General features: G+C 39.3%; 2 protein-coding genes and 1 pseudogene across 5 annotated transcripts; 2 read left to right on the plus strand and 1 right to left on the minus strand.

Moving 5' to 3' along the window:
• The first annotated feature begins 8939 nt into the window (after positions 1 to 8939).
• Positions 8940 to 29245, plus strand: LOC101833243 (dimethylaniline monooxygenase [N-oxide-forming] 3). Its single transcript, XM_005071471.4, has 9 exons — positions 8940 to 9041; positions 10347 to 10494; positions 17472 to 17660; positions 18438 to 18600; positions 19263 to 19405; positions 21537 to 21736; positions 23488 to 23843; positions 26881 to 26953; positions 27669 to 29245. The coding sequence occupies exons 2-9, from the start codon at positions 10363 to 10365 to the stop codon at positions 28012 to 28014; spliced, it is 1602 nt and encodes a 533-aa protein (XP_005071528.1). The 5' UTR covers positions 8940 to 9041; positions 10347 to 10362; the 3' UTR covers positions 28015 to 29245.
• On the minus strand, positions 28544 to 28699 carry LOC121137391 (annotated as a pseudogene).
• Positions 29246 to 32798: 3553 nt separating the features above from the next.
• LOC101824953 (putative dimethylaniline monooxygenase [N-oxide-forming] 6) lies at positions 32799 to 60546 on the plus strand. 4 transcript variants are annotated; one of them, XM_040738681.1, is made up of 10 exons: positions 42744 to 43029; positions 43356 to 43584; positions 49887 to 50075; positions 51142 to 51304; positions 52627 to 52769; positions 54041 to 54201; positions 54345 to 54383; positions 56308 to 56663; positions 58851 to 58923; positions 60031 to 60546. In XM_040738681.1, the coding sequence occupies exons 2-10, from the start codon at positions 43453 to 43455 to the stop codon at positions 60374 to 60376; spliced, it is 1602 nt and encodes a 533-aa protein (XP_040594615.1). In that variant the 5' UTR covers positions 42744 to 43029; positions 43356 to 43452; the 3' UTR covers positions 60377 to 60546. The 4 variants fall into 4 exon arrangements, with proteins under 4 accessions (XP_040594616.1, XP_040594617.1, XP_040594615.1 ...); XM_040738682.1 differs by lacking the exons at positions 42744 to 43029; positions 54345 to 54383 and adding an exon at positions 32799 to 33016 and having other exon boundaries at positions 54041 to 54240; XM_040738683.1 differs by lacking the exon at positions 54345 to 54383 and having other exon boundaries at positions 42741 to 43029; positions 54041 to 54240; positions 56308 to 56543.
• Positions 60547 to 60948: the final 402 nt, after the last annotated feature.

A 60948-nucleotide genomic window follows, 5' to 3' on the forward strand; every position in this document is an offset into this window, starting at 1 on the left:
TGGGAGAGAAGAGACTAAAATATTATTGATTCTTGGAAAATGATTAAAGAGAAATGATTTGAAACTGCTTGTGCTTGAATGCATTAAAACTTATATAAATAAAGACAGCTTGAGCTAGTCAGGGCCATCAATTTGAAAGACAACCGATGTTCAGACTCCTCATTTTTTGCCAACTTCACACATCCTTCCTGGGGCACAAGAACCCCACTGGAGCTGGACTCTGACATTTCTACATTCCAGATTTCCAATGGAAAATCAGCATGGATTCTATTATTCATGCGTGTAAGGCAACGTCAAGAATCATACATTGGAGAGAATTTTTGCTATGATACTCTACAGTAGTGATTCTCAACCTTCCTAATGCTGGGGCCATTTAGTACAGTTCTTCATGTTGTGGTGACCCCCAACCATAAGATTATTTTCATCTACACTCCGTGACTATAATTTTGCTACTGTTATGAATCATATGCAACTCCTGTGGGGGTCGCAACCCACAGGTTGAGACCCACTAACATAGAGAAGTATCATCAAGGAATGGACATAAATAATAAGTTACTACAACTCTATCATCCATATATACAACCCAAGCAGAAATAGGGTAAATATGAGCACCTGGGGCTAGAAGAAAGAAATAATATTACCTAAGCTTTTTATGTACCCTGATTCACTGTTCTAAGTTTTTTTCCACAAAACCTAATACAAACTGCCTTAGAATAATATTTCACAGTGGAATGATGTAGATCTTTTCCTATTAACTCCTGTAGCAAGCTGATAACCTGTTAGAACTGTCTCATTCCAAGCATTATCTCATTTGTGTGCATGACAAATGCTTATAAGATACTACTACACCTGTGTAAAGTAAGAAAAATGGAAGAACATACCATTGATAAAATAATAAGTTACAATTTGTTGTGATTAGTATAATTTTACTGTGGTGATTATCATGATAAATTCAACATAGATTGTCCTTTAAATCAGTGTACAAAGAAAAACAGGATGTGGGCTTCCTTCTGGAAGTGTAAATGCAAGAAAGCATGGAAGGGGCTGAGTCCAGCAGGAACAACCCCTTTCTCCAAATCAGAGTGGGTCTTCATCTCATGCTCTTACTTCCTGGCTACAGTAAAGACTCAGGCTCCTCGGTTTCCTCAGTTTTGTTTTCGATGACTGCCCCACAGTCATCACAATGTCACTGACTACAACCAATATCTGTAATCTGAAACAAGGGAATGGACAGTTTGTCTTCATGACATCTGCTGGAAAATCTGCACAAAAGCTTTTCCTCTTTTGGGAAAGCCTCACTTGAACCCAAGATTTCAAAACCAGCATGATAGGCTACAGACCACAGAAATAAGCAGTGAGAGCTCAGCTGACAAAATCCTGAAGGTAACCTACTGGGATCATTCTGATGGAGGAGCCCCACACACAGGGTGGTAGGAATACTTGATTTATGAATAGTCACTGTCACTACTGTAAATTCCCTGTGAAGTCATAGTGCTCCCTCCCTTTCTAAGGTAGGAACCATCTCCCAAACTCCAGCAGTGTATTAATCAATTACTGGGCACATTTTCCCCTATACATTGGTATAGTGGATGACTTCCCAAAACTATGTGTGATTCTGGCAAGGAAGTAATCACAGTCAATACCCCTACTCTCTCAAACAGGTCTTTATGAAAACTTAGAAGGCTGCCCCTTCCACAGTTATCTTCTTTGACAGACAGTTGGTTAATGTTAGTGTCCAGGCAAAGAGGCCTCAATTGAGACATTCACAGATGCCCAAGGACAAAAATTACGACATGTCTAAAGTTGTTGAGCCATAGCTCTCAGAGTGTCCCAGATTCTCTCTGCCAGAAGATAGGAAAGTGCTGTCCCAAGCTAACCTTATATTAACCTTAAAGCATGTGTATTCTTGACTTGCCAGTATACTAACAATAGATCTGTGTCTTAAAGTTGTCTTCGGGCACTGTGCCCTCCCTGTCTGGTTATGGTTTTGCTCCTATGGCCTTGGATACTTAAGTTGCCATGGTAAACGGCTCAGATCCTTATATCTTGCTCTAGGAATGTGCTTTTGACCAATGAGAGAAGTTTCTTTATCACTTCAAAGCTCCTGAAGGAGAGTTTTTAGAATAGAAGAAGAAGCTACAATTAGAAGCTTGGAGAAGTTAGAGGTATGACAGGATTATTACAGTAGAAACAGAACAATAAGGAGCACATGATTGTGTGTGAAGTTACTACAGAAATCTTTTTATCCCCTGCTTTTCTCATGAGATGCATTTCACCTTTGGAACCCTGGGTAGGGCCTAGAGTAATTCTCTTAGCTCTTATATAGAGGGATGGATAGTAAGGAAGGAGGAAAGGAACTTACTAAAACACACTTTGTTCAAAAATATAACAATGGGTCGGAGAGATGGTGCAGTGGTTAAGAACCTCTATTGCTCTCACAGAGAATGCAAATTAGCTCCCAGAACCCACACTGAGCAGCTCACAACTGCCTGTAACTCCAGATTCAGGCATCTAATCCCACTCATGATCTCACAGGCACTGTACCCACATATATAAAGCCACACAGTGTATATATATATATATATATATATATATATATATATATGTATACTCAAAAATAAAACCTTTGAAAAAATAAAGTGTCATAATGATATGTAATGTTTTGCATACCAATTTTCAAAAACTAAATTTTAAATAAGAAAACAATTCAAACCTCTAAAACATTTTTAAGCCTTGCAGTGGTGGTACACAAGCTTAACACCAGAGCTTTGGAGGCAGAGGCAAGTAGATCTCTGAGTTCGAGGCCAGCCTGATTTACAAAGTGAGTTCCAGGACAGCCAGTGCTACACAGAGAAATCCCCTCTTCAAAATCCAAAATAAATCACATTTTTAAAGGAGAGAAAATGAAAAGAAAATTAAAAGATTAAACTGAATTTCAAACCATATTTGTCTGGTCCCAAATCATTTCCCTTGAGTTTTCTGACTTTGTCTTCATTTCATCACCTGCAGTGTTGTCTCTTCCATTTCATAAGTGCCATAACAGGACACTCACACATACCTTGAGATTAATCCTGGGTCATATGGCTGAAGAAGCTGTCAGTTTTAGGATGAAGCAGGTTACTGAAAGTTTTGTTCTTATATGGAGTTCATAGAAAGTCCATTATTGTAGAGCCTACACATAAAACCAATAAGATGGTTTTCTACTAACTTCCAATTTCCTGCATAAATTTCATATAGTGTGCTCACCCATCTCATTCTTTAGTCAACACCTGTCATTTATTCTCAAGTTGGGATATAAAGTGTCCCAAGCCTGATTAACACCTGCCATCTGTAGCGAGAGGTCTAACAATGCACCTGTCATGCTGACCATGCCATCATTCATCTCAACAAGAGAATGAGAAACAGAACAATTGTGTTTGTTGAAGTTTCTTAAATGTAAGTGGGCTTCCTTGAGGAGAAACTGCTAAAAATGTGCCCCTATTATAGAACTAGGTTTCTGACTACTGACCATACAAGGAGTCATTTCGTGAGAACCTACTGATGAACAGGGCATCATGCTAGGTGTTGAAGAAAACCTAAAAAAAGATAGGAGATAGGACTCCTCCACTCTGCAAGAAGCTATTGTCTGTTTTTAGGATTGTTTATGCAACAATAACAAAGTTGTTAAAAACTCAGATGTCAAGTAAGTAAGGACTACTCTCAAGCCTAAGTAAGTCCCAGGAATGAAAAAAACAAAAACAAAACATTTGACTGCAAGCTAGAGATAACATCACAGCTTCAATTCCAGAATCAGAAGAAGCTGGGTAACATGCTTTCTTAAACATGGTGCTTTTTGTCGTCAAAGGAAAAGATCAAACAATAGTTTATCTTCCAGCTCCTTCAGAAGCCAAGCCAGAAAATCCAGCTCACAAATGTACAATGTACCAGGACTTACATAAGCCATTGCACTCTGTTCTTCAAATCAACTTGCTTAATACGTAGTGAAGGCCACAATAACAGCTAGCACAACAATTTTATTCCACACACAGCATTTTCATGAACTCTGAACTTTTTAAAGGTAGTTTCAAACTATTCTATCTTTTAAATGATAGCCTGTCTGAGGAAGTTTTGAACTTCATATAGGTCAATAAATGATATATCTCCTCCATTGGATGGCAGCCTGGGGTTGGGAGAGATAGTGAAATGAACTAACAACTCAGTCTTATGTTTTAAATACACTGTTGTCAGATAATTAGGAGTAGAATGGAAAAACAATATGGAGAGCATTTAACTATGTGTACTTGGAAGGTATGAGTGATTCTTAGAACATTACTTGGTATACTGTAGACAATTACTTACTAAATTAATGTATAAAATGTGTGCACATGTATATGTGTGTACATGTGTTATAGTGACGATATCTGTCTTATTGGCCAAACTCTATTCAATATCTTATAAATCTTTTTGTCCTCACCACCTCCTTCAGTGTTTGACACACGGTCTTGAAATATGTGTTGAACTTGTAAGTCACAATTTGAATAAATCAATTAAGATCCTTCATTTTTATTATTTTGGGGGTTGTTTTTGTTTTTGTTTTTAAAGGTCCTTCATTTTTGGGGTTGCTTTTGTTTTTGTCCAAACACAAAAACATAGTTGGCCTATAAATGATTTTTAGTAATATTGAGGCTTCTTTATTGGAACAGCTGGAAATCACTAGGCACAGGGGTTTGATGTTTTTGTTTGTTTGTTTGTTTGATATTTGATGTTTTTCTTAAGGTCAGGCAGGCATAATTGACATTTATCAGCAACTATATTCCAAAGGGGGTAAATATCCAGGCATCACAGAATAAGTCACTAAAATGAAAAATTATCTTACCCAAAATATCTAGTTATATTAATTAAAGTTTAATCAAAATATAATTTACAATTATATGATGTGAAGTAAAAGGTCTTTTTCTAAATCATCTGTTGTGACTCTTAAGCTAACATTAGCTAAAAGGTCTCCAACTCTGCTTCCTGTTAGCCTTAAGGAGTGTCCCTGGCTTTACTGTCAGATCCCACATGTAGAATGTAGGAACAGAGCAGCTAAATTCTCTGGATTAAACTCTGAACTATGTCCTGGCTCCTAATACCAGCTCCAGCTCATAGGTTCTCTGAAATGGAATGAAATCCAGTAGTTTATCTTGGCCCCTACTTTCAGCCCTGACCAAGACAAGAAATCTTCTAAGTCACAGTGGAAATTTTTCATTCCACAGGGCTCTTGCTTAGCAAGGCTCTGATGATGGCTGCCATCCTGGTGATAATCAGTCCCTCTATCACCTCAGAAGCAACTGTGGAAGCTCTACGTGGGAACTCAGAGTTTCAGGTTCTCTATGGTTTTTGCTCATGGGGTAACATGTGCAGTGTGAGTACAAGTAGCTTTATCCCTTGTCAAAGGACAGCCAGTGAAGGAAGCCCACAGGCCTTGTGATTGGATCCAGCTCTCAACTTTGTATTGCTCAACAGTTCAGTCTACAATCAAAATTCACAGTGAATCACAGTCAAACCTTGTCTGAGAAACTTGATCAAATTTGAACTGACTTGTTCACTCCAGAATGAAATGCAAATTCTTATCATCTAAGTTCTAGAACATTTTGCTTTATTTTTTTCCAGTGAGAATATGTTGCTCATGTTTTATACTCTGTTGTTTACTAGACTGTTGTTTCATCTTGGCTCTTTCCTCCATTCACATATGGACCCCCTGCTCACCAGGGTAAAGCATATTAATAACTTAGTGCATACATGCATCCATATTTTTCTCCTTAATAGAAGGTTATTTCAAATTGTGTAAGTGGGACTATATGTGCTTACAGATGATGAGGAAATCCTGTGTATAAGTCAATAAAGCACTGTTGGCCAATAGGAAAGCAAGATAGGTGGGACTAGGAGCCCAGGAGGACTCTGGGTAGGAGAAACACAGGGAGTCAAGATGTAACCACCATAGGGGTAAGAAGCCCAGACCCGTTTCCCCGCTAAGAGATATACTTAGATTAACAACTATGGGGTAAATACTTAAGTCAGAGATAGCCAGTAAGAAACAAGCAAGGCCAACAGCTTCATAATTAATACAGTGTCTTATGTGTTATTTGGGGACTACAACGTGGCAGAACCCAGGCGACTTGTGGGGAAAAACCAAAGTGGCTGGTAAGGAAAAGGCTTCACTCTACATACATACATATTGAAAAGAATGTTTAAATAAGTTTTCATTTTTCTAATTAAAATGTAATAGCCATTTGTACACATTGTGTCTGCTTTCCATGTTTTAGAAGATTTCTCTAAGCCATCTATTAGAGCTGTAATACCTACATTATAGATTTTTAGTACACATGGACTATTCCTTGGGGGAATTAAATAATATATTCATTTCTCCAAAAATAAGCATTTGTCAAAGACAGACATGTGGCTTCAAAATCATCAACATAAAAGTGACTCATTGCATGCAGTGAAGTTACCATAAAGATTTCAGTAGATTTATCAGCAGAGACTGGAGGGTGGCGCTTTTCTAAGTTCTTAAAGAAGACTGTCAGGAAAAAAACACTATACTAATCACAACTGCCCAGAAGAAATAAACTAGAGATAAAGATACTTTCAAAATCAACAAAACCTGAGAGAGCTTATTACTGGGCCTATTTCATCTTCAAAAAGGCAGTGAGAACTTTCCAGTTGAAATAAAACGTTCAGAAACTATGAAATTATAAAACTCACTGATAATTATGAATAAGAAGAAAAACAGGGCACTGTAATAAGGGGACAGGTGACCATTGTCTTCTACTTCTAGTGTAAAAGTTAAAACACAAGAGCACAGCTTGGGAGACAGCTCAGTTGGTAAAGCACTTGCCTTGAAAGCATGAGAACCTGAGCTGAATCCCTAAAATCCATGTAAAAAACAATCCAGGCATGGTGATAACATGTGGGAAATGGAGACAGGAAGGTGTTTGAGGCTCGCTGGCAAGAGTGTAGTCTATTCAGTGAGTTCCAAGCCACTGAGAGACTCTTTCTTAAAAAGAGATATATGATAATGTTACTGAGGATGACATCCAAGGTTGTCACCTTTATACACAGACACACACACATGCACACACACACACACACACACACACACACACCAATAAATTTTAAAGATGTGCAACTCTAACTTGTTATATCTCATAAAGTTTGAAGTAAAAAGGGGTCTGTACTTTTCTCTTAGGAGGTACTTAGAGATTGAAGGATTGGAGATATGACCATTTTTACCTATCAACAAGGGCAACTTGACTATCTTTCTAGCCCAATAGTGTGGGCCTTGGTGTCAGTAGCCCTCATGACCTGCAGAAGAACCTAAGAGACAAGCCAGCTACCTTGCTGCATTCTCTCTAGAGTATTAGTTTCTCATGTTGTTGTATGAACATAAGCCAATTTGTCTTAGAGGAAGACTCCGTGTCACCATCATCTGCACAGCACAGCATTTGGCAGCACTTGGTAGGAAAAATAAGCAGAAGGATGTGACGCAGCTAGCATGTCATCGCAGGCACAGTGCATTGTGCAATTCATACAAGCCATTTAAATACACTCTGACAATCCATTTCAACTGCAATAATGTGTGTGTATCCATACCTAATTAATCTCCTCTTGGAAGTGTTTTCTTTTAAAATAAGGATGTTAACAAATGGTCATTGTTCTGCATCCAGCTACTTTTTAAACATGACCTAACACCATGCCAGTCATTGTACAAGTTCACTGTTTAAAGTACAGTTCTTTCCTCCTATTCTAGATTATGAGGCATTTTGTGACCACACTCACACTGGAATGGCTCTTTTGGAAAGTACATATTCAACAAACTAAGCTTCAATTTTTCAGGAATATGAATATCTGAATAAGAAGACAATTAACAGAGAAAGTTCCAGGGCATCCTCCAAAACAATACAGAGAAACCCTGTCTCGAAAAACCAAAAAAGAAAAAAAGATATTAGATACATTAGATTACTAGTAAATAAAGCTCCTGTTGAAGTTAGCTACCTAACAAAGTTTCATAAATGATTTTAAGTGCTAGCTTATTCTTCATCACTTTCTGAATAGTTGAGCTTGATTCTGTTGACTTCTTGGCTCCTTATGTAGAACCCTCTCCCATGGCTATAACCATCTGTCTCTGGTGCACTTTGACTGAGAAGAGGCCATGTTAAACACTGAGACAAGTCTGTAAGTAGGCAGAGAGGTTGACAGGTGGAGATGACAGTTCAGTGATGGTCTTGAAAAATGAGTACAGTCTCCTGTAAGGTCTCTATCTCACTGGAAGCCTCTTGCCCTCTGAGCAGATGGAGTACAGTGGACACCTCTTCCCACTGGAGGTCCATTATGAGGGTAAATTCCAATGGCAAGAGGCCCATTCACTTACAAACTCTCCCCCTGTGGAATTCCTTTAAAATACAATTGCAAGCTCTAAATTTAAAGTTTCCATGGAAGGCCTCACAGAAGACCCACAACACCGTCAGCAAGATTCATGAATAATAGGATTTTTCTAAAGCCCATGACCAGGTCTAACCTACTTGTTATATCTATGACTAGCAAGCCAAGAATTTTTTTCATAGCATAGAAAAACTATTTTTGCTACTGGTCTATCTCCAATTGTGACTAATTTTCTGTAGAGTTTGGAAGGTTTCCATGGGCTACCTCGAAAGTCCTAAAAATAAGGAAAATAAGGTAAACGTTGGGATTACACATAAGGAGATAGAGTAGAGAAGCATAGCAACATGGAGAAACTGCCACCTCCAAGGAAAGGACCTAGGGGTAGAACTGGAGGTTGCTAACTGCTGCTAACAGGAAAGCAGATCTGAGTGACCAGAAGGTTGGCCCCAGAGACCTGCACTTCACAGGAGCTAGGGTGTGTGCTCCCTTGCTAAAGGAACAAGGATTATTCCTTTAAGAGAAGCTCCTCCCTTTTCCAATAATACTACTCCCCTTACCATCAAGGGCCCAGCATTTTCTCTTTCAGACTCCCCAGGAGACTGAGGGCTTAAACACTCAGAAGAAAGGAAGACAAGGAAAAGGTAGAAAAGGAAAGCTATTGCAAAGGGCTGGGAGTATGGGAGGTGGTCTCATAGTGTGGAGGAGGGTCAGGTGGGTGAATGGGAGTTGGGTGGGTCTACATTCACTGTAGCATGTCATTCAGGAAGTTGTTTGGTTTTTATTTTTCCTGGGGATCCTAGAACATGATTCTCACCATCTAAGTATTTAATTTGTATGCAGAGCTATGGAACTGTACCTAAAAAGAAAAATAGAGAAGTAGTTGTAGAAACTAAGGATAGGAAAAGACTAGGAAGCATAATTTTCTTGTAAGAGAATGGAGTTGAGAATGGATAATAATGGGAAGACACTGGTTTAAGGTAATGACTTGATTTTCGTTAAGGAAGGAAAAGGACTGACTATCTGACATATTGAGATATAGATATTCCCTGTCTTGGGTCAAGTTAAATAAACATAGGCATACATGTATGTTATATGTATATATGTGTATGCATGTATGCATTGCAAGTATATATGTGTGTGAGCGTATGTTTGTATATGCGTGTTTCATATATGAAAATTCGAGTACCCATGAACCAATGATGCAGTTAGGGCTATGAGAGTTGTATCTGTATTGCATACACACTGGCTTCCTGCCACCCTTGATATTATTTTTTAAGAGATATTGCAAAACAAGTATTTCCAATGACTTGGTAATATTATAAATTATAAGTAATCCAGAGATGAATTGAAGAATGCAGTAGGATTGCATAGGTTAGATCAAAATCCCAGGCCATTTACAGAAAGAACCTGAGCATGTGCAGATGGCCACAAAACCAACCTTTCACGCAGAGAGGCCATTATACATCTAAGCAGAGACCTTAGTTTGCTGTATTCACATATAAACATTTGTGTGGAGCTGTGTGTGTCTATAACATACCTGTGAGTATGTGGTGTGGGCGAATGTTTGTGCGGCTTAGTTGTTAATCTCAGAATTTGGGGAGCTGACTGAAACAAAATGCTTAATACATTTTGCCTTCACATGATTGTGCACATGTGTGGACATGCCCCCGCCCACACCCGCCCACACACAAAGTAAATAAATGTGAGGTTACCACAGGTAGTGTTAGCAATTCAGATCACAAGTCTCAAGGTTCCCAATGACTTTGTTCAGTTGTTTTTTGTTTTTTCCAAGAATCAGAAAATGCTTTGATGACTAAGAGGAGTTCTGGAACAATTTGGAAATATTTACATGCCTGTTGAGGCAAAATTTCTCATTAAACCAAAAGTAAACACTAAAGTAAGGCCTCAGAAATGCTGCTGGAAATGATCGCTGCACCTGTTCACAGGCACCCATAGGCAACCATGAAGAAGAGAGTGGCCATCGTGGGAGCTGGCGTCAGTGGCCTGGCCTCCATCAGGAGCTGTCTGGAGGAGGGGCTGGAACCCACCTGCTTTGAGAGGAGTGATGACGTCGGGGGTCTGTGGAAATTCTCAGTGAGTGGGGTATCTGTGAAACAGGCAGGGAAGTGGGGGGGAGGCTCCAGGACTACCTAGGTGCTAGTTGAGATTCCTACCAGGAGTAGATCCCAGAAAATGCAACAGTGGAAGCCGGCCAGAAATAACCTCCTTGTGACTTAGCAGAAAGCCAGTTGTCTTAGAAAGTTTGTTTAAGCACAGAGTTCACATCTGGTAAATCACGAGTAAGAGTCACTTGGAGATAAACATCCATAGTCAAACACTAGGTGAGTTTATATAATACAGATACACGTCTTCCTTGTTTAAACTCCACCAGGTAGGTCTGGAGCTGGCTCAGAGAGTAAAGTGCTTAGCCTCCACAAGCATGAGGGTCTGAGTTTGGATCCCCAAATAACACATCAATGTCAGATACAGGGGTGCACACATGTAGTGAGGCAAAGCCATCTGATACCTGTGGTGACTAGTCAGTCTAGCCAAATCAGCGAGCTCATGTTCAATAGAAGACCATACCTCAAACAAGAAGGTAGGAAGTGATTGAGGAAGACTTCCTGTGTCAACTTGTGGCCCCAGCATGCCCTTGGACATGTGTACACTTATCACACAAAAATAAATTAATAAATTAATAAATAAATAAATGTTTTGGATGTGAGGCTAGAAAACTCATGTTAGTGATTTAGATCATAAATTTCAACTTCTCAGAATTTGGTCAAGAATTAGTTGGCTAAAAATGTAATAGGTTATTTCTAGGCTCTGTGTTCTGTTCCACTGGCCTGTGTGTCTGTTTTTATGCCACTACTGTGATAATTTGGTTTCTGTAGCTTTGAAGTATATTTCAGATTCAGGTAATGTGATTACTTCCAGCTTTGTTTGTTTGTTTGTTTGTTTGTTTTTTGTTCTTTTGTGGTTTTTGTCTGTTTCTTTAGTACTGCTTTGGTTTGGTTTGGTTCAAGTCTTCTGTGTCTATTTGGAGCCTTCTGTATTTCCAGAATTTCAGGACATTCTTCTCTAGCTTTGTGAAGAATATCATTGATATGTTGATGGATTGAATAATAATCTGCATTGAATCCATGAATAACTAGGGTAGGATAAACATAGTAACATCGATTTTTCCCATCTGTGAGCATCAGAGTTATCTCCACTTAGTGAGGTCTTCCTCAGTTTCTTTCATCAGAGTTTTACAATTTTCATTGAAAAGTCTTTCACTTCTTGGTTAAACTTTTTCTTTTGTAGTTTTTTCCTTTTCTTTTTCTTTTTTTTGTGGGGGAGGGTTGTTGTTTTGTTGGTGGTGCCCTTGTTTTGTTCTGTTTGTTTGTTTGTTTGTTTGTTTGTTTGAAACAAGGTCTCTCTACATTGCCCTGGACCTGGTTATGTAGATCAGGCTGAACTCAAACTCACAGAGATCTATCTGCCTCTGCCTCCCAAATGCTGGGATTAGAAATGTGCACTACTAGTCCCAGCTCCTTTGTATTTTTGTACCAATTGTGAATGAGATTCCTTTTATGATTCTCTTTAATCTTACTAGAAAGAAAAGATAACCTCTTTGATATATGGTACTGGAAAAACAGGATAGTTACAAACAGAAGAATAAAACTTGACCCCTATACCTCTCAAACACATAAAAATTAAGCAAAAATGGATTAAAGACCTGACTATAAGATCCAGAACTGCAAAATTAATAGAAGAAAAAAGGGGAAGCACTTCAAGACATTAATACAGGCAAAAAAAAGAAAATAGATATGGCCCCAGCAGCACAAGACATGATAGGTGAATAGATGAAGTAATTGTGACACATAGTCTGAATTGAATAGTACTTAACCTTAAAAAAAGAATAATACCCCATAATGTTCAGTGAAACAAATGAAAATGGAAGTCATTGTGTTAAAAATAATTGTTCTTACATAATTGAATGTATAGAAATGGTTACCAAAGGCTAGGAAAGGTAAGAGATGGGAAAGACACTGGGAATTTGGATAGCAAGCACCCAAACATAAGTAGGTTGAAGCAATATGCTCTATATTATAGTTTATGGCAACCAATTATGTAGTTTTAAATAAGTATAAGAGAGTCACCCAAGCACTCCAAACACAACAAGATGACAAGAGATAGAAAACCCATTCCTTAATCTGATCAATATGTATTATACCTGTGCATTGAAACATCACATTGTGCCTCAAAATATGCACAATTATTCTGTTTAGTCAGCATATTTTTAATGTATTGAAAGATATAATTTCTAAATATTCGGGTTTAAGCACTATGCAATAACTACGTGTAGACGATTTTTATATAGTAGTCTACAGGTAGTACAATTAAAGTAGTAATGTTGGGAGTGTGGGAGGGCACTGTGCTCTACGGAGATACCTGCCTTTATCCAGGACAATGCCACCCATTTACAATGACTATACACAATTAAAATGATTATTTTTGAACACAAAACACTTTTGATTTATTAACATATACAAAAAGTAGTTCTATCTACTTTAAAATAATAACAAACCACAAGCAAAGTCTCTCCATTCCTGCAACACATTTTGCATTACTGATACAAATATTTATTTTTCTACATTGTGTATGCATTAACAAGTCTTGGCAGCTTGTTTTAACTTATCTTATTTTTGAAATTATAATATAATTACATAGTTTCCTCTTTCCTCCATCCAAGCTCTCTCATATTCCCCTCTTTGCTTTATTTTTCCATTAATTGTTGTGATATACATTACTTAATATAGCCTACTTAGTCTCTGTTACTTGTTTTTAAAGAAATTTATTTTAAAACACTTCTTTAGTATTTATGTAAGCTTACCATTTACTAATGATGAAAGCAAAATTTCATACTGAATAATAGCAATAATAATATCAAAATAAGAAGCTGGGAATGTGGTTGGTGACATTTACAAATTGGTACAATTCAAACTGCATTTAGAAGACTTAGGCTGAATTCCTAGTACCACAAAACTGGGGCATAGTAGCTCACACCACAAAATGGGGCATAGTGGCTCACACCTCTAATCTCAGCACTCAGGAGGTAGAAGCAAGAGGATCTGGGAGTTCAGGATACACAGCAAGTTTTAGGCCAGCCTAGGATACATGGGGTCAAGGGGGGGGGGAGCAGGTGAGAGGAGAGAAGTGGGCAAGGAGGGGATAGGAGAGGGAAGAATGGGAGAGGACAGGAAAGAAGAGGAGAGGAGGGAGGGAAGAGGAGTGGAATAGAGGAGAGTAGAGGGGAACGGAGGGGAAAGTAAGTGGAGAGGAGAGAGGAATAAAGGAGAGGAAAGGGAAGGGAAGGTAGGAGAGGGAAGGGGAGGGGCGCACAAAGGTAAGGAGCAAAGAGGAGGGCAAGGGAAGGTGCAGGGGAGGGGAAGGAATAAAAAAAAAGCAATTTAGAAGATTCAGGTGTGGAACTTGTTCTTCAAAACCCAAAACTACAAAGACAGCTGCAAAGGGCAATGTAGGGCACACTTTGAAGTACTTTTGATGCTTTGTCACTGTCAGCAGATGTGCATTTATGCACTCATTAAATCACTCCCTAATTCCTATAATCTATAGAACTTGCTATCTAAGGACAAATGCTTGAGACTAAGATGAAGTTAAAATCTGGAGATGGAGAGATTTTTCTGGATTACCTAGACTATCTATAAATGCTGCAACCTATATCATCCCATGCAGGAAACAAAGGGAGACAACAGATAGAAGAGAAAAATGTATTGCATTTTGATTATGGTCTTGTAAACGAATATAGGAGAGACAAGTCAATAAAGGCAGATACATTTGACACTGAAAGCTACGAGATGCTGGTGTGCAGTGAAAGAGACAGAGAGTATGTTTTCTCACAGCCTCTGGGGGGTGATCATACCCTACTCACACTTTATTAAGCATTCTATTGCTGGAAAGATAAGTTCATGTTCCTTTAGAAGATCTGCACTAGGTCCTCTGCATGTATGCTGTGGTTGTTAGCTTGGTATTTCTGTGGGGCTCCTAACAGTGGGAATGGGGGTATCTTCTACCCTTTTGTCTCCTCTTGGGACCCCTTTCCTCCTACTGGGTTGCTTCGCCCAACCTCGATATGAGGATTTGTGACTACACTTATTAAATCCTGTTTGTCGTGTTCAATTGATATCCCTGGAAGGCCTGCTCTTTTCTAAAGGAAACAGAGGAGTGGATCTGAGAGAAAGAGGAGGTGGGGGGGTACTGAGAGGAGTGGACAGAGGGGAAACTGAGGAAGGAAGGGAAGAAGGAGGGAAGGAATTCTTCCTCCCTCCAGCAGCCATTAACTGTCAGTAGTTCCTCTCCTTGGAGTGGTACTTCAGAAGCCCCCTCCCCAGTCCATGTTTGAATTTTTACTAGCTTGATGTGTAGGTCCCATGCAGTCAACCACACCTGCTGTGAGTTCATGTGTGCGACAGCCATGTCATGTCCAGAGGACATGTCTTCACGACACCCTTCTCCATCCTCTGGCCCTTATGTTCTTTCTACCCTTCCTTCTACAATGTTTCTTGAGCCTTGGAGAGAAGGATATGGATGTCCAACCTTCAGCTGGACTTTTCTACTTGTGCTGCCATGTTGATGCTCAAAATACTTCAGATTTTGTATTTTCAGGCTGACAGCCTCTATGTGAATTAATCTATTCCTTATTTTTCCTCTTTCCTTGTAATATCATTTCTCTCAAACTTCCTAAACTTACTAGAAGCTACAAATCTCTTCACCTCCCCAAAAATATCATGCAGACTACTCAAGTTCATGAGTCACAGGAACAACAGAAACTTGGGTCCCGTTTCAAGGTCACATTCTTTTTAGAAACAACCACAACAGCCAAGATGTCCCTTGACAGTAAACAAATTTCAGTCATGCTAGTGATAGTGATTGGCATGACATAACATTCCAGTGTTTACTAAAAGGTCATAATCTGGGCACCCATCAGTTTTGAGTTACATGACACCTAATTAGAAGTTTCTAGTGGTTTACATGTTTCTCTACAAACTCACAGCCATCTGTAGAGATCTGTAGTTTAATATTTCATCACAAAACTAAAGGTCAAATCCAGACAGCTTACTGATTTATTGTTTAAAGAGCTGCTGAGAAAGACAGATATTTCATCTAGACCTACAGATCATGCACAATATACCTTGGTGGTTTCAGAGACCCAAGTTTCAGCTCTTTTATCATGGTCTTTACAGTATTTTTTCTTTTAATGCAATGCCCTGGGTTGAAGATCTAGCTCATTCAGCAAAGTGCTTACTTTCAGAGTTTGAGCACTTGAGTTCAAGCCTCGAAGCCAGGTTTGTAATCCCAACCCTGTGGGGAGGAGGCAGGGTTCCTGGAGCCTTCTTACTTAGCCAGCCTAGCCTCATCAGTGAGTGGATGGCTCTTAAGGAACACACACCTGAGGCTGACCTATGCACACACACACACACACACACACACACACACAATGGGGGACACATGTGCACATGGACACACAGGTGCACCCTATCCATAAACATGCACATATATTTTTTATTGAGTGTTTTTAAAAAATCACCTCACACATACATTGAGACACCAGCTGCAACAAACACATCCTAAGGTGTTATCTTGCATCAGAACTACTTTTTTGGTTATTATCCTCTACCAGTTTTATTCTATACTGTTACTTGAAAGACATTTGAAGATCCAGTCCAACTAAAACAAATTCTATGGGAGTTGAATCTAACTCTGAGTTGCTGTGAGACTTTGTTTTGTTGGTTGGTGGTTTCAGGGGGTGTTTTGTTGTTGTTGTTGGTGGTGGTGGTGATGTGAGGGAGTGTGTGTGTGTGTGTGTGTGTGTGTGTGTGTGTGTGTGTGTGTCTGTGTGTGTTTGTACCAGTGCATGGCTACAGGTAAGAACAAGATCACAACATCCTGATCTTCTCTTTGCTAAGCCTTCTTCTTCAGGGCTCCCTTCTTCTTTCATAATCATTTATTACCTCCACTACAATTCTAAGCACAATTCTGTTACATCTCCATTAATATGGGGAATACTGCTAAAGAGAGAAAGGAAGGATTATAGAAACCAAAGGGCTTAAGGTCATCACAAGAAAACCCACAGAAACAACTAACCTGGATCATAGATACTCACATAGTCTGAACCAACAACCATGGATGGGAGCTACCTTAGCCCTCTAAATTATGTGACAGTGGAGTAGCTTGGTATACTTGTGGGAGTCCTACCAATGTGAGTAGAAGTTATCCCTAATGCTTTGGCTGACTTTTGGGAACCTATTCCTCATACTGAATTGTATTGTTCAGCCTTAATAAAAGGGGAGGTACTTAGTCTTACTGAAACTTGATATGCCATGCTTTGTTGATACCCATAAGAGGCCTGCCCCTTTCTGAACAGAAACAGAAGAGGATCATATTGAGTGGGGGGGGATGGGACACGGGGGATTGGGAGCAAGGGGGGACTGTGACTGGGTTGTAAAATAAATAAATTAAATTAAAAATGTTATCAATGCAAACATTTCTGTATTTCCAAAAGTTAAAACTGTTACATGCATAATGCTCAGTGGATGACAATGCCCATAAATTTTACATTTAATTTTGAAAGATTAGAACTTAAAATGCTCACGTTTACAAATCTTATGGTGTCAATTGCCTATTCTATTTTTAGAAATCAAATTTGCTCATGCTCATGAGTTGGTGACACAACGAAATCCTGTGGAGTTAAACTATGAATATCCATCACCATATGTTATAGAAATAAGAGTTCTAATTGAATACTTCTCAAAGGAAACAAAGAAGCTATTTACCTTAGTAAAGAAAATGTATTAAGTATGTGCTTCTACATTCTATGTCACCTTGGTAAACTTCTGTGATCAGCATCAATTGTTTAGGGGAAGTTAATATTTATTTATCATCTTATCAGATTCACTGGTGGGTAAAGGCCAACTCAACTTAGTATAATGACTTGGAACTGAATCTAAACAAGAACTGTTATACTCATTTACCAATTTTCTTCCATCTGAAAATTTTATTCACAGGACCATACAGAGGAGGGCAGGGCTAGTATTTACCGATCAGTCTTCACCAACTCTTCCAAAGAAATGATGTGTTTTCCAGACTTCCCCTATCCTGATGACTTCCCCAACTTTATGCATAATAGCAAGCTCCAAGAATACATCACTTCATTTGCCAAAGAAAAGAACCTTGTAAAATACATACAATTTGAGGTAAGATGCTGTCAGCAAAGCAGTATCAGACATAGCAATGATAAAGTCCATGGCTGTTGCTTAATTTCCACTTCCCCCCCCCCCAGGATCCCTTTCTTTAACCAACGATTTTTAACAGTTTTGTTTCTCTAATTGTAGATTTGTGAACACTGTTTTCTTCTTATGAATCAGTCAGAAATGCACAAAGCATGATCACATGTAGTTCTTACATCAAAATGGCATCAACTTAGAAATCAGTAACAAAAAATAGATACAAGATATACATAGGTTTGAAACTCCATTTTCTAAATAATCCATGTGACAAAAAGAATTAAATGAAAAAAAAAGGCCTTAGAACTGGGTATTAGTTAGACTTTTTGGGCAAGGCATAGAAAGACATTCTTTTGTGAGACCATAAACTTAATCATTTGCAATAAACAATGAAATATATTTAAAAACAAGTCAAAGAAGAACACATACATACACACAATATTGACACATGCATACATATACAATTTAATGTTTTCATTTCTTCTAAGGGACTTCTGAATTCCTTAAGATGAACCTTACTGCTGGGCGTTGGTGGCACATGCCTTTAATCCCAGCACTCGGGAGGCAGAGGCAGGCAGATCTCTGTGAGTTCGAGGCTGGGCTGGACCGACAGCCCCCAAAACAATACAGAGAAACCCTGTCTTGTAAAACCAAAAAAAAAAAGGTGAACCTTACTAATTAAATGATCTTATTAAGACCAATACACTATTAGCATATTAAAGAAGGCTTTCTCTCTGCATTTCTTAGACATTTGTAACCAGTATAAATAAATGTTCTGATTTCTCAATTACTGGCAAATGGGAAGTTACCACTGAAAAGAATGGTAAAAAAGAAACAGCTGTCTTTGATGCTATAATGATTTGTTCTGGGCATCATGTATATCCCCATCTACCCAAAGACTCCTTTCCAGGTAAGGCTGAAATTGAGGAAATCACCTACATATCTGTCAAGAACAAACATATTAGCGATGTCTATTTTATTCTGGTTTCTAACATAAGTAAAAGAATACCTGCTGACTAAGACACTGTACATAAAAGAGATTTGGCTCATAATTACAGGCACTGGAAAGTGTAAGAAGCATGGTGCTAGCATTCTAGCAAGCCACACCCCCCTGCCCCATTTGCCCCTCACCCCTGTTGTATCACAGCATGGTAAAGAGATGAAAAAAGAACTAGCCATGCCCAGCAGCTAAGGGTTATGAAGTAAGAAGGGCAGCTAGAGCGATCCAACAGCCAGGCATGCTCTTGTTAGAACAAAAAAATTACTACTTTCATGTAGCTAAACTTGCTCTACCATCCTTTCCAAGGGGGATGTCCTCAATGACTAACTTACTTCCTAGTTGTTGCTACTACACTGGGGACCAAGTTGGCAGCACATGTACCTCTGGAGGATACACTCATCCCCAAACTGCAGTAATGTCTTTTTAACTAAACTACAAACAGGCCAATCAAAATATATTTCTGTTATATGTAATACATTAGGATTGTTAATTTTTCTTATTGTGTTATCACTAAAGTTGTTTTATTTTAATAGAAATCAAATTGGTTCATACGTTTCTCTCTTTTCACTCAGGACTGAACCGTTTTAAAGGCAAATGCTTCCACAGCAGGGACTATAAGGAACCAGAGATATGGAAGGGAAAACGAATCCTGGTGATTGGTCTGGGAAACTCAGGCTGTGACATTGCTGCAGAACTCAGCCACATAGCTCAACAGGTACCATATCCCACACACATGCCACAGACAATCTTAAAGGAATAGAAACTGTTACTATTCTTTGAAAACTGCTATGGAATGGATGACATGTGAAAACCAAGTGATATTTCATATGCCTTAGCTTCCTAGATAACATGTGGGATTTGAAACAGCTGTATAGGTGTCACTGGGGATGTTTCCCACCCAAGAATCGTCTTAAGACATTTGATACCTTCTGTGTATCTGATCAATTCCTCTAAAACTAGAGTGGGCTCGAGGTCAAAGCTATAACTGAGACATAAGTTGCTCAGTACTTCTGAGATTTTTATATAGTTAAAACCTGATTCAGCTAATATTGACAGAGAACTGCATATTCACTCATCCATGCCTGCATTCATCAGTGTTTATTTCTTGTTCCATGCACTGGCATAGGTATTTAGAGAAAAAATGTTGAACAAAACAAACATAACCCTCACTCTTGAACTCCATGATATCAATTAAGGAAATACTCTAATGTGCTCATTCTCATTGTGGAAAATGCTAGCAAAGAAAATAAAGTACATGGTTCATGCGATTAATAAGGGTGACCTACTTCACACATGGAGGGAAAGACCCCTGGAGATGATGACACACAGCAGAGAACCAGAAATTGAGAAAGGCATAGTATCATAAAAGGTCTCCAGGCAGAGGGTCTTGAAATAAGAAATTTGGTACCTCAAAAAATTATTTAAAAAAACCTCTTGGCTGCATCTCAGTGGGTTTAGGAAAGAAGGATATAAATGGAAATTGAAAGGAAGATGGTGAGGGAATGATGAAGATCCTTTTAGGATGTGATTCCTAACATAAGTCATCTTCTCACTTGGAAAAATTCATTAAAGATTGTTTTTTTCCAAAAGCCCACAGGTAGGAATCTTGTTTCCAAATGTTTTGCCTTATGATGTCATATACCCCCAATATAGGTTACTGATAGGACCCCTGCACATCCCCAGCTTATTTCTAACTTTATTCCATGATAGTTCAGTCAAGATATATGGAGATAATGTCAGGATAAATGACATAAAAAATCTATTCCTATGCCTCTGTTCCACACACTGCACTTGACAACCAGGGGGCATGCAAAGAAATTACCATGTGGCCTTCCTTCTCAAAAGGTCATAGAATCTAGTCAACACACACACACACACACACACACACACACACACAATCTCAATAGCTAAGCAGAATGCATGACAACAGTATAAGAGTTAGGGCTGGAATGAAGGGTAAATGTATGATTCTGTCACTAAATGCCTAAAAGACTGTAGAATCTGAGGCATCACAAAGAAGGTGGGCCTGAACTGTCTTAGGAACTAACAAAAGAGGAAGGAAGGGACATTTACTGATCACATGATATGTGAGGTAATGTGAGCCATATTGTACTGAATTGACCCTCATGCAAATTTGAAATGGTAGATGCTATGTCTTTCTGGTTTAGAAGAAGGGAAACAAGATTAATGAAGTTAAAGAAATCTTCCCTATGTCACATGGTTAAAGGTAGAGGGCCAGGATTTGTGTCTGTGGTGTCCTGATTACAATTTACTTGCCTCATTTTACACCAATGTCTATTTGGGGATAATAATTGCTTCTTTGTAGATATCAGTAGTTGGATAAGCACGGAGAGATATATGACTGGAATTCGCATTGATGGTCACCTGTGTTAAGGAAGACATGGTTGAAATAAGTTGGCTCCTCTCCGTAGCAACAGGATAGCTGACTTTTAGGAGCAGATTAGAGCTGAGAAAGCTCATCCAAAAGTTCTCTTGGAGTCAGTGTTTCCTGGGAAGGACAGCTAGCTTCCTTTTGCCTTATGCTCAAGCTTCGATGGGTCTATGAACCAACCTGAAATAAGGGTCTGGGCCTACACAGACCAATCAGTGGATTTGGAAAACCCAGAGAGGAAGTAAGACCTGAGTGGAACCCATTTCTTTAGCCAACACAACTCTTTAGGAGGACTGGGAGCTGAGGGATTCCTAGTTCCTCCTGGCAAAAGAAAACAACAACAACAACAAAAAAACCCAACAGCAAGAGTAACAAACCCATCCCAATAGGGAGATGTAGAGGGCATCTTACAACATATGCTACACTCACTACATTTGGCATTTGTGTTTTTAAGGTCATCATCAGCTCCAGAAGTGGATCTTGGGTAATGAGCCGGGTCTGGAATGATGGCTACCCCTGGGACATGATGGTGATCACTCGATTTCAAACTTTCCTCAAGAACAACTTACCCACAGCCATCTCTGATTGGTGGTACATGAGGCAGATGAATGCAAGATTCAAGCACGAAAACTATGGCTTGATGCCTTTAAATGGGTAATGTGGACTAAAGTATGATGTGCCAGCCAACATTTATTTCAGTGTCAACAGCCCTTGATGTGTGTTGTAACCTCAAAACAAATAGAAAATTATTCATGAGGTAATCACACCTCAGGTATCAAAGGATAAAGAACTGCAAATATTGGAAACTATTTCCACACATCCTTCTTACCAGATTTGTACATCTAGAAAGTTAGGTAACACTGAAGCAATTAGTTCCCATAGTAACAGGAATAAAAATGTTTTAAGCACTTCATATATTACCAGAGTCATACCTATTCTCTTTTAGGCTCTGTCGTATATTATGTCACAACTATGAAGAAGGCTCTGTTTGTTCTGTTTTTCAGAGAAGAAAACTGAAGTACAATAGAATTAATGTTACCAAGCTCCCATATCCAGGAAGTAAAGTAACCTTCAGTATAAGCCCCCACCTGCAGATTCCAGGTCTTTTGTTCTTTATCCACTTAGTCTATGACCTCCCACTTAATGGCAAAGTGGAGGCTAACAAAATAACTTTCCTGTGCTATATTCTTTTCTCAACTTCTTCAAAGAATGCGCTCAATGAACCAGTTCTACATAAGTCCAGCACTCCCAGTTTCCTCCTTGATTTTTTTCTACAACTCCCTCAAGCCCACTACGTAATAAATAACTTCAACTTTGGTTACAGACCCCAAACTTCTTACAAATTCGTTAACTCAACAAATAGAAATGAAGTGTTTACTGTGTCAGGTCCCAAGTTAAGTGTTTGTGGATATGTCAGGATCTAGAATGGGCAGAATCCTGTTCTACTAGCGTACATTCTTAGTAGCTGTAAACATTCAATAAATGCTGAGCAGAAAGCTGTATTGTAAAGTGTGTTAAGGAGAATACAATGTGGGCAAGGGAAATGAAAAAATGCCCTAAAGACATTTTTCAATAGAGTTCTTGAATTAGGTTCAAACTCTAAGTTAAATTTTGTGTCATCTCTTAAAGGATGAATGTAGATGCAGAAGGCAAGAGGACTGTGGGCTGAGTTCTGCAGTCAGGTGGGGAAGAGAGCAGCAGCAAGCAAGGAACACTGGGAGACAGCAGTCATGTTAGGAAAAGTGATGATCTTTACAGACTGTTTCAGGAGGAGACACAATCAACTAAGTCAAGAGCTACTGATAAGTTCAGTAAAATAAATGAGCATAGGCCACTGGATCATCAGCTTTATTCTGACAGCCCTGGCAAATGCAGTCTCAGTGAGGCTGGGGTGCTTAGTGCCTGATGGCAATGAGAGTTTAGTACAAGTGGCAGGTAATAAGTGCGGTTGAGCCTGGCACTTTCCCAACCAGAATTCCACCTAATCTCACTGTCTGTCTCTCCTCTTGCAGCTTCTTCCCCTGTCCTTCCTTGCTATTCAAGTTCATTGTCAACTTCAGAATAATCTTTATGTGTAGAGATTTTACTGCTCAAAACTAAGGATCTCTTTTTAGATCCCCAGGGGCCAGTGCTTCAAACTGTTGTCCCTTCTCCTCACCTTATCTAAGTTCCCAGGAGCACCTTCTTTGGCCTGAGTTGTGCAATTGCTTAATGTGTCTCACATTTCACCACTCTATGGAAACCCCGGTGTAGCCTTCTCATGGCCTCATATCACTTTTATTCTTCTCGTGCATTAGTGACATTCCATAACTTAGGGAAAACTGTTTGACTGTCTTCTTCCTTCCTTCACAGAGACTAACAGGATATTTTATTGTTACAATGACCAGTTTCTTCCATCTCTACAGAACCCTCAGGAAAGAGCCCGTGTTCAATGATGAGCTCCCAGCCCGCATCCTGTGTGGCACTGTGACTATCAAGCCTAATGTGAAGGAGTTCACAGAGACCTCTGCTGTATTTGAAGATGGGACTGTGTTTGAGGCCATTGACTGTGTCATCTTTGCAACAGGCTATGGTTATGCCTACCCCTTCCTGGATGACTCCATCATCAAAAGCAGAAATAACGAGGTCACCTTGTATAAAAGCATCTTCCCTCCTCAACTGGAGAAACCAACCATGGCAGTGATTGGCCTTGTCCAGTCCCTAGGTGCTGCCATCCCCACAACTGACCTGCAGGCACGCTGGGCTACACAAGTAATAAAGGGTAAGTGGGCCCAAAAGTTCACCGATGGATACTAATGGGAGTATTTTTCAGAATCCAAGCAATAATCCTAGTTAAGAGACCTATCCGGCTTTGAGAATCTGTAACTCTATTTCCATTGATGTTGTACTCTATAAGCAATTTGAAATACGAGTCATTGGGTTATCACATGCAATAGTATGATGCTGTTAGGAGATTTCTGCTACTTATGATTCTTGGGAGCTGACAATTACCTGAGATCATTCAGTAGAGAAGAACTCCAAGAGTTCTTGGTCCTAACTACACCATGCTATTAAATTGTGATTTCAAACTGAATAGTATTGCATTACTTGAAAGGGTGATTGACAAAGATAGTTTCAGGCTAATCTCCAGCCAACCTCAGATATCTACAGCCAGGGAGAGCACCCACTCTGGGAAGGCAGCAGATCTTCTGGCTGTTTTCGTCTCTGCAGTGTGTTAGTTAAGGACAAGCAGTGGTTGGTTAGAGACAGGAAGTACAAGATGTGAGAGTTGTTTAATCTCTAAGATACAAAAGTACATATTACTCATATTTTCAAAAGGAAAAGGAAACAATAGACTTGATTAGGGAAAGGCAAGGGAGGGAGCCAGCATCCTGTGGTAGCAGAGCTGAGATCAGAGTCACAGTAACGTTTGAATGAAGGGGTATAGCTGTAGGCAGCCACTGATCACAAGAATAAGTGGAGCCATTATTAAAGCAAAACAGAGATGTCAAAGTACATTGAGCAAAGTTTAGTTGAACCTTAAGTTATGGAACTTCTCCATGAGCAAGTTTTAGCAAAGTGGGCCACAGCTACTTCTTCTAGTACTGCCTTGACTTGTTAAAGCTTAGAGAAGGTATACATGCCACTGTACACCCTGGGCCATCAGACTGCCACCCATATCGGTGTGTTCCTTCTCAGCAGTGGCCTCTCTGAGTCTCCTCCACCTATACCTTCTCAGACAGAGACTGGAGGGAACCTCAGAGGGCATAGTGGCTTCGGAAAAGCAGCAGCAGCCCCTTGGCCCTCAGATTCCACCTCAAGAGGACAGGACTTAAAGGAAGGCCACTAGCTCTCTGCGAAGACAAGAGTTGTAACTTTGGCTCTGAGAAACAAAAATAAGGGGGAAAGTAAAACATAAAGGGGAATTGAAGAGATGGTTCAGATAACAGGGGTGCTTGATGCCAAGACTGACAAACCTGGGATCCATTCTGGGGCCCACATGGTAGAAGGATAAAGCTGATTCCTACAAGTTATCCTCTGACCACCACACACACACCATCGTTCAGGGGCATGTATGCATGCGCAGACAGAAAGCAAATAAGTAAGTAAATAAATAAATAAATAAATAAACAAACTGTAAGAATAATCTTGAAAGAGGAAAGCAAAGTGGGCAATTGACAGGAAAAGCAAATGCTTAGGTTGACAAGAAATGGGCTATTGAGCAAACAACTTAGTTAGGGAGAATTAGAGCGACAGGTAAGAGCAAAAGCCCTGGATTTGGTTCCTGGGATCTAGAAAAGAAAAATCAGAACCCCGGGACAGAGGGCCCAATTACAAGCAGTCTGATGGTGGAAGTGAGTGGGCTTTGAACACACTTTCCACCTCCCAGTCTCTGTACCCGTACCTGGACAAGACAGAGTCCAAGGGCTATAATGAGGCCATACTGACAAAAGCCGTCCAATAACACTGTAAGGATTGCAAGAATGGAAAGTTAAGCAGGTCATTGAAAAGGCTGAACAATCATTTTTTGAGATAATTTCTAATCTCACTCAAAAGTAATTCCAACATTGCCAAAGAAATGTATTTTGGTCTGTGTTTCAGAGACACATATTAACTTATATGAGCCTAAAATTCTGAGGTAGCTTCAAATTGCATTTCATCACCTGGCATTCCCCATATCCTTGGTGAATATGGCTAGTCCATAATATCAGCTACATTTAACACCTCTTGTTTCTCCACCAAGAGATTGGGGTGGGAGGAGGGGAGTTACTAAGTTCTCTACTTTATCTGCTGAAATATCCTTCTCTAGCAAAGAAAGACTGAATTCCTTAGGGAGAATTTTTTCCTTGAGTCTTAAAGAAAAATCAGACCAGAGAGATGGCTTCATCTGTAAAGCACTTATCATGAAAGCATGGCAACCTGAGTTCAGAACCCCAACATCCATGGAAAAATCCCGGGTAGGTCAGTGCATGCCTATGGCCTTATACTGAGGACAGTAGGCAGATACAGGAGGGTTCCTGCGACTTGCTGGCCAGTTTGTGGGATCCGTGTTCAAAGGCAGACCATATCTCAAGATAAGGTAGAGAGCTGTAGGGATGGACACTTGAGGTTGACCTTACTTCTGATCATTCTGTCTCTGTCTTTATCTCTGTGTTTCTCTCTTCTCTGTCTGTCTCTGTTTCTATCTCTATATCTTACACACAAAACACACATACCCAAATGTGCAAAAAGGTACACATGCATACTCCATACACACAAAATCCTGAAAATAATTGCAATTAGCCTGCATTAGACTATAATATATAGAAAATATTCTTTAAAATATTATTGAAAGTTTAGAATATAAATCTTTAATAAATAATAAGCATCTGGTACTTTTAAAAACCAAGATACAAAGATAATTACATAATATATTTTTATTGTGACTAGTGTTCTAAGAAGAGTAGGAATCCTTCATCAATCTGAAAATAATCACCAATTATTCATCTGCTCAAGATTTTATTTTGTTGAATAATAAAAAGTCAAAATGAGATCAGGGTCACTAAGATGGCTCAGTGGCTAAAAGTGCTTGCTTCAAAAGCCTGATGACCTGTATTATATTCCTGGAATTTAGAAGAAAAAGAGAAGTGACTCCTACAAGTTGTTCTGTGACATCCAAACCTGTGCCATGGATGAATGCATGGGCTCATGCACACAAAGAATGAACATTTTTAAACCTGAAAATGCAACAAGCTTATTAATTCACTGAAAATGAAAACTGCTGGGGTACTCCCATGCTGGATTCATTAAACTGTCATTTTGCCCTTCTTCTTTTTCAGGAACTTGCATTTTGCCTCCTGTAAAAGACATGATGGATGATATTGATGAGAAAATGGGGAAAAAACTCAAATTGTAAGAGTTTTATATTGTAAATCTATTGTAATATAGATCTAGGATTTGCATAGAAAAATCAGTTTTTTTCAGTATTTGAAATTGACTTTGTCTTGAATGATTCTTCATGAAGTTAACAGAGTAAAAGCTATGAGCCATGTTCTTCCATCCAAGAATCATTCATGGAGATCTTCTTATCTGCCATTACATTGGGTCCTACTAAGGGCAAGGTGCAGAGTGAGCAACAAGACTGAGGATCCTCATTGTATTGTCCCCTTTATCCCTTTCTTCTGTAGTACATTCCAGAAAGGACATGCAAAAGGGATGAACCCAAAGTAACCAAGGAAGCATGTCAAAGCAGAACTATGTTCTCTAGCCTAGAAATCTTCCACGAGGTAGATGATACTTCAAGTAGATGTTTTAAATGAAAATGACCCAACAACATGAGAGTTAACCTAGAAAACTGGACCCCATCCCCCGTCTGTCACTAATTAGCTCAGGGGCTGTGAATGAATAACTTCACTTGAGCAAGAGACAATGTTCCATTTGCTGACAGGGACACAAACATTCTCCATTGCTCTGTAGTGTTGGGGGATTTCTTTCCAAATGAGGTATGAAATATTCCCTTCCATAACACAAGAGAATAACGACTGCCCCTGGTAGGAAAGACATTGCTTTCCTCTTCTTGTTTCTGTAAAGCCTGGGTATCACAGGAGTCTCTCCTCTCCATTTCTAGGTTTGGCAGCAGTGAGACCATCCAGACTGATTACATTGTTTACATGGATGAACTGGCCTCCTTTATTGGAGCAAAGCCCAATATCCTACAGCTGTTTCTCAAGGATCCTAGGTTGGCCATAGAAGTGTTCTTTGGCCCATGCAGCCCCTACCAATTCCGGTTGGAAGGCCCAGGGAAGTGGTCAGGAGCTAGGAATGCCATCCTAACCCAGTGGGACCGGTCACTGAAGCCTCTGAAGACGCGCATCGTTGGTGTTCAGAAACCTTGCTTATACTTCCATTTGCTCAGACTCCTTGGTATTCCTATTCTTCTCATTGCTCTCTTCCTTGTGTTGATCTCATCGTAATTCCCTCTAGAATTTCTGATAGTCACTGACAATAACCATGCAGGAGCCTTTCTACTGACATATTAAGATTTTCATACCTCTCCCTTTCCTGTTCAAGATCATTTGGCAGACTGGAAGGCATTGATTAGTAAGCAAGGCAGTGTTTGCTCTGGTCTTGGAAATAAGCCTGGTTCAGAATCATACTGGTCTTCATGAGGCATAGTTGGTTCTCTTTAAGTTCCACTAACACTTCATGATGAGAACTATGTGTTTATGTCTAACTTGAATTACTTCCTGAAACATTTGGAAGTGGTCCCTTTTCTATTTTAAACAATGTTTGAAAGATATACTTCAAGTACAAACAGTGAATAAAATGGAGCATACAGAATATGATCTTCTCAGGATGCCTCTCTAAACTATTTGTGAGGCTGGGGAAGAACTTGGCTATTACATTCCATTTCTATAATATTCCTAATGCTCCAAGCAATATCTCTTGCTCCCTAGCTAAGAAACAGTACAGAAATCTGAACCACATTAGAGGTTAGCTCATATTAGCTCATTTCACTGATAGGAAAATCAGTAAAATAAGGAAAGAAACTCTCCAACATAGAGCAAATAAATCATCAAACCACAAGCAATAATATGTCTTTGAGTTACTACAAAAGATGTTTTACACTTGATCTTAGCCAAAAGGCCGAGAAGCGATACAAAAGATGTTTTTAAACATGGGTTTTCCTAGTGCTGTGACTTGAATATGGTATGTGTTCCCTACAAGGCACCCAAGGTATATGGCTGAGAGGTGATGGAAACTTCCAGAGGTAGAGTCCAGCAGAAAATCCTTAGGTCTTTCCATGAAACAGGCCCTTGATGGCTTTATAAGTCATTGATTCCTTCTCTCTGGTCCTGGCTAGGTATGCAGTTACATTAGCTAGTGTTCCCACTGTTCTTTCTACCACAGTGTGAGGCATCCAGCACTCAGCCTGTGCCAGTGTCACATGCTCTCAAACTGTGATCTGCCTCAGTTGTTTCATCCCAGCAACAAAAATCTGAGACAATTATTATTCAGGAGTAGTGAGGCCAACATAACAGGAAATGACTGCCATTCAAAGGCATCTCCTTGTACACACAGACTCCCAAGGGAAAGCCTTCAAAACCAGAAAGATGAGATATTCAACACTGTGCTCTAACATATCACAGAAGAAATAAAAGTGTATCTTGGCAGAAACAAAATAAAACATATGCAATATAGCAATAGCAGTCTTATGATGAATCTGTGTACGATGAGAGGGAAAAGATGATCAAAAAAATTAAAGCTAGGAATTACTGGGAGGCAGAGGCAGGCAGATCTCTGTGAGTTTGAGGCCAGCCTGGTCTACAGAGTAAGTGCCAGAATAGGCTCCAAAACTATACAGAGAGACCCTGTCTCAAAAAAACAAAACAAAAACTAAGAATGGTGGCTCATGCCTATAAACTTAGCATGAGGGGGAGAAGGAGCTGAGTCAAGAAGATTGCACATTTGACCTTGACTCAGAAAGAACAAAAGTCTATGTCACACCTAACAGAGCTAGAAACAGGATTAAACTTAAGATGGTTATGAGAAAAGAACTAAACAAAAGTCAGAGTAAAAATGAAAAACAGAAAAATCAACAAAGATTGGGTTTTTAAAAGATAGATTAGGTTAGGTCTAGCCATTCAGCTAGACAAACTAGGACAAAAGAGATAATAAGGAAACAATATGTTAAAATAAAATCAGAACCAAAAGAAAATATTAAAGGTAATGCCATACTTCTAAGGATTTTAAGAGACCACTACAAATGATTACATATCAACACATGGGATAATCTGGAAGAAATGGATAAATCCTGTATAAACATATTTTCTTCCATGACTAAATAGTGAATAAATAGAGAAACAAGACAAAAATGCAAATAATAAGTAAGACAATTAAACCAGTGATGAAAGGAAATCCAGGACCAAGTGGCCTCACTGCTGAATTCATTTGAGAAGTCAATGCCAATTTTCTCAGGATTTTTTAGAGACATCAAAGTAAAAGAAATGTTTCCAAACTCATTTTACAGGGATAGAGGTACACTGGCAATAAAGTCAGACAAAACATTACCAAACAAAGTCAATTAACATTGATCAATGCAGATGCAAAATTCTTCAACAAAATATTAGCAAACTGAATTCAAGAACACATTAGGTATCTAGGAATAGTGGTGCATGCCTTTAATCCCAACACTTTGGAGGTTGAGACAAGAGTGCTTCGAGTTTGAGGCTACCCTAGACTATATATCATTTGAAGAATAGAATTATGATGCTAAAGAGATGGCTCAGCAATTAAAAGCACTGGCTGCTCTTGCGGAGGACCTGGGTTCAATTCCCAGCACCCACATGGTAGCTCACAACAGCCTGTCACTCCAGTTCCAGGGGAACTAACACCTTCTGGTTGCCACATATATGTGGTACACATACATAGACACAGGCAAAACACTCATGATAGATAGATAGATAGATAGATAGATAGATAGATAGATAGATAGATAGATAGATAGATGTTTTTAAAAGAGTAGAATTTATGAACTGATGAGATGGCTCAATGGATAATGGTGCTTACCACCAGGGTTGTTAGCCTGAGTTCATCTCCTGGAACCCACATGATAGAAGATGGAACTCCTCCAAGTCATCCCCTGACCTTCACACGCACTCCTTAGCATGGGTATACATGTATACGCACAAAACAAATACATGCAAAAATGAAAAAATTAACCAAAAGCACGTTTTACCCCTGTGATGCAGGGAATGTTCAACATATACAAATCATTAAATAAGATACATCACATTGACTGGTGGGAGTACAAAAAACATGCAATCATGTCAGATAGAAAAATACATTTAACACATTCAACTTCTTTTCTCAACAAATCCTAAGTATATTAGGTAGGGGAAAACACTTCAACACAACAAAGGTCACAGATAACAAGCCACAACTAACATGCTCAGTGGTGAGACAGGGACAAAGATGTCTGCCCTCAGTGCTTTTCAGCATACTAGTGAATGTCACAGCTAGTGCCACTAGACAAGGAAGTGGAAATAAATGCTAACACAATAGGAAGACAAATAATTGTCTCTATTTGTGGAGCACACAATTTGAGGACATGGTAGAAAACCCTGAAGGGTCCACTAAAACCCAACAAGAAGTGATAAATCCAGTAAAGTCTCAGGATACAAAAAAAACATGTAAAAAATCAGTAATAACTCTCTATGCTAAAACAAAAGTGTTCCTAAAAGAAATTAAGGGCTTTGGGGTATCAAACTAAGAAACTTTGACAAAGCAAATGAAACTACTAAAGTTATGAGACAATCTGTAGAATGGGAAAAAATAACTGCAATCTATCCATGCAATAAAGAGCTAATATTTAAAGTATATAAAGAACGCAACTCAATGGCAAGAAAGAAATGGATGGGGAGGGTCTTACATCGACATTTCTCAAGATAAAACACTTAAATGGCCAATACACATGACTTGTAAATGGAAGGTGAAAAAAATTCTCAGCATCACTAATCATAGAGGAAAAATGCATTAAAATTATGTCACCTCGCGTCTGTTTCAAAAAGAGGGAAAATATCATTTTGGTGAAATGGGAGTGGCTGTCTACTGATGGGCAAAATAAGAGATTACATTCAAAGTGCTTCACCACAAAAGATGCTTAAATGCAGTGATGTGCCCATCAGTTTGGTCATGCTACATTAGATATGTATGTCAAGGTACCTCCACTGTGACCCACAAATGTAGACAATTATGATTCATAGGTAGCAAGGGAGGGAAGAAGCAAAAGAAGGAGAGAGGAAGACATGAAATGATTTAATTAATGCAACAACCAGAATTATCCACCTGGAGACAGGGAAGAAGCTGGAGTCAGACTCTACAAGAGGGAAGAGAAGCTGAAAGACAAGTGTCAAAATGAGGTGGCAGAGCTCCTTGGGGCCCAGCCTGGGGTAGAGGCTACAGGAGAGCACCCACAGCTGCGTGAGCAGATCCTAGCAGGGCTGGTATGCTAAGCTAGAGTCTTAGTACAAATATGGCTGATCCTAAGTACAACTGCTTAAAGGGAACAGTGTTACTTGTGACCGTTCATGTATGTGTCATGCTTGTACTCCAAGAAGTACTGTGACTCCGTGAGGACTCAACATACTTTATGCATAAAAGTAATTATCGTCTATATGAATAAAAGATATATAAGCCTTCTGCTGTTCTTTAATATTTTCAAATACACCACTTATTTCTCCCTAATTTTGTCTAATGCAAAGTGTCCTTAACAACAAAATGTTGGAGGTAGCTCAAGCATCTAAAATGAGAAATTAAAAATATCCTCTGTGCATGCCTTGGTCCTGCCTTAACTAGATGATGGGACAGACTTAGTAGACTTCCTAGGGGAAGCCTTACCCTCTTCATGGAGCAGATGGGAGTAGAGGGGAGTGGAGGGTTTGGAGAGAAAGGAAGGAGGGGGAACTGGGATTGGAATGCAAAAAATTAATTAAAAATGAACAACAACAACAAAAATATCCTCTGTGTCTCCCACAGCTCCAGAGTACTACCCTCTGGCCTCTGAGTGATTGTGGTTTTGCTATTGTTGCGTCCTAGGTCAGAAGGAAACCTCTGGGAAACACAGCATGTACTTTAGAAATGATAACTGTACTTTTAATTTTTGCATGAAAACATTGGTGAAGTCTTTTTCTGAGCTGGCCTTGTGCTGGATGAGAGACACTTTCGGACACTTTCTGCAATTCTCCAGTTGGTCGTCAGTGGTCTGAACATTCAATTCCCCTGACTGTCCCCTTGGGTTGGCACAAGAGCAATAGAGGAAATTCTGACCACCCCTTCTTATTCTGAGCTATCCCATAGTAGTCAAAATGCCTACTGAAGACCTTTGTACCAACTGTATTCACAACTCCCTTCCACAGATTGAGTTACCAGGTTTCCTGTGAATGAGGACCTGAACATAAAAGGCTATGCAGAAAGGTAAGTTGATCTGCAACTTTGAAAGGGATTAAGCTGTAATAATACTTCTCCTGTGAAAATGTATAGCCTCCTGTTGGTTATATAATCAGGTGGGTATTTGATATATTAAAGCCTCAGTTCTGTATTGAACCTGTGACAGAGGTATGTAGAGAGTCCAAATGGTCCCTGACACTTAGAAGTTACTATTTCCCTTTCAGTTTCTGTAATCTTTGGAATAGTTTGCTGTTATTGCATTCCTTGCACACCCATATCTCCTCTGTTTTCACAGTAATATTAAGCAAGGATCTATAATTTATTACTACTAAGAATTCCTTATAAGAGTTGCAAATACCTCTTTCCCTAGAGACAAAACATTTCAACGTCTCATATCAGTTATTGATGCTCTAATTATTGAGTACATGTAACTTTTTGTGGATTCCAAGACCAGTGCTACATAAAGAGGGTCAGTTGAACCCATAGCCATTATGTAAGAAGAAAGGCATGCTAGTGGAGCTTAAGGCTCTGTCTAGCTCACAGAATTCTAGCCATAAACAAATTGACAGAAAGATCTAGCTCCTGAATGTAGAAAAAGAAACACTGCTAAGAACCAAGCATGGTTCCAGAGAATCAGAGTCCCAGTGAAATGGCATGAGCATCAGAATGGGGTTCAAGCCCCAGTAACAGTAAAATCAGAAAGAGTATGTATATTGTAAGAATGGAGTCCTCCAAGAAATATGCTGAGATGCTCTAGACTAGAGCTTTACCAGGATGAAATATGTCAAATGTGAGCTGGAGAAGCCAGGGAGTGGTGACAGGCAAGGAGAAGCAGTCAGCCCGATACCAAATGAAAGAAAGACAAAGGGGAGGGAAACATTCTAGACTTCCAAACAACTGAATACAGACTTGACAAGGTCATAGAAGGAACCCTCAGTCCAAAACTAGACACTAGGGAAGTCCTGGGGTACAAGGAATAGATTTACTTAGCACCTCTGACAAACCCAGCCATTGTCTGGCAGCACCCAGGACACAGGTGACCTCAGTTCAGAGGCTTCTGAGAGCTTTGGTCCTTGGCTGATTACATTTAATAACTGTATGTTCTCAAGGTCACCAGAATGGGCTAATCCAGCCTGTCTATCAAAGCCTTAATAAGGGTAGAGATGCAAGGTTTGCATCAGCTACCAAATTACCAAAGGAGGAGGCCTTCTGGGCCACGTCTATGGTAGGTACACATATTCCACTTTGATGTGCAACAGATCAGTATTTAGGGGAAGCAAAACCAAAGGTTGAAATTCCTCTGAGTGAAAGAATGACTGGTGATTGTAGTCATCTATTCTCAAGCTTGTGTAAACTAAAAATGGCAGGTCCAGGTGTTCCCCCAACCTCTTCTTCCTCAGTCTTTATCCCATTCAGCATCCAATAAGCAGAAACAGTTGATTTAATCTGCTTAATTCTCAGACTCTGTTCTGCTACACATAGCTCTCCTATGCCAATTCCTAACTCCAAAATTATTATCATATTTCCCAGTCTAAATCTTTTAGTAAAAATGTTAAAGAAGTCAAAGTTTACACTTTGAATTCATATTGTGAACCTATTCTAGGACTAGGAGACTTGAGAGTGAATTAGATAGAAATTATTCCTGCCCTACGGTTATATTCTGTTGGAGGAAAGTATTCAATATGCAAATATAAATTGATAGAGAAGAAAATATCATGTCTATACCATAGAATTTGAAAATGAAGAAGAAAAAGAGTATATATTAGATCTAGCTATCATTATTCAGATCTGCAGCCACAGCCCATATGTAGAGGGCACCAGGTCCTTGTGCTCACAGACAAACACCAGAGGAACCAGACATAAATATCTGCTTTTTGCCCAGAAATCTGGGAGTGGATGTTGTTAATAACTTGGTGATCTTAGCTATCTGTAGAACCTGACCCAAATCCCCAACTGCCCCTCCCTAGACATGTATCTTTAGTTCTCAGTCAATAGAAGCTATCCTTAGGGGAGATGTCATATGTACTTTATAGCCTAGCAACCTCCACACTATCTCAGTCAGAGACCACACCAGATCCTAAACCCTTAAGCTGTAGAACCCACCTTCATGGTCACATGCACTTTGAGTTGAGTTTTGATGTAATTATGTCTCCTTGGATATCAGGGATTGCATTACACCAGGAAGCTTTTGTTTTCAAAAATTGTACTGTGGCTAAATATGATCACAATAAACTGCCTGGTGTCAGACTCTTGAAATCTGAACCAGCATTAAAAATCTTAGCTGGACCAAGTTTTCCTTCTTGCCTCTTGAGTTTCACTTTCCTGCTGGGGATTCTTGCAGGGACGCTCCACATCTGGAGTCCCTCCCATGTTTGCCTTTCTGAAGTGAACCTTTAGGTACAACACTTCTGCTCAAAGTCATTCTCTGCTACGCCTTTCTCTGCTTAAATCATACATGAGGTGCTGCCCAATATGGTTTAACCTGTTTTTCCAGTTTCTCTTGTAACTGTGTTGCAGATCAACAATATGGTTTACAGATTGGTCCATGAATAAATCCACCTCCGTGTGTATCTTTAGGATTATTTGCCTGTCTGGAATCCAGGCATCTTTCAAACCTGCTTTTTGGCTACATTTCTTCCCAGGTCAGACTTTGTGCTTCCTGTGTTCCCTAGAAGCAGGTTGAAATCTGTCTCTGGTTATGATTCTCTCTCCTGATGGACAGACTGGGGAAAATCTCAAAGAGAACAACAGTCCCTTTGTAACCACTGTCCCAGGTGGGGTTACCACAGTGTCATCAGACACACTCACTAGCAAAAGAAGCTCAAATTGATTGACCCAAGAGTATCAGTGCTATTGGAATGCTTGACAGAACTTAGTATTTTCAGTTACCTTGTAATGCCAATGAATGAAAAAGTTGAGATGCATTTTGACTTTCAACAAACTTAGTCATGAAGCTCCAGGAAATAAGAAATTCTTTACATCTGGCCCATGACTGCTGTAGTACTTCACAGTCAAGAACAGATGGTAAGTTTCTGTTTCTGACTTCACAATGCTCAAGAAACTCAGGACTGGATACAAAATGAAGAATTTAACCAAACAGGTCTCCACATGTCAAACATTGTATCTTATTTACTTGGACTATTCCTAGTACCAACTTCAGAACTGTGATCCCCTGAGAAGATAGAATTTCACTATAAGAATATCGTATAGAGAACTGTTGACAGGGTATCAGAGAACTCTGTAGTAAAGACAGGCCAGAACATCAGAGGTGTGAACCACAGAAGGCACTGACACTCCCAGGACGATTGAGACCAAAAGGAGCAGGTTCTGGGCTGGGCAAGCTTGACTACCAGAAACTATACAGAAGAGCCAAGGAGTGGTAGCACATGCTCATAATCCCAGCTCTGGAGAGGCAAAAACAGGCATACCCTTGAGGTTCCTGAGATGTGCTAGCCGGCCAGCTTGGATTGTAGGGGCATCTTGTAGTAGTGGTCACACCCTTTGGGCATGGTTTCTGGTACAGATGTTACCCCTTAAGATAGAGGAGGGGCTAACGCCTGCTCTTTTAAGTTACAAAAAGCATTGGAAGGGCAGAGACTGCATCTTCTGGAATAGGAAGTCTTATCTGTGTAAGTCTTTCCCTAATAAAACACCTATTTATCATTTATCTTGAGCCTGGTGAACTCATTTAAACCCCACCTTCACCTGGACAACTTGAAGAGTTCCAGACCATTAAGAGATCTATGTGGGATAGCATCTGATGAACAATATCCAAGGCTGTCCTCTGGCCCAAAAGCACACACACACACACACACACACACACACACACACACACACACACACGGGGGGGTGAGAAGGAAGAGAAAGAGACCAAGACTCACACTCACAAGGAAACCAAATGGAAATATTAAAGACTAAAAGTCTTAGAGGGAACTTGCAGAGCTAGTACATCAACTCTGAGAAGTGTGCCAGATGGTTCGTGTTAGTGTCTCTGAGGCAACATGAAGAGATTAGTTCTATGGATTGGGGGAATAACTGTAATTGTAACTAAATCTACCTAAAGCATCGGCAAGGTAGTTGGGATGATGACATTTATGGCAGAAATGCTCATAGAAACTGGAAGGAGAAAGATCCTTCTTTCTCAGCCTTTGAGACTCCCCAGGCAAGGAGCCAACTGCCAAAGAAAAATAAGGATTACTGCCTGGCTTCTTAAAGCAGAGAATAAAATAACAAGCTTGAAGTTGAGAGATAATAACTAAACCTGCAAGCATTCTTTAAACCCGTCTCAAATGCTACCTCCTCCACAAAGGATATTTTACTTTCATATATTTATTTTTGTGTAGTGGACATGGGGTATGCATACTACAGCACCTTTGCGGAGGTCAGGGAATAATTTTCAGGAATCGGTCCTCTCAGTAGATACTAGGAATCCAACTCGGGTAAGAAGACTAGGTAGCAAGCACTACTGATAAATTCAGACACAAAAGTCCTCAGTAAAATGCTAGCAAACTACCCTACTCACAATATCCAAGGCATTAAGCAAAACTAGATGCAAACCAACAGATGAATGAATTTTAAAAATTTCTAAATCATAAAAACACAAAGATAGTCAAGGCAATCTTAAGAAGAAAACACTAAAGACATACATAGGCCAACAGAACAGAGACCAAAAATTAGGCCATACCTGTATAGTAAATTAATCTTTGACATAAGTGTCATGGACACTTGGCACATGGGCAAAGGATAATCTCTTCAACAAATGGTGTTGGAAAAGCTGAATATCCATATGCCAAAAAAAGAGAAAGAAATTGACACCTTACCACATAGCATATACCAAAAAAATCAATGCAAACTGAATTAATGACTTGAGTACAAGACGTGGAACTATTTTTATAATTAGGAGAAAATGCCTCTAGATGTTGTTCTTAGTGATTTTTATTTAATATATTTTAATTAAAATAGTTACATAGTTTTTCCCTTTCCATTTCTTCCCTCCAACTCCTCCCATCTAGGTCTTCTCCCTCTAATACCTCCCATGTTCCCCCATCTGTCTTTCAAATTGATGGTCTACTTATCATTATTATTGTTACACACACACTACAACCTGCTGACTCAATTTCTGTTGTTTTAATGTATATTATTTCAAGGGTGGCCACTTTGTACTGAGTAATCAATTAGGAGCCTTGTCCCTAGAAGAGGCTAATACTCCTTCTATCCACAGTCATTACTTGCCTGTAATTCTTTGTCTAAGGGTGGGATACCATGAGATTTTCATTTTGTGATAACATGTCTACTGATATTGTGAATGTCCAGGTCTTGTTTAGGAAAATTGTCAGGAATTTTTGTAACACAGTATACAAAAGAAAAGGACACAGGTTACAACAAAAGCTTTCATATAGCAAAGGAAATAATTAACAGAAAAATAGAATGGGAGAAAATATTTGCAATGTACATGCAAGGACAAGGCAATAACGAGCCATATTAAAGAGGGAAGCCAAACAACCCAGTAGGAAAACATAACACAATCTAATTTAAAACCGAGTAAAGGAACCTGAAACAAAATTTAAAAAAAGAAAGAAACAACAATAGCAAAAACATACGTATCTTAGTCCTAGGTCATAGAACATAGAGAAACCCAGCCAATACTCAACCGGTAGCTTTCTCTCTATCTAGCTGGCTCTCATTGTTCCAATAGGCACTATGCACACTACCAGAGAAAAGTAATGATTAATCCCATGCTAAGTTGCCTTCTAAATATTTCTGTTTCTACCCAAAGACCTGAACTGCTCTCAGCTTTGCTCAGGGAAGGTTGGTTGTTTGTTTCTTCTTGTTGTATTTGTAGTGGACAGCAGTCAATGGGAAGATGCATAACTAGTAAGTCAATGAGCTGAGAATAAGAAACTGAATGGTCAACTCTAAACAGGACATCTGTGTTAGCCCCATAATACCACCACCACCACCACCACCATCGCTGCCACCACCTCTATCACCACCACCACTCAGGCTCCAAAAGCACCACAGAAGAGGAGACAGAAAGAATGTTAGGACCAGACAACAGAGAGGAGTGAGTCCTGTGAATTCCTGTCTTATGGACATTACATAGCTATCAAAATCATAGATTCACAACATCTGTGGTTACTGTTAGTATTCAGGCATCTGTACTGGCCCTCCCTTGGGGTTCTGACAGGACATGCCCTCAGCTGCAGTCACTAAAGGCACCACTTGTGTACATTCACTATGTTCCTTTAAAAGGGCCCTGCCCACATCCCCCCCGCCCTCTGCTTCTCTTCCTGTCTCTCTGTCTCCCTCCCCCTCTATCTGCCTCTCTTTTCTCTTCTACTATCCTGTTCCCAGAAGCCAGTCTCCCTTCCTCTCCATCCTTTTCCCATTCCCTTTACCCTAATTTTAAAAAAAACCTCCAAGTGAGCTCTGTCACATGGTGTCTTTCTCTCGTGCACTGCTTTTTAAATTATAACAGTTAACCCTATAAGACCTACACAAGAGCAAACCAGGCAAATCCATCATAGATGGGGTAAAGATAATCTCTAGGCTCCATCCCTTCTATAGTGATGTTATTGGAAGCAGACAGTTTCTAGGGAAGGGGGAATCATTCTTTATTGAGGGTATGAGAGTTAGCAGATTTTCTGTGCTCTAGTAGATGGCCCCACACTCATGCACATTTGGGCATCAACAACTGGACTTAGTAGGTTATCCAAAAAGACAATAAAAAAATAAAAAAGACATGAAGTTGTGAGGGAACATTATAGGAGCAGGTACACTGCATGGGGAATCAGGTGTAGGCATGATCATAAGTCATTGTACACATGTGTGAATTCTCAAAAATAAAGAAAAACTAAGTATTTAATATCACTAATTACCAATAAAACACAAATCAACCCCAAATGTGACATTACTTCATATCTGTTAACAATTGCTGTTTCCAAATGACAAAGTAAGTCACAACAGTTGGAAATCATGTGGAAGGAGTAAAAGAAACCCTGATCCATTGTCCAGTGAAATGCAAAGCCATTATAGAAGCAGAATGAATATTCCTCAAAAAATTAAAAATCTACCATGTCAGATCATTTACCAGTATGCATGCAAAAGAATTGAAATAATGATATTGAAGAAATATCTGCATTTTATAGTCATCCATTGCTACTTTATTCACAAGAGCCAATATACACAACCAGCCTAACTACCCATCAACAAATGCATAAAGAAAAGGTGGTGTGATTCTGCAACAGGGTCATTGCATTACACAGAGGTATCTGAAACACATTATTGCCTTGAAATCAGCCAAGAACAGATAGACCAATACTCCTAATCCTCATTGTATGTGGAAGCTGAAGAAGGGATCCCAAGTGAAGCAGAGAGCAGAAGCATGGATGCCAGGAGCTTGGGAGTTGGAAGGAGGGAATAATGTTGTTCACAAGTAAAAGCTCAGTTAAGTGGCACGGGTGTGTCTTGAAGATCCAGGGTATAGCATGCTAACTATCATTAGAGTAACTATCATGTGCTTAAAATTTGCTAAGACAGGAGATGTTAAATGTTTTCAGCTATAGAAAAACAAAGGTCATCGTGTGACGTGATAAATATGTTGGTTAGCCTGCCTGTTACCATTTCACCTTGTATATTACAGCGAAAAGTTCGTGTTGTATACCTTGAAATACGGATTTTATGTATCAATTATATCTCAACGAGATACATTTTATAATAGCCCAAAAAACAAAAGCCCTAATTTTTTAACACATCTATATAGAAACAATAAAATCCCCTTTGCATAAAAACTAAAGGAAACATTTCAAAAGTGCTATAAAGTTAAGAATATTCAATTCTTTACTGTGTGCCAAAAACAGAAAAAAAAGAGCAGACATGTTAGAATCTGACAATAAATGGGAAATCTGCCCAACAGGATAATAATCTACACTTATGAAACCTTCTAAAAATATATAGCTATTGATGTGAGCATAGCATTTGGTCTTAGAAACAAGACCTGTAAATGCTAAGAAACTTTCTATTGAACAGTGAATTTTGCATAGATTAAATGACTCTCCCAAGAGGCACTGTACAGGTCTGTGACAGGAAGGAGAACGATCCCTTGTGGGGAGATAAGAAAGAATGTGGTTGAGTGGCAGGCAGTACTGGACATCACAGAGACAGGTAAGTGCCAGGAAGTAGGGAGATCAGGAAGCAAGAAAGATTGTGTATGCTCTGATCTCTAGGGAGGAACAGCATAAATTTAATCATTTAGGAAAATTAGTTTCTTGAAGTCATTAGAGCTTCCAAATGATGCGTAGGACCTGAGACAGGAAATTTACTGCCAAAGGCAAAGGAGCACCATAGAAAGAACAGAGTTGAGCCAAAGTTCATCTGACAGGGCAGTGTGGTATCAAGAACACAAGGTGGAAAAGAGGAAGAGGAATTGTACTGCTCTGCCCTAACCTCCTAATGGAGTTATTTGGTCCCAGCCCTCCTCTCACCTAACTGAAGAAGGAGGCACTAAAAGGTCAAGGGTTATATGGATGTTGGCTAATTGAAGGAAACTTGCAGGAAAGACAAGGCTAAACTGTCTTCCTGTCCTCTCTGCTGTGCCCGAGCTAAAACAGAGCCAGTTAGATACAGCCCCAGCAAGGGAGGAGGGTCTGTGCAGTGCAATGTGAGTGATCCAGCAGTGGGGGAGTAAAGACCAGAGATGTGAAGTCACAATAAATCAAGGCCTCTGACTATGGTTCTGGGTACCCAATGTTCTCTTAGGGTCATCAAAGTACAAATACAAGAATTAGATAATGTAAAATTGTCTAGAGACTCTCCCCCAAACTCTCACAAATTCTACAATAATCAGCTTGTCTGGCAAACACCGCTCTTTCCACACTTGAATTCCCCAGACTCCCTAAAAGAAAGTCCTAATCCCCTGGCCAGAGAAACCAGTCAACAGGCCAGTGAAGAGCTTGTCCACACCCTGCCATGTATGACAGCCATGCTGCAAATCACCCATGGAGCTTGACAACGGGAGATGAAGTCCCCAGAGAGCCAGAGATCCACCAGGTAGTTTGTGTGATCTCATCTCCCCTAAGAACTCCTAATCACCTCTCCAGAGGAATCCTGGAGGTTTCACAGTTTTCTAACACCCTAATAAAAGTGGGAGCTCTTTCATTTCAAAGTGCCCTAAAATCCCTACATTCCTAACAGCCACTTAAATGAAAATGCACTTTCTGAGTCTCTGCCATTTGCTTAGTTAGCTCTAGACAGAAGAAATAAGAAGCCAAGCACGATGGGGCCTCTGAGATGAGAACCCACACTCTAAGTGTTGAGATGGGGCAAGTTATGCAGTGATTGAGAGCACTGTGAAACATATCAGTAAAGTTAGCACTCAGTAAAGACAAGGCCTGGTGGAAATGAGACTGCAGAGAAGCTAATTGCTTCTCCTCTGGACTACCTCCTGAGTCATAAAGACTAGAGGGGGGAGACGGCAGAGGGTCAGAGCTGGACTCCTGCTCTTTCCAATGGCCAGTTTCACAAATTGGCCTTCTACAGGAATTAAATCAGCAACTCAAATCAAGAAGTTTGAACTCGACCCCCCCACACACACACACTGTTGGCACAACAAACTCTTATGGTTCAGGTGCTTAGCTTTTGTTTACATTTTCTGTGATTTCAAAGCAAGAACAAATAAAAGAATTATTGGTCACTTAATCTCCCAGGGGTTTCACTTTACACCCTGGTGACCATATCAGTCACTATTGTATTTTTTAGAGCCCAAGGCCAGGGCCCCCATTCATGTCCTTCCTCCATTCCTTTCTTACTTGCTCCCTCATACCCTCCTGGTCCTTCTCTTATTCCTTCTGCACTCAATCCCTCTCTTCCAGGTTTTAGTGGAGCTTTACCTGCACCGTGACAAATACAAAGAAAAAGGAGTTTTTGCTTTAAGAAAAATAGCACCACCCACTTTCTCAATTTTGACTTTAAAAGCCATTCTCTTCTACATTTTGGAGAGCTGGAGGTTCTCTGGGGAGAGGAAAAAAGTGGTTGGTTAAGAGGTAAAAGCCCTTAAAACCAGACAATCGGCATTTGATTTGATGCAATGGGTTTGTCCTAGGAGGTACATTTCTAGTTCTGAACCTTGTATTTAACTCTGAACTAGTAGAAAAATAATTTTTGAATTTCAAGCTACTGAAGCCTCATTTGAAACTCTGGGAAGTAGTTTGGTGATCTTCACGGTGCTGCCTGCTATGGCAGTCACTGACTTGGTTATTTCCTAGAGAAAGGAGTAATCAGAAGAAGGCAGGGTTAGTGTCTTCCTACACTAGAATTGTTTGTAATGAACACACACTGTTAATACACTCCTTTGTCTTCTGGTGTTAAGGTGGAGATCTTGACACATAAACCTTGACCAATAATTCAACTGAAAACCCCTACTCGTCAAAAGACTTTTTCTGAAGACTTTTTTCATACCATCTATCATGGGCAAGAGAGCGGCCATTGTCGGAGCTGGTGTGAGTGGCTTGGCTGCAGTACGGTGCTGCCTGGAGGAAGGGATGGAGCCTGTCTGCTTTGAAAGGAGCAACGATGTTGGAGGCCTATGGAAATTCTCGGTAAGTGGTCCATCTCTAGGACACAAGAGGTAGAAAGATGGTTTCCATTGAAAATCACATCTGATCAGTTCTCATTCAAACAAGAAAACCATATCACAAAAGCCCCAGGTCTAGAAAGTTAAGTTTTACCTCTTCTCTCAAAATAATATTGGTTCACTCAAAGTTACTGCACACCAGCAGGGCTGAACTCAGCTGAAACTTAAAGTATGTCCTCAAAGAAAGCAGATCACTTTGTGATGTATTTCTAGTCTCTCACTCATCAATACGATGACCTATCTGGTGGAGAACAGCTCTCCAAGTGATAGAGTGCTAATGTCAGTAACCAGCTAAAAATAATACATGGCCACCTTTGTATATACTTGCAAAGATTCTAACATTCATTCCTTTTAAATCCCAATGAAACAGTTTGAAAAATATTGACTAGAATCAAATTCTGAGTTCTATTTCCAATTCAGGTTTTGTAGGCAGATCTAAGGGAAAGTAACTACCACACTCTGGAACTCAGGTACTCATCTGTCAAACGCAGAGACTGGAAATTAGGTTACCTATAATGTGCCTTGCAATTCCAACAGGATATGATTTTTGACTAGTTGTGCCTCTCTAAGCAGTTATAAATTATTACAAATGTTGATTGTGAGTGTGGTTATTGGGTTGCCTGCCAATTCTAAATCTGAAGAGAAAAATTATGATCTCTGCCACCTAGTCTTAGAAACAATATGGCCATGAAATGTTCATTATAAATATAGCATTTAAGTTTCAAATCCAGACCTAGGAGCACTCTTAGCTTTTCTGTCTTGAGTTTTCCAGTCAATGTGACTGCATGCAAGTGATACATTTTTTTTGGCTCAAAGAGAGTGTATCAATGACACTAATCATGTAACCATCTTTCTCTGTCTCCATCTCAGTACTTTCCCATCTGCAAAAAACAAAAAATACTATTTCCTCTGATAGAGATTTTAGTAATAATTTAGAATTCATAATGTATTCATCTCATGAGACTTTTCTGTAGCTATTGATCCTGTTAAATGCAAAGTATTGCATGAGATATATAGTCAGAAATTTTATTTTCCATTATTTTTAGAGAATTCCATTTTCTTTATATCTGCCCAGAGAAGTGTTACCAGCTTAGAATAACATGACTGTCTACAATCTCATCGGTAACAGCTAAAAACTACACCAGCATTGGGTGTGTCTGTTTTATACTATTGAGTAGGATAAGAAACATGTGACATAATCATTTTTCTACATGAGTGGCTTCCAGTCTGCTGATGGAGGAAATGATAACTTAAATTCACAACACTTTGATATCAAATAAGCAAGAGCTCATTTGATAGCAATAGCTTCCATGGGGTAATGATGAAAACAATCTGACCATGAGGTATAAAATAGAACTAGTCTAGAAAAACTGAATATATTCTAAGAGGCACTTTAGTTATCAGATTATTAAAACAGTGAATCTTAGGAATTTAGGATTTCTCCAGGATCTCAAGCTGAGAGAAGAAAAGCCCGGGTCATTCAGGAAGGAAGTTCTTCTGTAGAGGAAAGAGCTTTACAACATTACAGAGATGATGGGTCAACAGTGGGTGGGACCATGCCTTGACCTGAACTGCTTAAATGTGTATAAGGTTGTTCCTCCATTTAAATATCAGTCTCAGGTTAGGACCCTGGAGATGAACTGGAGTGGTGGGATAACTGGACCTTCCCCTTTTCTGATTTTTGCTATTAATCTGGCTAGCCTAATTGACTTGTTGAGGACAGGTGAACATACCTGCTTTCTTGGGCCACAGACTAATTACCCAAAGTTCAGTAACAGTGAAATAAAACAACAAAGTCAAGTTCTTATGCAGGTAATTCCCTTTTTTATTTTATCCTACAGAAATTTTATCATGTTTGTTTCTAGGTAGGTACCCCAGACCTCACTAGGAGACAATGGATCCATAATTCAAAGACTATATACATTCTATTAAAAATAAGTGATCCTAAGTAACTCAGATAAAAAGTTGTTGACAAGATAACCTTAAATTACTATCAACTTGTTGAATAAAAAGCTACTAAAATCATCGTAAGTTAGAAGAAACTCCTCAAGAGTAGCAGTGAGCTGAATCTTAGTGAATGTTGTCAAAGGAAATAGATCACTACACAATGCAGTTCCAGAGTACAGTCCCTTTGTGATCTATAAGCAGTGCCTAGTATCATGTGGATGTAGTGGCAATGTGCCAATACCAACATCATAAGAAAAAAATCAGCAATCCATGAAATGTTGGCAGCATCTGAGAAGAAATCTATGAGTTAAATATTATCATCACCTCAGGAAGTTTATGTAAGGAAGAAAAAGGTGATAGTTTACAAAGTCAGACTCTGGTTATCCACAAGATAGAATGTCTCTTTTCTACCAAGTTATGTATATAAGCAACATTTCACTCAGAGTCCCAGTGGCAGGGGTGTGAATACTTTCAAATACTTGAAACTTTAGCCTCCTCTTCTCATTCCCAAGCCTTCTTTCTTTTCTAAGAGAAGTTGCTTTGCACAATGTCTACTCAGGCAGGAATTTTTGAAAAATGTGTTATATAAGCTTTCATCTTGCAAGTCCCTGCTGTGCAAAAGGTGTGCTGGAAGGCAGAAACCTGATCGCTCTGAACTTTTCACTGTGTGCTTTTTCTAAGAAATGGAAACCAAATGGGCTTTAAAGAATGGCGGATTAAATGTGAATGAGTTTTAAGTTTCATACATTCATATAGAACATCACGTCCTCAAAAGACTTGGTTTTACAATAAGAACTTTCTCCCATGTAAGTACTAACCAGGTTTGACCCTGCTGAACTTTGGTGTCTTCAAAGCTGTAAGTGACCTGCTGAAGATGAAGATATTCTAAGGAGACATTTATATTTCCCATTCAGGCTGTGAAACAATGGACACCCAAAATGGAAATGTCTCCCAGAAATCGTACTAGGAGAAGGAAAATGCTGGAAGCCATTGTCTCTTTGAAAAGAGATTTAATAGTACTGACTGCATCTAACATTTGCTAGCTCACCATGCATGATAAAATGCAAGCCTAGACAATGAAGGGTCAATGGTGGGCAGGACCCCACTTTGCCCTGTACTAGTTAGATGAGCATAAACTTTTATTTCACTTTAGGACTTGTACGATGAACTGGAGGAGGCCACTAGATCTCGTTGTCCTTCTTCCCAATAGTCACATAGACTAAAGCTCCCTTTTCTGCTTTTTTCTGTTAATTTTGCTGTTTCATTTGGCTTCTGGATAACAGATGGCTGAACTTGCCTTTTTGGGGTACAAGTTATAAACCCAAGTTTGGTAACATGGTCATACACCGCAATTAAAATTTTCTCAACAAACAAGCAATAGATTGACATCAGTTTTGGTTGATTAAAAAGAAGGAAAACAGTAGAATCAGAATAATCTGAACTTATTTTTCTCACTCTCTCATTCACATATTTTCTTGATAGATACAGCCTAAGTGTATACAGTACTGTGTTAGGCATAGCATCCAGTAATAAGTACACTAGGAAGCCAGTGTCTTACAATTTTCCTTTATTTTTAAAAATTTCATATCTCCCTCCCATTCCCCTCCCAGCTCCACTATAAACCTTCCCAACTTTATGCCTTTTGTAAATAACCCACTAAGTCATTAGTGCTGCCCATAGCATAGGTTCATTGATGTGGGACCAGCCACTGAAACATGAGAAAACTACCAGTGGCCATAGAAATAAAAATAACTATGATGTATGCAAGTATGCTGTTAGGGCAATAAAGACAACAGAAGTTTGGTGGATATAGGGATGACTAACAGTTGATGAGGTAGAAAAAGAAAGCAAGTTGAGGGAAGCAACACCAAAACTGGAACTGGAGAGCATATTTAAATCAACAGAAATTCAACTGGTGCACAAATATGAAATATGAGAGACAGTAAAGGCAGACTGATAAAAACACTAAAAGAATATTCTGGAATTCATATCTAGCCATGTCCTGAAGCCATTTACGACCTAGAGCAGAAGAGGGAAATGTTGAAGCTCTAGACAGAATGACAACGTGCTGATAATGTACCTACACCTGTTGCTCTCAAATTCCAGGACAGTCTCTCAGCCTAAATCCAGATTGAAGCTTAATTCCCTCCTGACAGATTCAACCACCTTGCATATCCAAACAATGAAAAGGCATGCTTCTGGAAGCAACTGTCTGTTGGTGCACATCTCTCTTATTTGAAGAACAGTCTCTGAAGAAAATTCTAAGTTCTCTTCCCATGTTAGGATCATATAGAATCAATTTGGGAAAACACAAGGACTTATTCAACCTGAAAATAGTTCCAGGCCATATCATCTCTTTTTCTAGAGCAGTCTTACATTTTTATCCAGTCCCTGGTCCACAACAAGGCCTCCTCCTTTCAGTGGGCAGCTGAGAAATCTCCTCCCCTCCTTGCCTCACAACTGTCAACAGACAGCACTGTGAGTGAATAGCAATGGCTCAGACCCCAGAACCTGCCAGGCAGGAGCTTTCACCCTTTTTCTGACCTCCATAAATATTTCCCAAGCAAGTCTTTCCAAAAAATCTGGGCCTAGAAATTTATGAGAAATGTGGCAACCAGGGGTAGAGGAAGACTATATTCTCAACTTGAGGAGAGAGACCGAGGCCTCAGGCTGAACCTTTCCCTCCCAGAGACACAGACCTCATGATCCTTTGTAGATCTGTCTGTCTTAGTCTTCCAAAAGCTAGACAGGTGATCGAGAGATGGGTGTCTTAAATCAAGCAACAATGTGACATTGTACCCATCCCCTCTGTTACATAAGAAGTCCTTCAGGCTTTGGGGACATAGAGACTGACAGCTTTGAGATGTGTTTTCAAGGCAACACCCTGCGTACCCTTCATCCTGTTCACACAAGAGAGAGGAAATGTTTATTTTCAATTTAGCTTCCAACTGCTTCCCAATAAGAAGCCACTTTTCAATTACACAGTGGCTTTAAAATGGAATGCCAAAAAGTGACACATGTTCTACATCCTGTGTTTTCTTGTGAATTTTTGGTGTTTTTTTTAAGAGTGAGTTCCCAGAGCTGATGAGTTAAAGGCTGTTAAGGCCTGGATGCAGAGCAGAGTTTCCCACAGTGTAGTCTCAGAACCAGCCACAACAGTATCCCCTGCAACTTCATAGAAGTACAAATTCCCAGACTTCTCAGGCCATGCATTGGAGGCAGGCCATCCAAAATTTTGAAGAGATGCCCAGGAATCTGCAGTTGGATGGGGGGATTCTTGTGATTCTGATTGCATCAAAGAGGATAAACCACTTACACACTAGGTCTTGTGGCTGGTGAAGAGGGTACCAGTGTCCATGTAACAACCACAATTAAGAGAAAAGCCACACACTCCTTTGGACTAATGTATCCTTGTTGTTCTTTTCAAGATGAGCATGATATCAGAACTAGTGATAATAGTAAATAGTAAGAAAAATTCTGAGAGATTGTATAAGAACTAACATGAAATTACTTAGGGCAAAGAGAATTAACGTGGAAAGAGATCAGTTCTGTACAGTTCTATGTAAAGGGCTTTCTAGTTGATATCTGAAAAAACTTTTTTCATAAATTTTATTGAAAATAATTTTAATATAATACATTCAGATTAAGTTTTCCTCTCTCCCAACTCCTCCCATATCCCTTGTACCTCCCATCTACCCAACTCCACACCCTTCTTTTCTCTCTGTCTTTTCTTAGAATGCAAACAGGAACAAACAAAATCAGGCTAAAAGGAAGAAGAAACACACACACATAAACACAAACAAAACCCATAAAAACACAGGATCAGAAAACATAATATAGAAGCAAAAGATCAGTAAGAAAAAAAAGCCAAACAGAGCAACATGGAACAAAATCATTGAGTTTGTTTTGTGCCAGCCATCTACAGCTGGGCGTGGGGTCTGCCCTTAAGTGTGGATAATATACCCAGTGAGACTCCACTGGAGAGAACCAAAAATAACTTTAAATTTTATTATTAAAGGGGGTTTTGCTCCTACTAGATTGCCTCTTCCAGCCTTAATATGAAGAGATATGCCTAGTTTTACTCTAATTTGATATGTCATGTTTGGTTGATATCCCTGGGAAGCCTGCCCTCTTCTGAAAAAAAAAGGAGGAGTGGATCTGGGGAAGAGGGGCCAGGGAGGAGAAGTTGCGGTGGGGATGTAATATATGAGAGGAGAAAAAGACATCTAAAACTAGGGGGTGTTGATCAACTAATAATTGGATAGTCTCAGAAAGGAGCCCATTCTTAGCTTTATTTTACAGTCTTGTTATTCTTCCTAGGACCACACGGAGGAAGGAAGAGCCAGCATTTACCAGTCGGTTTTCACCAACTCTTCCAAAGAAATGATGTGTTTTCCAGACTTCCCCTATCCTGATGATTTCCCAAATTATATGCACCACAGCAAGCTCCAGGAATACATAAAGTCGTTTGCTCAGAGGAAGGACCTTTTAAGATACATACAGTTTGAGGTAGGACTTTTTACCTAGTACCAATGGTTTTATAGGAATGAATCAGAGAAGATGACAGACACAGCATCAAACAGCATGTACTAGTGTCGTGACACCTCCCCAGTCGGTAGTTCTGTTAGACTATAGAGCATTTATGGACTCCCCCATCCAATTCTTCTCAGAAACTTTTAAAATACTTTTTTAAATGCTGAAGACAGATGTACTATCACAGCAAAATTCCTTGCCTCACTCTTTTATGACTGAAAATGATCCAAAATTCTGTAATCCATATTTAGACTCCTCTGGGTTCAATATCAATGACTTATACCTTGTCCAATCAAATGTGGCTTTTGTTAGAAATTATGACATTATGGAAGAGTAACAACTTAAAGGAGCCCTGCCCTTTACCCACTTAGTCCTTAATATTTCTCCTTAATGAGTCTTAGAAGTTTTATGAATTAGAGTCATTGTTTCTGTTACTGGCAGCAATGTTTTATAGTTGTTTGAAAGCCTTGTCTTAATTAATTAGTGTTAAATGAAAGGAATACACATACAGTGGAGGAAACAACTGACAAAATTATGACTTGAGGCTGTATTTACATAATTGTTTTCCCTGGTGTAGTTCCAAATATATACTTCAAATTTCCAGGTATCATTTTTCAAATTTTTTAAATGGCAAAAAGAAAGGTTTATTGAGACATAAAGAAACAGCTGTCTGCATCTGGAGAGGACTCAAAAAGGAGTTGCCCTCAGATGTCCTTTTATTACATTTATCTACCCATTGCATTCATTCATCTATTTGTGGAATGCCAAGTGTCAAAAACTGCCTTGATTTATGGAAGCAATATCTATAACATTGATTTATGGCAGTAATATCTATAAACATTAGTCATGCTCCTATTACATGCTTATATCGTGACATTGTTATATAGAAAAAATGAGAGGAAGGGAGAGAGAGGGGGAGGGACTGAGGAAGAGAGGGAGGGATGGAGGAAGAAAGAAAACTGAAGGAAAAAATACTGCAAGAAATTAAGAAAAAATTGTAGAAGAAACATAGAAATAATTCATTTTTCTTGTTTTCTTTCAGACCCTGGTTTCCAGTATAAAGAAATGTTCTAGCTTCTTGGCCACTGGCCAATGGGTGGTTGTTACTGAGAAGGATGGGAAGCAAGACTCTTCGCTCTTTGATGCTGTAATGATTTGTTCAGGGCATCATGTGTACCCCAATATGCCGACTGATTCTTTTCCTGGTAAGCTTGAAATATATATAATAATGAGGGGATTTTTAGGCTGATATCTAAGGTTAAAGCATATCTTTCCACAATAATTGTCTTTAATAATTTAAAGACAACACCAAAAGAAAAATATTTATGTTTGATGATATGAAAAATATAATAACTTGTTCCCTAAGCTCCAAGGTCCAAATACATTATAAATTAGAGATAGACAGATATGAGCTATGTCACAGATGATAATGAAAATTTAACTCTTAATACATATTGGGTCTTTGAACACTCATATCCAAAAATATGGGGTTCTGTCAGAAAATTACAATAAGATTCTTGTTTTATATTCATTTACAATTTGCAAGGGATTTTTTCATTATACAGTTTATAGTCTGCTGTGGAGGAAAATTAGAGCAGTAACTCAAGACAGGAACCTAGAGGCAGGAACTTAAACAGAGATCATGGAGAATACTGTTTATTGGCTTGCTCCTCATTGCTCAATTAACTTGCATTTTTACATAGTCCAAAACCACCTGCCTTGAGGTGTCACTGCCCACTACAGGCTGGGCCTTCCCATATCAATCATTAATCAAGAAAATGTTCCGCAAGCTTACCTACAGGCCAACCTGATGGAAGTATTTTCTGAATTGAGGTTCACTCTTCCCTGATGACCCCAGACTGTGTTTAATTGACAAAAATACTAGCCAGAACAGATGCCGTCTAAAAATGTAAAAGATCAAAGAAATAAATACACTCAAAAATCTTCCTGACCTCTAATCCCATTTTTTCTTGCTCCTTCTCTCGTTCTCTCCCTCCCTCCCTCACTCACTCACTCCCTCCATTCCTTTTTTCCTTCCTTTCTCCGTGCCTCCCTCCCTCCCTCCCTGCCTGCCTGCCTGCCTCCCTCCCTCCCTGCCTGCCTGCCTCCCTACCTCCCTGCCTGCCTGCCTCCCTCCCACTCTCCCCCCTCCCTGCCTGCCTCTGTCCCTCCCTCCCTCCCTCCCTCCCTGCCTCTGTCCCTTTCTTCCTTCCTTCCTCCCTTTGTGCCAGTTCTTCATCTTTTAACACATATAGCATGCACCACCCAGGGAGGATATTGCTAGTAAATTGTTGAAAACTGACTAAGCATATAGCATATGCATTAGCCCTTAGGTAGTATTTAATAAATTTATTACTATTAATATTATTTAATGGAAATCATAATATTTCAAAAATTTTAAGATTCCCCAGAAGTAATCATTTGGGAGTTTACTGGTAAAATTCACTAAATGGATAAGTGCATTTCAACTACGGGATTTTTTTTAAGTGTAGAAACTAAGTCTTCAAATTTTTGAAAATCAACTTAGGCCTAGAGCACTTTCAAGGCAAGTGCCTGCATAGCCGGGATTATAAGAACCCAGGAGATTTCCAGGGCAAGAGAATCCTTGTGATTGGCTTGGGGAACTCAGCATCTGACATTGCTGTTGAACTCAGTCGTCTGGCTACACAGGTATGTGACATAGAGGGTTTTAGGAAATTAAACTTGGTTGAAAATATGCCATAAAGTCAGCACTGGAGACTGGAGAAAGGGTTTCCATACCATATCATCTGCTTTATAAGACCTTCCAATCATGAACGTTTGAGTGACCCATTCTTCCAGAGAGACAAGACAGTCTTCCTTGGTATGAAGAAGTTTGCTCTGATAAAATGGAGGAAAATTTCTGAGTGTGCATGTGAGTATGTAAACATTTTTTGTTCTAATTTTATATTTTAACAACTTTCAAACCAGTTCTTAGTCAGGATCCGTCTTTATTTATTTAACAATATTCTTACTACCTACCATGTGAAAGACACTGCTTGCCAGTCTAAAACGCTGAAGCATCACATGATCTGGCTCTTTGCATTCATTCATTCATTCATTCAGAAAATACTGGGCACTATTTTGTGTCAGAACTATGTTAAATTAAACTTAAAGATATGGGTTAGACTAGATTTTTACTTTAAGGAATAATCAGTGGGTGGAGATGGAGTGATCAGTATGTGAACCATCTCCTCGTGGAATTAGGTGTGGCATTAAGAACAGAGAGCCTAACTTAACCTTGACAAAGTCATGGAAAGCTTCTAGGGGATTCAAGGTGTTTTGACTAGTAGACCCTGTAGGAACTCAGCATATTTTCAAGCAAGCAGATACTGAATAAGTTAACTCCTAAATGAATGGAAAGAAAGCTTTGTTGTTGTTTTTAACTAAGAATCCCCCTAAGTTATCAGAAAGATAGTAAATAGATAAGCAGTTGACTCGGCAGGCTGAGACAGTTTCCATATCTTGGTATGAACAGATGCTCTGTATAGATGGTCAGGGAAGACTAGAAAAATGGAGGGACAGGCAACAGCATTAAATTATGTGACATATCCTCAATCTAATTTCAGCTACCTGTTTAGCTCTATTTCCCCAACTCAGCCCAACCTCTTCCACTATCCACAGCTACTAGGGCTCTCTATAAACTCACAAAAAGTTAAACCAAGCACCGGTGGCTATAGAGGCTTCTTATGCCAGGTGGCGTAGTTACAATTCTTTGAACAGCCTTGCATAAGTTCTTCAGGGTAGTGAACTTATGCCTCCCTCTAGCTTCAAAGGTAGCATGGTCATCTAGACTCTCCTCTTAGAAAATGTTCCTAACTGGATATTGAGGGACACATACCGATATGCCTCCAGAGAACAGTGTTGTGTTTACTTATTTGCCATAGAAGGATGTTGAAATCTGTGCTGTCTCTCCCAACCAGGTCATTATCAGCACCAGAAGTGGTTCCTGGGTCATGAGTCGGGTTTGGAATGATGGGTATCCTTGGGATATGGTGTATGTTACCCGCTTTGCATCCTTCCTCCGGAATGTCCTTCCTTCATTTGTCTCTGACTGGCTATACGTCAAGAAGATGAACACATGGTTTAAGCATGAGAACTATGGCCTGATGCCTTTAAATGGGTATGACAAATACTACGTATTTTATCATTCTATCTAGGAAAGCACTGGAATGTCCTTCCTTCATTTGTCTCTGACTGGCTATACGTCAAGAAGATGAACACATGGTTTAAGCATGAGAACTATGGCCTGATGCCTTTAAATGGGTATGACAAATACTACGTATTTTATCATTCTATCTAGGAAAGCACTGGTTCAGATTATTTATTTCTACCTGAGCCTAATGGAATTAGAATTTCTCAGATGACATAGTTTAAATTAGTCGAGAAATGTTTGTGGATACAAAAGGAAAGGCAGATGAGGTAAACAGATCACCCTGATAAACAGAATTCATTTAGCTACAATCCATTTCATGGAACTTAAGGGCTGAACAATCCCAAATTGGATTTTTGAAAATATCCATGTTTATAGATAAATGAGGATACCAATAACAATGTCTACTTTGAAGATAGTAATATTTATAAAGATAAATATGCATTTTAATTTACTTTGTAAATTATAAAAACTTATAAATATGGGTCTTTTTAGTCTCAGATTACCTACTGTGCTTTTAAGGAACATCTACCAACGTACTATAAACCAATGTGTCTCAGCAAATAGAAGACCCAGAGCAGGAGTGGACACTCCCTTCCACATCCTGCACATTTTGAAAGGCACAGAATATATAAAGCAATGGAGCTTGATAGCACTGATGTGTCCCATACAATTAGTTAGAATCATTTATTCACTTCTTTGGCAGACAACACTCGATACACTTTAATTAGGGAAGCATTGTGGAGAGAAAAATCAGTATATTCATAAGAAAAAATATTTGGTGGGCAAGAAATATTTCACAGAAAAATATTCCTCTCTGGCCTATGCTAGCCAAAATTTTCATTTGTTTAGAGAAACATGCTAAGGAAAACTGAGGAGGAACTGTAAGTCAGAATGCTAAATACCACATTTAAGAGCCAAAGCCTCCTTCTGAGGCTGTTATCCTACCCAGATTTAAGGACTGTTCTGACTCTCAAGAAAAAGTTATGTTGAATTTTTGTTTAGGATTTTGCTTAACGTAGTAAAAGTTTCAAATTTTGATCTAGTTAAAATGTTTTATCTTACAAGAATAACTACAAATTATATTGGAGTTTTACCATTTAGACAAAAAAAAAACCAGTTTGGGAAATTCACTCATTCTCAGAACTAGGCTCCCCCTTTGAAAGGGTGCCAGAGACACTAAATTGCAGTTGACACATTTTCATTCCACCCTGAGAGAACAGGAGAGAAAAAAGGTATGCTGTGATCTACTTGTCAGCTACTCAATAAGGCAAAGGGAGAGGGGAACATAGTTATAGATGGGAATACAGAAATAAATATCAAGATTCACAGTGTTTCTACATATGTGGAATACTTAGAGAAAATTCCAGAATCTCCTAAGGAAACTTAAGTCAACATGAAATATGTTTCTTGAAAATTTTCATTGACATAATTTTGGCAAAGTACAATTTTTTGTGAAAACAAAGAAGTTGATGAAAAAAGATCAAACGTGGTGGTAAGATATCCCATCTTCAAAAATCTAATTTTGCCATGTAAGGCCTTCGAGCTATAATCGTAGTTAATATGCAATGTTATTGTCTGTGTTGAGTACTGTTTTAGTAGTTAGTCATTCAGTGATAATATCCCTATGAGGGCAATTTTGTCATTGTCCCAGTTATACACATAGAGAAACAAATACAGAGCTGTGACTGCTGGTAAGGGATGTGGCTAGGAATAAACCTGTGATGTCTCGTTTTAGAATCTTTATTAAATTAACCATTCTATCTAGAGTTCATTTTTAGTCTCATCTATTTGGTGAGTCTCCAAAGTGTATAAATACACATAATATAATTTTGTTTCAAAGGGCAAGAAAATTTCAGACATAAAATTCTTAGAAATGCTCATAAATGGGAAAGGAATTCCCACAAGAGAGAAGCCTCTAGTGGCCATCAGTTGGTACATCACTGATCAAATATGGTTGCAATGGTGTGGATTGTTGCAGTAATCTTATAGAAATGACTATTACAGTAATGGTGCTTGCCTCTCACATCTGCACAGCCCCCTAAGGAAAGAACCTGTGTTCAATGATGAGCTCCCAGCCCGCATCCTGTGTGGCACTGTGACTGTCAAGCCTAGCATTACGAAGTTCACAGAGACCTCCGCTGTATTTGAAGATGGGACTGTGTTTGACGCCATTGACTGTGTCATCTTCGCAACAGGCTATGGTTATGCCTACCCCTTCCTGGATGACTCCATCATCAAAAGTAGAAACAATGAGGTCACCTTGTACAAAGGTATCTTCCCTCCTCAACTAGAGAAACCAACCATGGCAGTGATTGGCCTTGTGCAGTCCCTTGGTGCTACCATCCCCACAGCTGACCTGCAGGCACGCTGGGCTGCTAAAGTATTTGCAAGTATGTGGGTCATTCTATTTTTTGTTCACATAGGCAATAATTGTCTACTATAAGCTGATGACTGTGCTAGGAATCCAACGGGAACAGGACAGACATGCAACTTGACTTCACAGATGGAGATGGAATGAGGAGGGGATATTACCACAGGAGATGTTTCAGGGTTTTCTGGTGAGGAGAATTTGTCCAGGATTTATGTATTCCATCTAAAACAACATGAATTGAGCCATAAATATAAAGAACTGCACTGAATACATAACCAGAAATATTTTTTTAATTAAAGAGAGGAGTGGCAAGGAATGGAGAGAGAAGCAAAAGCATAGAGGGGACTTAATAAGCTGTGTCTTGACCTTCTGACAGTGAAGTTGGAGGAGTTTGCACCATTTTATATAAGATAAAGACAACTGCGAGATAACTGCAGTGTTAGGGTACTGAAGGGGTTCTGGGGCCGGGGGTGATGGGCATTCCAGAAACCTGTCATTGCCTCTGTGTCAACATCAAGCTTCTCTCACACTGTTGAAAGTCTTCTTCCCTTCTCATTCTCTACTACAGACTACATAGTCTCAAGAGGCTACAAGAACTCTAATGTAGGGACATATTTATTACATGCAGTGACTTAAATATGGTGCTTTAATGCCTGTAATACTACTGATTATCATGATTATGAAATGTGTCTTCTTATTCAATGGCTAAAACTACTCCCCTAGCATACTACTGATAAACACTTATAATGAGGAAAATATTAAAATCATAGAATGAGTTTAAACTTCCTAAAAATACTGTGGATACATATGCTTTTATTTCAAATATACCATGAAGGATGATTATTTAAAAGTATTATCATGAAATCTTGAATAAGGACACTTTCCTGTACAATACTCCCATTGTTTTATTCTTAAAAGCCCAACAGTGTGCTCAGAGCCTGAATTTTTTGTTTGTTTGTTTGTTTTTGTTTTGTTTTATGAGGCAGGGTTTCTCTGTATTATTTTGGAGGCTGTCGGTCCAGCCCGGCCTCGAACTCACAGAGATCCGCCTGCCTCTGCCTCGTGAGTGCTGGGATTAAAGGTGTGCGCCACCACCGCCCGGCTCAGAGCCTGAATTTTTATGAGAAGTTTGAATATAGTTCACAAACCTAGAAAACTTACATTAAACAAAGGGCACTGTTTATTCATTTGACAAATATTCATAGAACTCTGCCTTATCACTTACTTGTGCCACAATTCCAAATCAAACAAACAAAAATCTGATCCCTCTCCCTCTAGTGAAATACATGGCAAATAATAGCCATGGGATGCTATCAAGCAGACTGCGAGGCTCACAGTGTCTAGGTGGTGTTCATGCACCACAAATATCATAGTAACCTTCTTCTGTGGTTGTAGAGGTAACTGTTACAATAACAAGTGATGAAGTCTGAAAAAAAAGACAAGAGTCAAAGGTTTTCAGCCATCCCTTATTAAACATCCAGCTGAATGCTGACATTGGAATCCTGTGCTTCCTCTTATTATCTACTTTACTTACTGTGGACTTTAGCATCAGCTATTGTTCCAGATTATTACTTAAGGGAAATTTTAATGGGAGGATATAGGCAAGAAGTAGGAACACAATTACCCCATTATATGAAATGAGGTACTGCAGAGGTATGCTGAGGACCAGGCTCTTCATGATGTTACATAAACACCAAGAAGGTTGGGTAACTTAAAGCTTCAGACATCTCTGCTCTGATCATTACACATGAGCCGGCTTTTCCATCCCCACAAGTGCATTTACCTCCCAGGTCTCTGTATTCGTGAATTCTCATTTGGCTAATAACACCAAAGAGAAGTCTGCATAAGACAAAACATTTTTATTAAACAAAGTCACAAATAAAAACATCACACAGCTGAATTAAGGTAGACATTAAAACACTTTTTGTGCATTTGTTTCATAAATAATGAGTTCCATCCTGATCATTATGAAGGACTAACATCATTGTCTTTTTTTTTTTTTTTTTTTTTTTTGGTTTTTCGAGACAGGGTTTCTCTGTAGCTTTGGAGGCTGTCCTGGAACTCACTTTGTAGACCAGGCTGGCCTCGAACTCACAGAGATCCTCCTGCCTCTCCCTCCTGAGTGATGGGATTAAAGGCGTGCGCCACCAACACCCAGCTACATCATTGTCTTTTTTTGGTGTCTCTCTCCTCATACTTTTTCCAGACACATGCACCCTGCCAGCTACAAATGAAATGATGGATGACATAGATGAGAAAATGGGCAAGAAACTCAAGTGGTAAGCAATTACACTCGCTAATCAAACGAATTCTAAATTTTTCCTTATGCATAGAAAACATCAATAAGGTCTTTAATGTTGCCAACTAACAGTTGGAGGTTTTTTTTTTTAATTCTGGCTATAATTGATCCACATTAGGTGAGGAAAACACTCTCTGCCCCTGTAAACTTATGAAAGAGTAATTTCCTCCAGGGAACATGTGAAATTTAGAGATAACTGAGGTCTGCAAGTAAGTAAGACACCTGAGTGCTGGAGCCAACCTGCAACCCAAAAGTGCAGTTCAGAAACCATGGACTCATCTGGCTCAAAATATCCATAGTGATGAGGCTAAGAACTGGCTCCATGTCTTTCCCCCAAGTCACCTTCTTTTAAAGAAAACTAGCTGGCTGGAAATTGAGCAGTAGAATCTAATTTGCTGTTTATAGATTCAAATAAAAATTTATATTCAGTTCAGCTACCTTAGAATATTCTGGGAAAGAGAGTATTCACCTCCAAGTTCAATACACACTTTCAAATTCAGCAGGTAGAATGACCTTTAATATTGCTAGGTCAAAATGTACTTTTTCAGGTTAATTATTCCATAAAAGAAAATTCTTTTTGAATTACCTATTGAAATCTGTTGAAAGTATAATTAGATTCCAAATCACTGTTTGATAAGTAAACAATTGTATAGGAAATTTTTTTACTCTTTCCAATCTCCAACAAAACAATCAGTGAATGTCCTGGAGTAGATATCAGCTCAAAAATCTAGAGGAGAAAAGAAATCAGTCCCCACTTAGCCTTATCCAAATCAAAGGGTGTGTCTCAGAGGTGAGCTCTTCTAATGCTAATACTTCCACTAGAAGTAAATACAAGTAAAAAGGAGAAATACATTTCAAATGTCAGTGGCAATCTTTAAGTCACATGAGGCCACACTCCAACTGAAAGGTTGACATGATCTATGTTACTGCACTCCAGCAGCATTGAAACTACGAAAAATCTAAACTTCAAATAAACCTTCACAAGATTCTAACATTGGCAGACTGAATGTGATGAGTAAGAGACATAAATTACAGGATTAATGTGCCATTTGCAACTGTGACAATCATTTGGTTTTTCTGCCTTCAGGTTTGGCCAGAGTCATACTCTGCAAACAGATTACATCTCATATATGGATGAGCTGAGCTCCTTCATAGGGGCCAAGCCTAACATACCCTGGCTCTTCTTGACTGATCCCCAGCTGGCCCTCGAGGTCTTCTTTGGTCCCTGTAGTCCGTACCAGTTTCGACTGATGGGACCGGGAAAGTGGGATGGAGCCAGAAATGCCATCTTGACCCAATGGAAGAGGACAGTGAAGCCAACCAGGACAAGGGCTGTCGGTGTAGCACAGAGACCCACTCACCTTTATGACTTTCTAAGAATGCTTTTCTTCCCAGTGATCCTTCTTGCTGTTTTGTTCACATTTTACTACTAATAAAATCTTTCCTGGGCCAGAGTCTAGCCTAGAAGTGTAATCACAGAGTACAATAAACACATGGAGATACACACAATCACCAAACGCCCCTCCTTTCCTTCCGGCAGATGTGAAATGAATCCTGGATCATTTGACTCAAAAGATAAATAAAAAGGAAAATACCCAGCCTATCTGATTCTGATGATAATCTTTTCCTTAATAAGCTTTCACATGTTGAATTGAAGTTTGGGACATTTGAGATAAGGAGGAAAATAGAAGGGAAGTTGAAAAGAACAATTTTAATGAGCTCTGTAAAGGGCATGTTATCTTACATATTGCAGCATAGAAACCAACATGTTTTACACAATATTAACTGAAGTATTTTTACAATAAATGAATATAGGTAGATGGGGTTGTACCACTACGACATCTTAAATAAAATGAGCAAATAGAAAATAGTTAGGAGAAGGTCTGCATGTGTAGCTCAGTGACAAGAGTGCCTTCCTGGCATGCATAAGGCCCTGTATTCAATCCCCAGGACTAGAGAAGACAAGAAAATATTCCCACTATGAAGTTCAAAACCAAGATGGCCT

Source organism: Mesocricetus auratus, unplaced genomic scaffold (assembly GCF_017639785.1).
Source record: "Mesocricetus auratus isolate SY011 unplaced genomic scaffold, BCM_Maur_2.0 Super-Scaffold_100676, whole genome shotgun sequence".
Classification (NCBI taxonomy): Eukaryota; Metazoa; Chordata; class Mammalia; order Rodentia; family Cricetidae; genus Mesocricetus; species Mesocricetus auratus.

Excerpts from the sequence above, each read along its gene's own strand:
- LOC101833243 (XM_005071471.4), top strand. The coding sequence starts at position 10,363 with ATGAAGAAGAGAGTGGCCATCGTGGGAGCTGGCGTCAGTGGCCTGGCC. Across the intron at positions 18,601-19,262 it reads ACCCAAAGACTCCTTTCCAG|GACTGAACCGTTTTAAAGGC; the intron begins GTAAGGCTGAAA and ends CTTTTCACTCAG. Across the intron at positions 21,737-23,487 it reads GGCTTGATGCCTTTAAATGG|AACCCTCAGGAAAGAGCCCG; the intron begins GTAATGTGGACT and ends CCATCTCTACAG.
- LOC101824953 (XM_040738682.1), top strand. The coding sequence starts at position 43,453 with ATGGGCAAGAGAGCGGCCATTGTCGGAGCTGGTGTGAGTGGCTTGGCT. Across the intron at positions 50,076-51,141 it reads TAAGATACATACAGTTTGAG|ACCCTGGTTTCCAGTATAAA; the intron begins GTAGGACTTTTT and ends GTTTTCTTTCAG. Across the intron at positions 51,305-52,626 it reads GCCGACTGATTCTTTTCCTG|GCCTAGAGCACTTTCAAGGC; the intron begins GTAAGCTTGAAA and ends AAATCAACTTAG.